Source organism: Clytia hemisphaerica, unplaced genomic scaffold, assembly GCF_902728285.1.
Source record: "Clytia hemisphaerica strain Z4C2 unplaced genomic scaffold, Clytia hemisphaerica genome assembly, whole genome shotgun sequence".
NCBI classification, from domain to species: Eukaryota; Metazoa; Cnidaria; class Hydrozoa; order Leptothecata; family Clytiidae; genus Clytia; species Clytia hemisphaerica.
Genome location: NW_027103927.1, coordinates 169,350 through 233,724, shown reverse-complemented (window position 1 = coordinate 233,724; position 64,375 = coordinate 169,350). Strand labels below are relative to the sequence as shown.

General features: G+C 34.8%; 4 protein-coding genes across 5 annotated transcripts; all 4 read left to right on the top strand.

Annotated features, from left to right (window-relative positions):
* The first annotated feature begins 3,648 nt into the window (after nt 1-3,648).
* LOC136809730 (filamin-A-like) lies at nt 3,649-12,021 on the top strand. Of its 2 annotated transcripts, XM_067066278.1 has the most exons (5): nt 3,649-3,731; nt 5,855-5,973; nt 8,307-8,363; nt 8,849-9,061; nt 9,715-12,021. In XM_067066278.1, the coding sequence occupies exons 2-5, from the start codon at nt 5,934-5,936 to the stop codon at nt 11,262-11,264; spliced, it is 1,860 nt and encodes a 619-aa protein (XP_066922379.1). In that variant the 5' UTR covers nt 3,649-3,731; nt 5,855-5,933; the 3' UTR covers nt 11,265-12,021. The 2 variants fall into 2 exon arrangements, with proteins under 2 accessions (XP_066922379.1, XP_066922378.1); XM_067066277.1 differs by lacking the exons at nt 3,649-3,731; nt 5,855-5,973 and adding an exon at nt 7,749-7,902.
* A 2,424-nt stretch (nt 12,022-14,445) lies between these two features.
* Nucleotides 14,446-17,505, top strand: LOC136809727 (uncharacterized). Its single transcript, XM_067066274.1, has 4 exons — nt 14,446-14,580; nt 15,003-15,463; nt 16,043-16,156; nt 16,920-17,505. The coding sequence occupies exons 1-4, from the start codon at nt 14,510-14,512 to the stop codon at nt 17,288-17,290; spliced, it is 1,017 nt and encodes a 338-aa protein (XP_066922375.1). The 5' UTR covers nt 14,446-14,509; the 3' UTR covers nt 17,291-17,505.
* Nucleotides 17,506-21,054: 3,549 nt separating this feature from the next.
* Nucleotides 21,055-36,217, top strand: LOC136809729 (ADP-ribosylation factor-like protein 8B-A). Its single transcript, XM_067066276.1, has 7 exons — nt 21,055-21,261; nt 32,509-32,589; nt 33,098-33,171; nt 33,389-33,482; nt 34,212-34,279; nt 34,751-34,821; nt 35,232-36,217. The coding sequence occupies exons 1-7, from the start codon at nt 21,142-21,144 to the stop codon at nt 35,276-35,278; spliced, it is 555 nt and encodes a 184-aa protein (XP_066922377.1). The 5' UTR covers nt 21,055-21,141; the 3' UTR covers nt 35,279-36,217.
* A 3,477-nt stretch (nt 36,218-39,694) lies between these two features.
* Nucleotides 39,695-45,089, top strand: LOC136809726 (uncharacterized). Its single transcript, XM_067066273.1, has 6 exons — nt 39,695-39,817; nt 42,582-42,783; nt 43,168-43,416; nt 43,651-43,857; nt 44,061-44,213; nt 44,778-45,089. Exons 2-6 carry the CDS (start codon nt 42,582-42,584, stop codon nt 44,876-44,878), a joined length of 912 nt encoding a protein of 303 aa, XP_066922374.1. The 5' UTR covers nt 39,695-39,817; the 3' UTR covers nt 44,879-45,089.
* The last annotated feature ends 19,286 nt before the right edge of the window (nt 45,090-64,375 follow it).

Genomic DNA, 64,375 nt, shown 5'->3' with positions numbered 1-64,375 from the left:
GTACAGACCGAGCTTGCGAGGTCTGTGCGCAGGATAAGGTCAATATTTTACGTATTGACCGAGAAAACAGTTATATTATTGTGTTTATTAACTGGTGAACCATTCTTTGTGTGCTTCTGGCCAAAAAAATGCATTTTCCACTCATTTTCCATGATTTTTTCGTTTCTTATTACCCAATATCTTCTTTGACTTATTCTGACGTCACTTTCTTATGAGAAGTCATTGTAACGTCAGTTTTTTAAATCATGTTCAAACGGACGAAACTTTTCTATAAAACAAATTTCCCTTTTCAAAATCATCGTCAGTTTGACCAAAGCACTGAAGTTGTCTTTATCGTATTATATTGACCGTTAGAGAACCAATCAAAATAGCGCATTTTCTTGTATTGACTGGCTTTTACTTCAACCAGTTAATTAATATCTGAAAAGGACGTAGATTGTACTTATTTTATGGGTTGATGTATCCCTTTTTCAGCACTGAAAACAGATACTCCCAAGTGGATTAAATTCTCCTGGTGGTGATACAACAAAGATAACTCATCTTAGTATCACGGAGTAGCTGCATCGACCTATCCTAATCATGTACCATTTTCAGAGCAGGAATTTTTCAGCCTGAATACGTAGAGATATCGTACTCAAACTCAATGGGGATATGAATTCCATTGTTTTCAATTTCGTGGAGATTGAAACTGAGTTTAATATTCAGCAGCGAGGATTTATTTCTTTGATCAGTGGGGATAACGAAAGCATCCACGGAAGGGGGACTTCAAAATATCTGTTGAAGGCGTTCCAGCTGGATATGGCGGTCTGTTCTTAGCGAACTAAAGTGATAAAGAAAAAGTCTGCTGGAAAAAGGTGCATGGTCTGTTCTACTGAAGATTGGGACCAGCTGGAAAAATATGATCTGTTCTTACGAAGAAATAGTTTGATATCTAAAAAATAAGGTGTCTAACTGTTCTGAGGGAATTTCAAAAAAGTCAAAAAGTCTTTGAGATCTGTTCTTTTCCTTCTGAATGTGGTTGCCTGGAGTGACAGCTGAAAATTCTCTGAATTCTCCATCTGTGTAGAGCATCTGGAAATTGTCGTTCTGTTTGCACAGATATTTAAACTGTTAGCTGGAAATTAAGATTTCAATGTCAAGCTAGAATTTAGCAATCTGTTCTTATAAGATTTTGTCAGCCCTGGTAGATAAGAACAGCTAACTCGCATAAAATCAATCGCCTGGTAATTTCGTACCTGTCCTGTTTTCTCCTAGGTGGAAAAATATATCTGTTCTAAAGTAAAAATTTATCCCCTGGAAAACGAAGAACTGTTCTTAAATCCTTCCAGCTGGCAAATAAGAACAGATATTTGCAAATCTTGAGGTCGGTGGCTTCTTCTGGGATAAAGCGTAGAGCATAATTTTCCACACTTAGGACGATATATTGGCCAATTTTTCCAATCAGAGAGCCATCATCCACCGGGTCTGTAAGAAAGGTGTGTAATGAACTACACTGGTAGCTTTCGGTGAAAATCTGGAGTTTACATTATAGGTGCTGATTCTGTTACTCCAAACCTTTTAAAAAGTTATTTTTAAGACGTGACAAAAGAAAAGCGAATGAAAATTCAAAGCTTTGTTACATTTATAATGATTTGACAATCAGTCATAAATTTGTCAGGTACCTGATCAACGTTATGTTGTCAATGGCAGGAAATTTCAACGTGATAGATACACATCATTGATATCCTGTAGTTTGCATAATGTATTTCAATAAAATTGAAATGCTGCTGTATGTTCAGAATGAGTTGAAAAACTATAGAGTGGGAATACCGCTAGTTCGACTTCTATTGTTCGATTATTTCTAATTAACTCGAACTAATTCGCAGTTCCTAAGAAACCTTCGTGTCTATGATTTTTTAGTCTTTCTGTAATTCGAACAAGCAAACAGTCGTAAATGGATATACTATTTCAGTAATCTTCTAATATGGGGGGAGATAAATATATTATGTATTTTTTGCAAAAAAGGAAGTGTACTTTTATAGTTAAGTTAAGGGTAAGTATCAATGCAGCGTATGAGCGCTTTACCACTCCCAATCAACACCCAATATAATACGGTGAAACCGGTTAAACCGCACATGTTTCTTATAAAGAGCTCTGACTAACAAGTTCCCGAACTGGCATCATACAAACCACCTTAAACCTCACACAATATAAAACATGCTGTTATTGTCTCCTGTGTTATAAGCAGAGAGGTAGATTATTTTTCACAAACAAATATGCATCAGATGGTATTTAATCACTCTTTTATTTTAAGGTATTTAGCAAGGTATTCATTAACTAAACCATCTTTTAATTACACCCCTTGTTTTTTAATCACCATATTTTGTTGAAACTCTCCATTGCATAGTGTTTTGCGAACACATTTATCATCGACTAGATTATTGTTAAAAGCCTTTACATGTTTTTATAAGAACAAACCATATAAGAACATAAAGCTTCGAACATAAAGCTTTACCAAAATTTTAAGAAAAAGTTGCGAACATTTTAAGGCTTTGAAGACTCTAAAACACCTAATTGCTCAAAAAGTGGTGAAATTAAAGAACATGTTAAGAATATTTTCAAGCTTAAAATTCAAAAAGTTAGGAACATCCGAATGCTTCAAAAATTTTGGATGCTCTTATAAAAAAACGTGCAAAAAGAATCTTCGTACTCTATCATTTATCTACTTTCAGCCTTCCATATAAATCCTGGATAACCAAGCAATAGTCTGTATACAAGCTCCAATCTGAAAGCGTTTACACGTTTTTTTTTATAAAAACAAACTATATAAGAACATAAGGCTTCAGTGACCAAAATATTAAGAACAAATTTTAAGAACACTTTAAGGCTTTGGGGACTCTAAAATGCCCAATTTCTTAGGAAAATAGACAAAATGCTCAAAAAATGTTGAAAATAAGAACATGTTGAGAACACTTTTAGGCTTAAAACTAAAAAAGTTAAAAACAGCCGAAGGCTTCAAAAGTTTTAGAACATGTATCAGCCTTTCATTTAAAGCCGGGATAACCAAGCAATAGTCCGTATAAAAACTCCAATCTGAAAGCCTTTAGTCCGTCTTTGCGCCAAAAAGATCAATCACGCCATCACGCAAGTCGCAAGGCCCCTTTTTTTCCATCGCTGATTATCTAGAAAGATATAAGTTTCAGTTTTTTTACGATCTTTCTATTGTAGGATTATTTTTCATCCAAACAAAAAATTCAACAAATGCTTAATTTGTCAAATCAATGATTGCATACAACCAAAGAAGTACAGTTACCTTTAGTTTATAGATGTTAAAATTCCTCAGGATCCTGGCATTCATTACACTTTAGGGTTTTTGAGATTGAACATATCCAGACAAAATGAATTTTGCTGCCTGTGTTTAGATTTTAAGCATCGAATTACAAGAAATTCCCTTTACTTTTACATCTATATTCTTATGATAAAAGAAATTTGAGCAAAACAATCATGCTGTAATTTTCTATTTGTACACTCAGTTGGAGGGTGCTTTGAGTTTTTCTCCATTCGTAGTTTGCTCTAATAGAAGAAGTATGACAACATAATCCATTCTAAATAGCATTCATAATACAAAAAGAATCTTGGTTATGTTATTTTACAGTCTTTTTTTTATATACAGAACTAGATACACCTCTGTCATAAGTTTCAGAGCTATTGAAATGCAGAGCTATGCTCGATTGAACCGGATTTAATTTGAGGTGAGTTTCTTGTTTTGCCATTTGTCTATCGAAGAGTGGAGTTTGTTGATCTAGGATCAGTTAATAGTGAGGTTAAGTAAATCGGTAAAATCACAACGACGAACGAAAATTTAACAGGCTAGCGAGTTTCAACCAATCAAATTTCGTATTTTCACTAGCCTTATACATTTTTCGTCCGTCGTCGCAATTATCCTGATATGCTTAACCTCACTAATAGACAACCTAATTACCTTAAAGTTGGTCGTTTTCCCCTATACCATAGTCTAGCAAGCTAGACGACTAATTAAGACATATTAGAAATAAAGCAAAAAAAGTAAATTTTAGTCGTCTAGAAACCTTTGTGCACTATTTCCAAACAAAAAAAAAGTGTCAATATCGCAATTAAAATTTTTTCTCGCTCAAAAAAATTTCTTTAAAATGAAATGTGTGTGGATTTGTGTGTTAAAAATGTTTCATTTGAGTTGATTTTATTTTGAGAGTTTGTTGTTGCTTAATAAATTGTTTTCTCGCTACGCAAGTTTCTGCGTAGCTAGGCCCGGTATCTATAAGGCTGGAAAACCGGATTCTTCCAGTCGTTTATACAAACTAAATCCCGTATCATTATTTGTGTTTATTATTAGTATTACATGCATTATAAACGACTCCAGTCTACCTATACCATGGAAAAGATACAATGTGTTGTTTCAACGTTCATCTAACGTTATATGGACGTTATGAACATTAGATAAACGTTGAAACAATGTTGTGTGCCAGCTGGGTTTTTTTGAAATAGGCAATAGACTCCTTGGGTAGATGAAAAAACTTAACTTCAATCATATTCGATTCATTATCTGAAGTATGTTAAAACAACGAGAAGATTGCCTGAAAAAGTGACTGAGAAATTCACGGGAATGAGAAAAAGTATTTCTATTCTACGGTATCGAGGAGCTTGTTTAGAGCTGATGTGATATTCATTCCATCATCAAGTTTAAGTCTTGGTAAATCATTCCAATATATCATGATAAAGATTTCCCATTATCCAAAAGGAAACCACTGTCACTGTGACTCGATGGAAAAAGAAAGTGATGCCTTGAAACTTTCGCCGTTATATTGAAGAGGGCCGGTGTACAAGAGTTGTGGGCTGACCGGTATCTACCGCTTAGACTTTCGGACCTTAGCGGTACTAAAAATGAGGGAAAATGGGAAATTTTTGTGAACTTAACGACCCCTATTAACACTAATTTGACCAAATATCGATCTTCAAGGAGCAAAAAGCTGAAATTTTCTTTTTTCACCGACACTTAGTTGGACTCACATTTAATTTTCTGATTTTTCTAACCCGTACAAGCACTGCAAGGTTTCTAAAGGGGAACCTTAAGGGTGGCACATATAGGGGGTACCCGATTGCGGATGTCATTTTGAATCATATAACTCTTCTTGTTTTCGAATGGCAGATTTTTCGAAAACTACCGGAAAAGAGGTAACTTTTCAATGAAACGACATCTGAAACCACATTAGCGACACAACTTGTGCAAAAATAAGTGGCTTCAATTCATAAGAAGGAGACTCGCCTCGAGCCATCAACTATTATCTCATCAGGAATAGCCTCAGCCTCAGTTTTATTGGGTAATCGACGGTTATAGAAAAAAATTAATGAGTAAAAATGTTGATCAGATTAAGTGCTAATCCTTTATGATCAGTTTCCTAATGAACTTATTAATTAATTGCGATTCATTAAAAACAGAGCTTTAAAAGTCTTAAATCTAACTTCAATTTTTTTCATATTAATGTATGATTTACGATTTTGAAAGCAATTTCGTACCCAGAGCCATACACACTACTTTCTAATAACAAAATCATAGAATCAAATTAAAGGCCTTGAAATTTGTATTTTGAAGGTACTTGATAGGCCCAGATTCATTGCGTCATTGATAATATTTTTGGGTATCACATGATAAGAGTGAAGAGAACTCCTTGATGTGACCAAGGGTTCCATTGATTTTACTCTACCTGGTATATTCCAGTCTGTATGTTTGTAAAAGAGAAGGCGTGTGTCCAATATAAACTACGTAAGTCTCTTGTCTTGTCTCGCAATTTGTTATATCTCAAGCAAAAACTAAAATAATCCTACTTTTATTTTCCAGATAAACAAGATTCGTTTTTGGCAAAAATTTGAAAGTGAAAGTGAAAAAGATTTTGTGAAGTGACGTCATCATCAGCACCATGGTAACCATGCAAGAAATTATCAACGAAGAAATGGAAGGTATGAATTTGATGATTTTGATTTTTCTGAACGTCCGGGACATCCATAAGACGTTTGATGAATGTTCAAATAATGTAGTGTCTCGGTTGACGAAATTTCGCAAAATTCACCAAAACCAGTTCCCTTTAGGTAGTCGTTATGTTATAACTTATCAGGGAAAACTTCGTCAGGGAAATTTTTCGTTGGGGAAAAATATTCATCACTTAGCCAAAATGACGTCACTTTTTCCAGACGAAGATTTTCCCGATTGGGTATTCGCTTTAAAGTAAGGATTCCCAAATTAAAAGGATTCATTCAGTTAGCACCATCATGGTGTTATAAAAAGTGATTAAGAACATCATACGTTTGACTTTATGGTTTGGCTTCTTCTTTTTTGAATCTTCTGAATTGATAGATTGGAAAAGTTTGAACGTGTTAGCGGGAAAGTGTTCGTCTTCATGTCCAAGGCTACTCGTAAATTTTTCTCTTTGCTTTTGTCAAAACATATCATTAAACGTTTGAGATTAATTCCATTAATATTTGTAATTGGCTTGTAATATATGTACGCTGGAAAATAGATTTTTATATGGAGTATAATACGCTTCAACAGCTTATCAACGATTTAGAGTATGTAACAGAATTTAACAAGCGCTTTTATGCCTGGCGAGAGACGAGATTTATCTATTTGCACATATATCAAGATTTTGCTGGCAATTTCCATCTCATTAAATTAGTAACTCAAAAACATATCAAGATTTCCGGATACAATGTGATGTTTTTACGGTACGATTGAGATCAAGGATGTAGATTATTAAGAACTACAGCAGTCTTGACTCAACATGGAAATTGAAAATTATGTAAAATTTAATCACCGCCTGCAAAAGCAAAAATAGTAGAATTTTTCATTATGAAAATGTCACATATAAAGTTTGTTAGGGAGCTATGGTACATACTGATATAGACTGCTGTTCTAGTGGAAAGGTTATAAACTAAAATTTGAACCTAAAATATTTGATTGATGTTTAAATTTTTCACATCTGATATACAGTACTTCTATCGGAGGTGACAGAAAGCTAGTAAAGACAAACTTTTACTGGTTTTTAGACTAGATCAGGTCAAAGTTATTATTTCGGCCACGATAAATTGTGTAAAAAGAGTGGTCAACTGATTGGCATTCTCCAATAACATCTGCTGGAAACAATTTTTTAGTTTCTTTTCAACTTTAGAGAATTCCAAGATGGGATGGGACACACATTTTGATGGTGTCATCTTACTGTCAAAAGGAGTTTTACTATTTGTGTGAGAAGTATGTCGAAAAAATGACAAATCTCTGTTTCTCTTTTCTTTGGGAACACTTTGAAATTATTTTGTCCCATTTTTTAGTACTTTGTATTGAAGCTGACTCTGATTTTACCACAGTCCGGTTTTGATTTCCCTCAAATTAAAGATTTGATCTTGTAGAAATTTGCCATCTGCCTTAATTGCTTTAAGCTTTTCTAATGACTCCTTCAATGTTTTTAAAGCATGTTCTTATAAAAGATTATATACGTTCTAGTCTTTTCAGTGATATGTAGTGTCAGTTTAACATCTAGGTTATAACTTTCTTTTGATGGGTTTTAAAACCCTCAAAGAAAAAGATAGTATAGATTTTTAACGGTGATTAAAGTCTACATGCGACATAATGAAATGAACTCATAAATCCTTAAAGTTTATAATTTGGGACAATTTTCACGAGTCTTAAAAGATTAAAAAACAAATTCTAAAGAAGGGGTCCTTTTAGTACACTTTTGCGTGTTGGTAGAGTAAGATCATAACATTAAACTTGATTGAAATTTGGATAGTGTCGATGGTGCCATACATGAAAACTTATACATAGGGAGACAATGCCTTTCTTTGGAGAACGCCCTGAAAGTGCTATAACTATCTCATCCACCGTATCGAACATCCAAGGTACAATTGACTGAACGGTTGAATTAATGATAAGCGTCTCCAGGACATTACATTGTTTTAACGATATATTAGGATTATATTTTTAATTTGTGCATGATTTACGGTTGTATTTCAATAGATCTTTTATTAGAGTTTTAGAGTCTTTGATTTTTCTAAAACACCTATGCGTTGTGGGATTGTTTCGGGGGTATTACAAAAGAAATCTCTTAGGAATTCCTCGAGAGAATTCTTCCCACAATGCATCGCTGTTCTAGAAAAATCAAAAACTCTGATAAGGTCTATTGAAGCTATGACTTGGGAAATTTAACTATTTCTTTAATTGACTCGGTTAACAGTGAACTTCTCCATAGTTTATAACCTCTTAATCCCCATTTATTTCCTTAGAAATTCTTTCTTCTCTTTAGAAATTGCCAATGCAGATGTGGAGAGCAATCCTGAACGTGTCGTTGCTAAGGGTTACGGTAAGAAAGTAAACATTCTCGATGACAAGGACAATTTATGAATACCATTGAATTTGATTTGATGCTCAATGCTCTTTTCTTATTGTTCTGTCATATCCTTTTTCAAAATATTCTCTCAAAATGTTGACTTTACCTATAGGTTTTAAGAGGCTTAAAGTTGAGTCATTTTATAAGCAATTTGGGAGGCTTAGATTGTTCTTAATTTGTTCTCAAATTTAGAACAGAAATGCGAATTGTGAATTTTGAATTTACTAGTGGATTTGGAAACTTCTTTTTTTCATTAAACTGTTTACATTCTCTATACAGAATTTTTGCTTTTCAATTATTCTTTCTTCAGTTTGGTGAAGGTCTGCTATTCAGACTAGGTTTTATCGTTTGGTATATCTTACTAAGTACATACAAAGTTTATTGGTATTCTTCCTTGTAATAAAATTCCAATGGTTTGCATGCAGTGCTCGCAATAACTTTAACTTGATTCCCCACAGGCCTTGTTACGGGGATTGCAAGTCAACCAAACAGTTTCAAATTAGATGCACGTGAAGCTGGCTATGGTGATTTCGACGTCGTCATTAAAGGAGCCTCACGCGCGTCCATTGAGTACATCGAAGAAGAAGAAGCTCTATACAAAATTAAATATTTTGTCGAGCTTCCTGGTCTTTACCAGATTGAAATCAAATATGATTTGAAACATATCCCAGGTAAGTGGAGTGGAAACCAGTTGGTACACAACGTTGTTTCAACGTTAATAAAACGTTATACGGGCGTTGTGAACGTTAGATAAACGTTGAAACAACTTTGACTTGTGCCTGCTGGGGATACCATCAATTATCATAACTTGCAAAAACAACTTATTAATAGCAAGGTTAAGCAAATGTTTATTTAGACCGTTCAATGCGATACTGTAGGCCTGTACATAAGATTTCACTTGCATGGTTTGCTTTTATGTAATGGCCTACGGTATCGCACTTTACGGTCAAAATAAACCCGTGATTAACCTTGCTAATGCACCTTTAGTGGGGAGATTTTACAAGCTCTTATTTGATTTGGTTGGTCGTTAACCAGTAATAAAACAATTTTGTTAATTTTTTAAAAAGAACGCGTCATTTTTATTATTTCGAATGACCAATTATTAAAGTATCTTATAAAAACTCCATCTAATCTCGTATAGTGCCCTTGGAAGGAACACATCACTTTTACCACCAGCATCTGCAAACCTCAAAAGATATGCGTAACAAATTAGGATCAGCCTCAATTGACTTTAAAAAATGTAGTGCTTTTGCTTATCTTGGAAAGTGCTTGAATCCTTAACAGCACTATTTGGTACCCCTATCATCTTAACTTTAATTTTTAGGGAGTCCTTTTACAGCCAAAGTGATTGATGGAAGTACCATGGAAAACCAGAGTATTTGCAAGACAGAGGGGACCAACAGTACAGAATCATTCTCAACCATCAATGAGACAGCTCCAAGCGATGAAGAACCACCCACAGCTAACAACAATGGAAAATCTTTACCAATATTTGCGGATATCAAGCTCCCGAGCGGTAAAACAATCATTGGAACCTGCGTTCAAAACGCGGCTGGAAAGGTCACTGTTAATTTCCCGCGGGAAGAGACTGGAACTTACACAGTGACTCTCAAACATAAAAAGAGCGGGAAAATACTACCCGGTTCTCCTTATGAAGTAAGCGTCCAGGCTAAACCACAAAAAACAACCATGACAGCTTACGGAACGGGGCTAAAGGAAGCTTCTATTGATAAAACAAATTGCTTCACTGTTTTCGGATCAAAAGGGGTCGAGATAACCGATGTTTGTATCTTAGTATTCGGGCCTTATTCGTGCAAACTCAAAGTAGTACAAAATGACTGGGATTCGTTTGATATTCTATACGAAGTCAAACGAAGTGGTTCTTATCAATTCTACATCCATGAAAATGGTCGTGATATCCCTGGTAGCCCTTTTATCGTTATTGCTAAGGGAACTTCGCAGAATTCAACACAAATCTTATCCTCGTACGTGGCTACAGTTTGGCACGGACAACCTTCAACTAACTTGAAAACAATCACTGATATGACGTCACCGAGTGGACAAAAAGTATCCCATTCGCTCGCGCGGAAAGGTAAACATGTAATGGAGATACGCTTTCTGCCCTCGCAGAACGGTATCTTTATATTGGATTTGTTTAAAGGACAACGTGACATGGAACAAGTTTTCAACATTCGTGTTGAAGCTCTACCCTCTTCCAACGAAAGTGTTTTTCAAATATCGGGAGATGGCCTTCACACGGCTACGGTTAATAAACCATCAAGTGTTAAAATCCATTCCGTTCTACCATCTTTGAAATCGTTTTCCATAGAATTTGACGGTCCTGGTGCCGTAGATATTGTCCAACAGAAATCGGATAAATCATCTTCAGGATGCGCTATTGAATATGTTGGGCGTGTGCCTGGATCTTATGCTATGTCTATCAAATATGACGGATTCCATGTCGAGGGAAGCCCTTTTGATGTGACTATTTTGCCGGCACACGGAATGATCAGTGACGTTCCATTTAATATGAACTCCGTGAAGCAACAAAAATCTTCGAAACCAAATGCTAAAGCTTGTATCGTTCAAGGTGATCAGCTCCATAGAGCCTATTTAGATAAAGCAAAGACTTTCACTATCGATACTTCGAAGGCGGGAGAAGGTGTTTTGATGGCGGGGTTTCACACCTCACTTTCCGCCACTGAAGTCAAATGTAAACACTTGGGTAATTCTGTTTATGAGGTACAATACATGATCGGGGAAATCGGATTACATAAGTTATCCGTATTTTGGAGCGGGGAAAATATCGTTGGTAGCCCGTTTGAGATAATTGTGATTGATGAGAACAATAACGCAGAAAGTTCGTCGTGTTAAGATGTTGATGTCAGAAGTAAAAAATATTTAGCATCACACAAGTGAAATCAAGAGTAAGGAATATCCTTACATCTAAATTTTTGTATACTCTGGATCAATTTGTGCCCTCTCTCCACCTTTCTTTGGTTCACGTTTTTATTCTTCTATCGTGAGCATGTCAAAACCTGGACCTTCGTGAGTCTGTAGTCTGCTTAGTGGGTGTATTAAACTAAACTCATTAAAGTCAATTTTACCGTTCGTTTTTATAGACTTAAAAAACAACACTTTCTTCCATATGTGCAAGAACGAAAGTCATTTCGAAAAATGATGAATTGAATAATTCAATTGTACATATGTTTAAATTCTTAAATATTTCTTTAAATAGGTATTTTTCTTAGGAACTTTGAAATATTATAAGGAAATCGCGCTGGCCAACAGAGTTCTTCATTGATTAGAAGGGGGTTAAAAATAAGTTTCTAAGATAACTCTTTCATCTCCAATGAATAGGAAATTTTACAAGTCCCACCCATTTGGGAAAATACACTAAGTTTTAGGAATCTGTTCCGGGTCCAATACAGCAACTGCAATTTCTTTGCGGATCACTGAGACAGGGGTGTCTTCAATTATTTTTGGGCGGGGAGGTCCTATCTAAATCAACTTATTTAATTTGTACATAGAGAATATTACTCCATTACTTTACGGTTCTGTTAGCGGAAAGAATATTGTATAATACATTAAATGCCTATATTATAATAAAATTGATCTCCAAAATCTTAAAGTACCACTGAACCTATCCTTAGCAAACAGATTATTTCTGGGATAAATACTTGTGGAAGCTGCATTATATAATCACGTTTTGACGTTTTTATTCTTTTGTCCACGTTTTACTTTTTAGTCATCTTCACTGGTCTTTCGAATTGCGAGCAATCATTTTTGAGATCCTCACCAGTACTAACGAGTAAAAGCAAAAAATACTAAATTCGCAGAAAAACACCGACATATAACACTTACGACATTTTTAATTTGCCACCTAACATAACTTGTTATCGATAAAAATATTCGTCAGCAAAAATTTCTGTCACTTACCAAAGAAACTTCATTTTCACCGACGAATTTCTTTACGTATGTAACGCCAGGCTTTTAGATGAATTAAGACTTCTATTAGACTGAGTAGTCATTGTATGTCTCTTAGTATTTTCAGTTGGAATCCTTTGTTGTCTTTACGGAAAATAAATTTGATTTGAGCTAACAGTTGCTAATTTTCTCTCTGGTTTAGGAAAAAACATTTAAGTTTTTCCATTGATACAAGGTAGGTTATACTACAAGTCTACCACAATCTAACGTTGATCAAAGTTTCCGTATTTTTCTGCTCTATTTAGATAAGTTTGCGAACACAGCTGAGGGTGACTAGAAGGCTCCCTTTTCTATAGCTGTCCATCCGCGAAGGTAGGGGAAGTCACCACTCATTTCCCTGGATTTCTCCACTTACCCTTGATCATTCCCTCAATTGCTGAGCATCAAGAAGAAAAGCATTTGGAGGTTTGCCCGGGGGGGGGGGAGGGTAATATGGTTGCGAGCTGACGGGTATGTCCCGCCCGACTCTTGACCCTCGGACCCTTTAGCGGGACTAAAAAGGAGAAAAATAGAAAAATTTTGCGATTTTTACGACCCTTATTTGGGACTAGTGGTATAGTGGTTATCATCCTTGACTCCCGCCTGGGAGGCCCGAGATCGATACCCACCGTGTCTCTACGATTCACTTGGCAAGTGAATATACCTTCGCCCGGGTCAACCCATGCCATGTGAGGGGAACTGGGTACCATTACTCTGATACAAGAGTGTGGGTAGATTAGACAGACGTTGTGACTTGCCATGGCACTCATAAAGGTTCGGCTTCGCGTGAGCATCGCTCTCCCAGTGTCATTCGAGTCTCATGGTATACGCCATGGCTTGGCAGCTCGCGTCTGTCAAGTCACAGTGTCTGTCAGCGACGTGATTTCTACTCCTTTGGTAGGACCCATCCCGAATGCATTCGGAGGGCTCATATCTATCTATCTATCTATCTATCTATCTATTGGGACTAATTTGACCAAATTTTGATACTTCAAGGAGCAAAAAGTTGAAACTCTCTGACCCTTACTGGACGTTCTGCTCTATTTTAAATATGCTAAATATAATAAAAATTGATGAATTTGCAAAATAAAAACTTAAGTATCTCTATCTCAAAAATGATGATAACACTTGCATTAAGTTACAATTGGATGACGTATATTTAAGTTGTCACCCTATCTTCATGCCTTTTAACGGACAATAGAAAGCGTTACCTGATACGAATTACGTGTCCAGAAGCGTGAACCCGAAGTTAAAGTAAGATTTGCGCTTTGTAATTTCTCAAAAAGATACATACGAAATGTCAACACAGGCCTTTTTATATAAGAAATATAGTGTTTGTATAGGACGCTGCACTATAACCTGGTTTCCGTCCAAGAGCCATTTTAACCACTCTTTTGATTTTACAAAATTAAACGCCCGATAAGAGTGGTAATCATCTCGCTGATTCACTTTGTACCACACATCGATTAGTAAATAAGAAAATGGTTAAAGTAGCCTGTGCGTACGAAAATGGTCATTCACAGAGATACAAGATGACACGCTCATTGTTCTTACCATCTAAAGAATCTGGTAAATTTATACCTTGAAAACGGCCCTGGCCGAAATATGTTGGAAATCTTGTCTCGATCCTCCGTCCAATATATTAAGAATCCATGATATGTAGAGAACCGAAGAGAATAGAATATTTACGATACGAAAGTCGGGTTCCCCCGAATTCTCACTTGGTTTATCCCTTTGCAGTGCGTTCCTTTGTATCAAACCAATCGAAATTTTTTATTTAAAAACATGCAGCGAACCACATTCTACAAAAATTAAAAATCTGTCAACTTCACTCTGCTCGAATTTTCACCATAACATTCTTATCAAAAAATATTCTTATAAAAAAGTGTTTATAACACTAAAGCGGCATGTAACTCAATCATTGAAGGGGTTAACTCTAGTTTAAACTATAAGGTATTCAAAAACCACCAATGAAATTCAAGAACTTTGCTTAGTTTATATTTCAACTTTTTCTGACCACGTAGTCAGTATCGAATGACACCTATGATCACTATAAAAGAGGTTTAAAATAAGATGGCAAACCATTCAACATATTCGAAGCATCAAAGTCGTTTTGGAGCAACAAACTAGTAGCGAAGAACAAAGAAGCCAACATGAAGGGAACTTTCATAGCACTTGTGGTCATACTGAGCGTGGCAACATTCTGCAGTTGTGTTAAACTCAGGTGAGTTTAGGCTGTTTCTACCGTCTTTTCACATAATACTATCCTTGGTATATAGATATACTATATATACAATATACTATATCCTTGGTTTGAAAATATTTTAAATTTCGTCTCCATTGGAGCCCAAAGTCCTAACAAAGGTAAACTGTTTTTATCCTCTAATATTTTCTCAAAAACTACCACGGTTTTTGATTTGTTTCATTAGGTTCTATACCCCTTTCCGCTGAGCTGTAGTAGGTGTCTAAAGCCTACTTGGGTTTTCAATTATCAAATTTGTCAAGATTTAAGCAAAATGGACACTTTTGACGATTCCATGCATTTGGAAAGTAGAAAGTTTTGAAATGTTCTAAAGGAAAATGAGATAAGATGTAAGACTTCTCCCACCGTGCTCTTGCTAAGAATTCTATTTTCATTATTCTCAGAAATCGGAAAACCTCCATCAGAAATATTAGAAGAATTGCAGCTGCTCCACAGAAAAAACAAGATCTAGAAGAATTGGTTTTAATAGGTGTCAAAAATTACAATGATCTGATCGTCAACTTGCACAATGGGGCTAAAAAGCTGGAGATCATCGAAAAGCTCACAAACGTAGCAAAATCCTTGAATAAATTGAACATCGGACTCGACAAGGAACAACAGCATGCAGTACAGGTTATTCTACGAGTCCATAGAGAATCGGAGTTCGCTTTAGATCGTGCCAGAGTTGTTATTTCTAAACTGAAGAGTCTCTGTGGCGGTTTGATCTTGATTCTTGGTGAGGGTCGATCAGATGATGATATCAAGTTCGCTATTGAAGTGTTTATGGAAGAAGCAAAGGAAATGGAGAAACCTATCCAAGAAGCAATGGATTATATGACGGCAGCTATCACTGGTGCTGCTACAGGTTTGCGAGATTACTATATAGTTGACTCTCTCTAATTCGATTTTCAAGGGGAATAGAATTTTCGTCGAATACGGGAGCGCATCAAATAGTACAATGTCGTTTATGAGACTTTCTTGTTGACCTTGACTTTTAATATTATCGAATAATGGAGCGTATCGAATAGTAGAACGTCGGAATAAAAGAGCGTCAATTGTATCTCGAAGCTCTCCTTAAGTCGAGCAAATTTTCTAATCTTTTCAGTTAAACAAACCCTTATAAATGTTCTATGATTTGAACAAATTTCAATGCTCCTTGTTTATCCGAGTTACCTCTAGTAGTATAGTTATACCTTTTTTAGTTCAATCCATCACCGATCTAGCGAATGAGGTATAAGTGGTCTAAGTATATTGGAGATGAGAGTAGTAGGACTAGCAAACCCCATCTCTTTCACGCTCAGTTTTTGAGATAGCTTCCAACTAAACGTTTTGGTTCCTTAGTGATCTTCAACAAGGGTTATGACTAAACAAAGTGTAATCTTTCTCAAATAATTTTAAACAGCTTGTAAAATTTCTTACTAAAATTTGTTATCTTATTTTTCAGTCGAAGGTGAAATGCTCAAACTGAAATCGTGGGTTAGTAAGAAGAAATCTATAGCCGTATCAAATGAAAAGGAGATCATCAAAGCGGTACGCGGTGGAGCTTATGGTGGTGCTGGTAAGTTGATGGCTATCATTCATCAGATATCGATCTTGCATTTTTCATAAGTCCGAGAACTTTGAAATACGCCAGTTCAATAAAGTGTTTTCCACCATTCCATGATACCCTCAATCGTTTCTTGACACTCTGAAGCTTTACTACAATCAGTGCCAAAATACTTGGCACAAAAGAGAAATTCCCCACGAAATTTTATAACCACAAACAACTTGGAACTTACAACGTAGGTAGAGTTTCTAACTCTGAGTTTTAACGCTAAACTCAAGACTTAGGACCTTAGGATCTGAGGATCCGAAAGTTCAAAAATAGTCCGGTAGGACTTGAAATATAGCCTAGAAATCAATAAATCCCTCCCAGATCGAAATATTCGATGAAACCAGGTTGAAGGCCCGAAATTGACATTCTCGCTCGAACTTCAATTTTCGAAAAATGGTAAAATAGCCAAAATTGCCAATATGTTCTGGCACACTGATTGTAGCGACGTTATGCAAAATTTTACAATCATAGGTCAGAGGTCTTATACTATAATTAGGTTTTATGTTTTTTTAAGGCATGTCTTACTGTCCAACCCTGTAGAGTCTCAAAATCTTATAATTAGCATAACTTTTCGGTACAGTCATCCAATTGAGCTATCAAATTAAAAAAAAATACAACCTCGCTCCCAAGGCTACTTGTGGACTCGTTTGTGGGCACCATCAGAATCATCAATAGTAAACTAAGGGACTGGGTTCGACTTCATTAACCTCCTTCTTGTTCTGTTTAGCGGTATGTTTATTAACATTGGTTAAACCGATCCTGGCTGTCATTGTTTGTCCTATAACGTATGGGGTTGTATCAGGCGTCATTGAAGGTCACACTATCAAACAAATCGAAAAAGGATTCGATAAAACAATCGAGGAAATCGAAAAGATGAGTAAAGATATCAAAGCTATTGGGACCAGTACAAACGCCTTGGTGCAGAAAGTGAAAGTCCACAAAGACAAAGTCAGCGATATCCGAATGACTTTACATGACACTCTCAACCGTGGAAAAATCGTCGGCTACAGATTTAAAGTACGCTTTTACAACGAGTTCAAAAAGTTTTTGAATTTGTTGTATAAGAAATGTGAAAGTTATCTCCAAAGCAAAAAGTAATTTTCTCATTATGTAAAATTTCAACAATAAAACTATTGCGTATTCATAATTTTTGACAATATATTAGACTTTTTATAATATACTATATATATCATTCATATCTATCTTATATGTAATCATTGTCATACTTCACTGTCTCCAAGTCTGAATGATCTCAAGAACGGCTTATCTCAAATATACATAAACTCAGTAACTAATGTTGCTGGTGAAAAAGATTCTAAAGCTATTCAATTAATTTCAAAATTTCCTGATTTTGATTTTGATATGAGCTATATATATATATACATTGAAAATAAAAAAGCTATCAGAGGCCGCAGTTTTCAAAGAAAATATCAACCTCTGACGACCAAGTGTAGAAATTTTATCGCTCATGTCTAAATCTAATCACCCACTATATGATTTTGGCATTTGATTTTCATGGTATGAAAAAACATCGAATAGCCACAATATGGTAGGTCACTTACTTTATGAGTGCCTCCTCCCCCGGGTGTCTAGAATTCTTCTGCCTAAATATCATCGGCATACTCATAATTCATAAAGGAAAAATAAGAACACGCTCAGAATCTCAACCTTTAGGCAAGTTCTCTAGGAACTTATGAAAAAGTGTTTGTATTCAATACACAATAATCACAATATCATTCCCTTGAGAACGGACCGAGTCCGAACATAGTCCGTATAAAAAACCCCGGTCTGGAAGTGGAAGCCTTTTGTTTCTTTCCACTGTTTCTATTGAACTTGCGTTGAGAAATTAGTTTGTTTTGCTCACTTTTTGATCATGTGATTAAATCTGAAACCAATCCCAATAGGAATATTTGGTAACGTGATCAAAAACTGAGCAAATCGATTTTTATCTTTTGATATTACCAAAAGAAAAAGCTAACAAAAAGTTAAAACAATAAGCTTCCAGACCAGGATTTTTTATACAGACTATTGTCCGAAACATGTCGTGAAAAGTCAAAATATAAATAATAGCTGCATTATTTTTCACTGTTCAACATATTCAATACACAATATATGTACGAGTCTAGGTAATGTTCTAGTTGGTGAGTTGGGGAGTTGGGGAGTTGCTAGTTTCGAGTTGGGGAGTTCGTAAAACCTTACGGCGACCGAAAATTTTCTAATTTAGATTAATGTAGCCCAAAAGTACAAATTTCAAATTAGCCAGTACCAAACATATTATTGACTTTAAGATCATGAAATGGTAAGTTGCTGGCTAGCAAAGCCAAAATACTTAGTACTGTTATGTCATTGTCATAATGCTGACAACATGACACGTCCTTGTAAAAATATTGACACAATCTTTAAATACAATGCTTGTCAAACTAATTTCCCAAAAAATATTGATCATACTGCAAGTGATGCTTATTGTATAAAAGGATATAAGTTGACAGTCATCTTAGCCTCAAAAGATTCGTAGAGATAGCTTATAGAGCTAGAAAAAATAATGACACTTTCTTTTGTCATTTTATCATTGGAATTCACACTTTTTAATAAAAAATTTGATCACATTATAAAATACAATGGTTCTAAAGTCACTTTAATCAAGAATTATATTTATACTCAATGTGATGCAGGAAATATAAATGGATATGAATTGACAGTAGAAAATAGCTTTCCATGCTCTCAGCGCACGTGTTTAAGGCAAATAAGCATATTACAGGTGGTATATGTATTATACACGTATTATATGTGTTATATATTACTCTCATATTACATTTACTTTCAAAATTGTACTTTTGATGTATGTTATTCTTTTTCGGTAGCCGGTAATTTTTTAACTCCCCAACTCGAAACTAGCAACTCCCCAACTCGAAACTAGCAACTCCCTAACTCGCGACTAGAATAGTTTCCAAACTCTATATGTACCGATGAGTGCTGTCCAAAAAGTTTGTATTACTTAGCTTGGATTACACTATGATCATAGTATAAGAAAGCCGCGGCTGGAATGATAACATCTGAATTTCTACTGTTCTATCTCTGTCGTATTTGATGACTATTTGTTGATCAAGAAATAAGTAGTGTAGCATCTTTAATGGTAAACTTTATTAGTTTGTCGTTAATACTTACTTCGCAGTGCGTTTTAGACTTTAATGATATGCCCTTGATAATACACTTGCATTATAATATCATTGTGCAGGAAAGATCAACAATAAGAAATTTAAACAAGCACAAAATGGCTGGGCTGAAAGAACTCAAAGATTAATAAGGTGCCTCGAAATGCCTTCACAATATTTCAGTGAAATCTTTCTAGAAATCAATGAAATAGTACATCAAGATAATTCTGTGAAAATTTCAAGCCAGCACCTTCAAAATTTATCACTCAAACTGACAGGAAAGTTTTTATCTTAAATATAGTTCTTATAATTTTAATTTTGGCGAAAAACTATCTATGATCATAGTATAAGAAAGCCGCGGCTGGAATGATAACATCTGAATTTCTACTGTTCTATCTCTGTCGTATTTGATGACTATTTGTTGATCAAGAAATAAGTAGTGTAGCATCTTTAATGGTAAACTTTATTAGTTTGTCGTTAATACTTACTTCGCAGTGCGTTTTAGACTTTAATGATATGCCCTTGATAATACACTTGCATTATAATATCATTGTGCAGGAAAGATCAACAATAAGAAATTTAAACAAGCACAAAATGGCTGGGCTGAAAGAACTCAAAGATTAATAAGGTGCCTCGAAATGCCTTCACAATATTTCAGTGAAATCTTTCTAGAAATCAATGAAATAGTACATCAAGATAATTCTGTGAAAATTTCAAGCCAGCACCTTCAAAATTTATCACTCAAACTGACAGGAAAGTTTTTATCTTAAATATAGTTCTTATAATTTTAATTTTGGCGAAAAACTATCGTTTCCACGAAATACCCCTAAAATATGTCCAAAATCAGCTAAAGTGTTTCATTGGGTACAGATTCAAAGATATCTAGAAATAAAAAATCTTCTTGTGAAGGAAAATAAGAGAACAATTTCAAAAACTATCTACCAATAATAAACTGACAATCTTGATGTTCTTATAAAGCTCGGAGACAGAGATGGAACAGCAATTAACTGAAAAAACAATGCGGTACATATTCCAGCCGCGGCTTTCTTATACTATGCTATGATTGAGCTTCCATAACTCGAACCTGCTCTACTGTATCAAACTCGAACATCTCCTCCTCCCACAATCAAGGTCATAATATTTTGATAATTTTGGTTATTTTAACGTTTTTCAAGATTTAAAGTTCCGGCGAGAAAGTCGATTTTGGGCTATCTCAATTCGGGAGGGGTTGGCAGACTTACAGGCTATATTCTGAGCCTTATTGGACTATTTTTAAACTTTTGAATGCTAAGATCCTAAGGTCCTCCTAAGTCTTAAGTCTCATGTTAAAACTCAGAGTTAAAACTCTACCCTTCCAACCTACTTTAGAGCACTTACAAATCGCTTGTGGTTCGAAAACTTCCCGGTGTATTTCCCTTTTTTCTCAAATATTATGACCTTGATTGCACCATAACACTTACTTGAGCAAGTTTGTGTTCCTCACGTGTCTTTATCTTATGGAGATTCTTATGAATTGATACTTTTGCATTGGGTCATTGAAATTAATTTTTAATTGTCAAATTTTTCTGATTGTGGGGCGGGAGAGGGTCACGAGGGCGCGGAACGTATTTACCCGCAACCTGTATATTCTTTACCGGGTAGTCTAGGAAGCGGAACACCAGGCGACGATGATCTCACAAATTACCGTGACCGAGTCGATAAAAAGTCACAAGAATTTTTGCTACAAGAACAGAAAGGGTAAATTCAGCAAAAACTACACCAGAAATATTGAATACATACCTACAAAACTTTACCACTATGGCCTTCGTTCAAAGGTTTATCGACTGGATCAAAAGTCTTTTTTGGAAGGAAGAGATGGAGCTTACTCTTGTTGGTCTCCAGTTTTCCGGAAAAACTACATTTGTCAATGTTATTGCGGTAAGAAAATTTGTCAAATTTTGTTTTTCACTCGATTGTTGTACCCTTGTTAATGTTATTGTTTGAGTGGTCAAAATTCTCACTGGTGCAGCAGTTCAGGATACAACTAAATTTTTAAAACCCTGGAGCTGGACACAGGCTAGACAGCAGATTCGTAAATTGCTGAACGTTTTTGCAACATTATTTTAAAATTTGTATTCCATTGTCTGCGGCGAGACAGAAAAAAGTTGCAACTATTGATGAACAAATGTTTCTGGAAATAAAGGAAAACATAGTTGAAGACTGAAACTTTTTATCTTTGCTATGCTTGCTATTATTCTAGTTCTTTCAATTTCATGTAGTTTTTTTACACTTTTTTTAGGACGATCTCAATCAAACGGACTCGACAATCGAACCACCAAATCGAACGCAATCGACCAATTGAAATTCGATTGTCGAACGTAATCGAATCTCAATCGAACGTCAAACTTCTGGGTAATATTCGATTGGTTCGATTGTTGTTCGACTGGTTCAATTGAGATCGTCTGGCTTTATTCTTGCAGCTTCCCAACATCCAAGGCTTTCAAACACCACAAGCAGAATGAAATTACTTTCGATTTCCCGTAAAAATTATGCGATGAACAATCCGGGGGTCAATGAATCGACGATCGAACGCAATCGAACATCAATCGAACGCAATCGAATATCAACCGAATCTGAAAATTGCAGTAATATTCGATTGAGATTCGATTGCGTTCGACAATCGAATTTCAATTGGTCGATTGCGTTCGATTTGGTTCGACTGGTTCGATCGTCGATTCCATTCGATTGAGATCGTCTGGTTTTTTGCTTCTCTAGCATCCGGGATGGGAATGTCCCTAAAACAAAAGTTTTTATTTCTGCCGATGTGGATTTTCTTTTGATTTGCAGTTTCTCCTTTCAGAAAAACTTATTCTTTATCGTAAGTTTGTCTAATGTCAACACCCCTCTTCTTATTTCGACACCCTTCTTTTGAACATAGTCATAGTGTCCTCCAGTCAGTCTGGGAAATCCTTTCAATTGCACGCTTATGTTCCGAGGCCGTAAGCGCGCAATTGCACAGTTATGAAAATGGCAGAATTTTTATCGAAATTGTTCTGAAATGGGCGGTAAGCGTTAAGCAAGATTGACGGGTGACGGCTTTTGCGGTAAGCGTGCAATTGCACGCTTTAAAATTTCCTATATTTTTGACACGCAATTCCTTCCGAAAGCTCTGTTGAATTTCAAAAGCCTAGGGCAGTTTTTCTCAAAATTTATCGTAGAAGAAGATTCCGTAAAAATGGATTGCCTGTTAAACCATGCCTTCGCCCGAATTAGAGAATTCTGAACCCCTTGAAATCCCTAAGCAATTTCAACTGGGGCGGGAGCGGGCGTAAATTATAACCATGCAATTGCGCGCTTACGCCCTTGGAACATAAGCGTGCAATTGAGAGGATTTCCCAGACTGCCAGTGTTTGTTCCCCCCACCAAATTCTTGATTTTTTTAAATCTCCCCCTACTTTTTTTCCCCCTATGACTTCTCAGTTTTTTACCGTCAACTGCTTTAACTTGGGTCGATTGGTCAAAACATGGGACTGGTTGATATCTGGTCTGTATTTTCACTTGCTGTTAAAGAGCATGAATCTGGTAATGTCACCCAAATAGGTGACAAAATTTGGAAAAAATAAAGTTTTGAATTTCATTTTTATTCCTGGATAATCTTTTTATTAATGACTTCAATTTTCAGAAAACATAAATATCAGGGCTTAATCAAACTGGCTTGGTCCAGAAATTTGACCTAGAGTCGTTATAATCAGACAAATTTGACAAAAAACTCTTTGTAGTTTACACTTCATTTGAGATAAAATATGCATAATCTAATACTTGTCGTAGATTTCAGTCCATGGCTAATATATTAATCTGTATTGAAAAGCAATTTTTACCGCCCAGTATGACATATTTTTCAAATTCTGACACTTTTTCCAGAAGAAAATCTAAAATACTAAAAAATATTCCCATAAAGTTTGACTTCATGAAAAGAAAACTGCCTATGATCAGGTAACTTCATTCCAGATTTGAAGGACTCATTATAAGCTTTCAAAAAAAACAAAAGTTTGCTATATTTCAGTTGATCAAAAAGAATTAGAAAATGAAACCTTGTTGGTTGCGGACATCACTTTTTGTCAAATTTACTTTAAAATCAGTTATTAAACATTAAACTGAGTAATTATTTGTACGATGGCTCTGAGGGAGAATTTCCTCTCCATTTCAAATTCTCTTTTCCTTTTAAAACAAACAATAGGTTCTATTGTTTAACAAAAGGAGAAGTGAATTTCAAAAGGAGAATTGTTTTCACCTTTTGTCAAAAGGAGAATTATTTTCACCTTTTGTCAAAAGGAGAATTTTTTTCACCTTTTGTCAAAAGGAGATTTTTTTTCACCTTTTGTCAAAAGGAGAATTTTTTTCACCTTTTGTCAAAAGGAGTATTATTTTCACCTTTTGTCAAAAGGAGAATTTTTTTCACCCTTTGTCAAAAGGAAAATTTTTTTCACACTTTGTCAAAAGGAAAATTTTTTTATCGCCTGGATTTTGGATTTTTAGATTTTTAGTCATGCATTTTAACCTTGAATTTTAACCTTAACCTTAATCATGAGTTGATGAGGAAAAGTTTAGTATTTCCCGTTGTCTTCGGACAAACTTTAATCTGGCATACACTAAAAGAATTATCGACGGATCGACGGATCGACGGATTACTAAAACACGGATCGTCGTATTTCGGATTACTAAAAGACAATCGCTGTATTTTAAATTACTAAAACACGGATCTGAAGGTGGGGGGCGTACATTCTGGCGGCATTCGGGAAACGGTATTTTGCAAGAGCCACGGTGACGGTAAACACCTGATTTTTCATCCGGGATGAGGTAATTCTCATAAAAAACAACGGTATTTCGGTAAAAGCCATGTAGACGGTGTACATAAAATTCTCGGACTATAAAAAAGCTTGTCACAGGAGTAAGCAAAGGTGAAAAAACGCGAAAAACATCCAAAAAATAAGGATCTTACATTTCATAAAAAACCTTATTTGAAACGTTAATGCAGATTTGCACGGGGCTTTTTAAAGCCCGGTTCCTATGAAAATGTTTTGTTCGCGGAGAAACTAGGCTACGTCATATCTCCTTTGTTCCACCTGATTTTCTCTTCGAACAGAAGAAGTTTTACGTACGCAGCGCAGGAATCGGGTAAATTAATGCGTGTCCAAATTTTCGTTAATTCTTCGGACCCATCATCACCCCTCCTAGCATAATAAATTATACCTTTAAAGAAGCGTATTACGATGTAGAACATGAAAATCGGTGTTACTTAAATTTAGGTTTTGCCAATTTTGCGAAAAACCGCAAAAACCAAAAAATACTGACGTCAGCAAAACTTGATTTTTAAATAACTCCAGCTTGGCTAATTGTATGAACATGAAATTTGCACCAAAGTTGCACATCATTAAAAGGATCATTTTGAAGAAAATTTTTTTTGAAACTTTGCTGATGTCTGCACTTTATTGCAAATTTTCGTATTTTGCTGATTTCTGCTGACGTCAGCAAAATTTGAAAAAAAAGATTATGCAAAAATGTTTTTATTAATGATATGCAACTTTGATCCAAATTTCATGTTTATACCATTAGCCAAACTGAAGTTATTTAAACTAGTCATAGCTTTCACTAAATGCCCCCACTGAAAGGTCATGTTATGCACTTTATAAAGCTTTTAATGCTTTAAAGATTTATAAAGCTTTTAATGCTAAAGATTGAAACATAAAAAATAATCAGGAATAATTAATTAATTTGATTATATTATTGATTGATTTAATTATTGATTGATTGATTGATTCTCTATTGCTACTTTGCCTAATAAACAATAGTCAAGAGGATACTGCGGATAAAATTTATCAAAAAGTTCTGCGCCATCTTAAATAGGGCGAAATAGAAACCAATCCTAGCTAAGGCCCGGACTCCACTCGCCTACGCTGTGATTGCACTTCTCAAGCAAAATCTTTTATGTTGTTGGTCAAAAGAAAAATAAAGGAATGTCATTGTACTCTACCGCCACTTTTTTCCCGTAAACCGCCCTGACGCCCTAACTCTTTCTCGCATTTACTTTAAACGGACAAAAGCATCGTCTACATCGTAATGCGCTTCTTTAAAGGTATAATTTATTATGCCTGGAGGGGTCATGATGGGTCCGAAGAATTAACGAAAATTTGAACACGCATTAATTTACCCGAGGAGATATGACCGTAGCCTAGGATAAACCAGACAAAGATCAGCTTGTCCTATCTGTCACCTCGAAACTTTGGGTTAGGCTGGAGTCTACAAAAATGGTCTAATTGTCAGCTGAAATTTTGCTCGCTTGTTCTTGTTCCTTGGGTGAATCCCTGGGGTGTTTCTTTTATTCAATGATTTATCATAGCTTAGATTTGCAGCTTTAACCTTTATCCAGCAAAAAAATGAAGCACAATTTTGTGACTTGATTGAATTTCGAGGTGATGGATAGGATCTAGCATTTTCATTGTTCTCGGAGTGCGAGATCAAGAAAAGTAGGCGATTTTTCGTCTGGGATGAGGTAATTCTTATAAAAAACAACGGTATTTCGGTAAAAGCCAGGTGACTTTGGTAGGAAATCCTACCAAAGCCCAAACAAGGATGAGACAAACAAGAATGAGCTTCACTTTTTGATCCAGGCCGCAGATCTAGCCCTTCCGGCTTTACAGATATCTCTGGTTTTTTTCATTTTTTCAAAGTTTTGATTTCTTTGGGCGTGGTCACAAGTTTTAGCCTCAAAACGAGGCTAAACTTTGGGGCAGACTAGAAACTTCTAAAATTGTCTGATTAGGCTGAAATTTTGCAATCGAAACAAAATACAAAAATAGTGATCGACCTCATATACATTCTATTCCATTTTGCCGAATTTTTGACTTCTAGTCCTTAGAATTTTATGGGAAAAACAGCAGGACCGGTATTTTCGAAAAATTTGGACGGGATAACGATGATTTTCAAAAAAATGGCCGGGATTGCGGTAATTCAAAACCTCGTACGCCCCCACCTTAAGGCGTTTGTATGAAAACCATGCGGGCCGCGCAACTTATGTAGAAAACAATTTGCTTCAAATTATATATAGGAGGTTCACTTCTATCATTCGGCTTTACTTCATTTTTCCCTCCTCACTCTAAATGCGGTCCGTTTTGTTTCTGGGAAATCTAATAAAGGTTATCATGTCATGGCCTGGCTATTAGCTAGTACTGTTCATATTCAAAACGAATGATTGTCCACACACGTGTGCATTCCCTTAGAATTCCCATTTCCATTTTGTCAAAAGGTGAAGTGAAAAAAATTCACCTTGTGTGTTAAAAGGAGAAAAAAATTCACCTTTTGTGTTAAAAGGAGAAAATAGTTTACCTTTTATATTTCACTTCTCCTTTTCATTAAAAGGAACGGAGAAATTTTGAAAAAGAGAATAAAACCGCTTTCAGAGCCATCGTATATTTGGCTTTTAATACTTTGCTGTACTTGAACCCAAAACTTAATCATTGAAATTTGTTGTCTTGAAAGGTCTTTGTAACTATGATTTCCTGAAAATTGAAGATTTATCTGTAAAAGAGAATCCAATCATATATCATTTTTTGTCGTAATCTAATTTTAAAAGTTAAATTTTGAGCTTGACATTAACTGTTGTACATCTTCATAATCAGTAAATATGATTTTTCCTTGAAAAGCCACTCAACCTTTTTCAATAGAAAGGGTTAAATGGGTATAATGCTATGTTGCGGACATAACTTTTTTTCTTCCAGGGTAGAACCATAGAACATTTCACATCATTTATTTAAAATTTTGGAGTGTCTTTTTCTGTTGCCAAAATTTAAGGAATATTTGAGACTAAATCAATATAAAACCCAAAAGATTTGGTTTGGTTTGATTTCAGTTATTACATGTTTTTCTTTGAAAAGAACAAAAGAAGACTCAACAATGATATTAAAACTTTCTAATATTTCTAATAGAAGAACGACCCTGGAGGACACAAAAAATTGAAAAAAGCAAGAAAATGCATGGTACTTACAAATGTAACTCTTTAGTATTGTCAAGGTGTTAGCATAACTGCTTAAGAGGGTTAAAAATCTGATAAATACTATAAATAGTTATGTCCGCAACATTCAATTTGCTACAGAATTTGACTCTGTTTTGAACTATTGGAGCAATTCTAACTAGTCTGTAAGTGAATGTGTAGTAGATTATGTTGTGTGAACTCTACACAATGAATTTCATATGCAAATTAATGCATGATTTATCCTTTATTCAAGCTCACAGGTTCAGAACCATCATTTTCAAAGAAACAAAAAGTTTATTTTTCTGTTAAAATTTTCATTTTGGACCTTAACTTGGCATCAGAGTATTTGTTTTCTATTTCTAATAGCCTAAGCATTACTTCCATATAATAAAACATCATGCCAGCTTGCAAATACACTTTATCAGCAACATTTTAGACGAAATAGTTATGTCCGCTACATGAAATACATTTGAAAGAGGTGAATAAACTGGAAATCTTGTCAATGGAAAATTATGAAACTTTTTTCTGGTTGTAACCAACTTAAAATTACCTTAAGATGCAATAATTTGTCAAAGAAACCTAAATTTGGTGATTGGAGGTTGAGAAAACTTCATGATTTGCTGCGGACATAACTTTTTGTTGCGGACATAATTGATTTTTGGAGAAACTGTTTTGTTTCACCGTCTCCCAACAAATAGCCTTTGAGACTTCAAATTTGTATAAAATGACCCCAAATGTAACCCTTGACTGCCCTTGACATAGAAAAATGATTCAGCTGAGTAAGGATAACTCCTTGAAAAATTTAAAGAATTAAATAGTGTGCGGACATAACTCAAAAATGTGAACGGAAACAAGACACTGTTCACTTCAAAATAATTTTTCGCGTTGACCAAGATAACTGCCGTTTTTTTGCAACTTGCTCTAGTTTCCCATTATCTGGGAAGGATTTAAAATGTAAAAACCAGTGAGCTAAAGCTTTTCAATTTTTTTCTGTGTCAAATCTTGTGAACGGAAAAAGTTATGTCCGCAACATTTTTGATTTTATATGCCAAAAAGAACTTTTTTTGGCGGTTCTTACTGTGTTTTTCATTTTTCATATCCTCTGGTTGTAAGAACAACAAAAACCAAGCTGGAAAAAGCATGTTGTTGATGAATTATTATACAATGATGTTGATCCTTTTTTTAAAAACCTTATTTTCCGTTCACATTTTGAAAGAAAGCCCCCTTTAAGAAAATTTGAGTACCTGTTATATCAGAAAAAATGACTGTTTAAGCTTGCCCATATCAAGATTGACCAGAAACAATAAGATTTGATATGACTATGTACCTATAGAGACTTAACCAAAGCCTCAAAGTAGGAAAATTAACAAATCGAAAAGTGGGCCACATTACCAGATTCATGCTCTTAAATCTCTTTGACAACAATTTTGTTTGATAACTCCACCAAGTTTATCAATCATACTTCTTTGTTCCTCTTAAAGTGCACAGACACTTGCGTGTGTTCCACTACAGATTTTTTTCATATTTCGATTTAAAAGCCTACTGGGTGCAAAAGACATATCGTGTATTTTTAATACGCCGTTCATTAACTCAAATCAAATGACTTTGGAGGTTCGGTGAAATAGCAATAAGCAAAAAGCTCACGAGTCCCAAAAAGTCTCAAAAATGGCAAAAAATTAAGTTTTCAGAAAGTCAAAAATTTTTATATAGACATAAAGGATATCATTATCATTTCATGAATAAGTTGTGAAAAAATTAGAGCAGGAACATGCTCCATTGAAAAGTTATGACCAAATTTCCGTTTTCTGGGCTAAAATCCCTGGAAAGTTAACAAAAATCAAGATTTTTACAAAATGCAGTGAAGTCAAGTTTGAAGATATTCTTTATTAGAAAAACAGTTAAAAGCAGTCAAAACGCAAATTTACCTTACCTCCTGAGTTTGTCTTTGTTATGCTAAAATATAACAAACCTTTGTCATGCTGTCTAATTACAAAAACCTCCAATCACTACTTCTCCGCCATCTTGTTTCACTTTAAATGCCGTGTTTTAAAATTCCTTAGCTACATTATATGTACAGAAAAGGTTTTCTCCAGGTTTTTTCAATCCCGGGATTAAACTACAAGGGGGGTTCTGCCGGCTTATTTTTCTTTCGGCGTTGAGCGCCCTGGGGATACTTAACAATAAAAGAGATTTTAAGATTAATGTTGAAAAGCATATTTTTTCGATAAATTTAGGCGACACTCAACAAAAAATAAGGTGGTTTTAAACAAATCTTTGACAAATTGGCTTTTCTTTCTGTTCAAATATATGCAAATCACGTTGAAAAAAGAATATATTTCTGCCTTTACTTTCACTTTCGCTTTTGTGTTACGCGATTCCAATTGGATGAATACCGCTCGCTAACAAATTCTGATTGGCTGTAAGTCTTTAGCTTCAGGATTCTGATTGGATCATTTCCCGCGTCACGGTTGAATTTTGATTGGTTGAAAGTTTCTGAGCGTGAATTCTGATTGGATGAATATCTGAAAAGTAAACAATAGTATGTAAGTATTTTGCTTATCAAAACCTAAAGATTTCCAGGGGGTTTAATTTACTTTGCATGACGATAATTAAGCCTACAAAACATCGAGAAAAAAACCCAACATAGAACAGGTGTATTTTGTAATGTAGAATATGATAGCGTGAATCTTTTTGAAATTCTATGTCAGGATTTTTTCTCAATGCCCCGTAACTATGCCCGGGGTACCCGTTGCTAAGACCTTATGTTAAAAACAAAAGCGATGGCAAAAAGTAGCGATTTTCGTAATACCTCAAATATTGATACTTGACTGTACTGAAATGGGCATATAAAGGCTACAAAGTAGTTTACCTTACCAAATGTTTTTAAATATAATTTGGAAGTTACTGAAGAGTTTAAGTCATTTTAGTTGTCCAATGAAGTTTTTTGGGGGTCTAAAATTTCGTTGCGCCATGACGGAAAATCATAATTAAAAAAAAAATTGAACAAAGCAGAATTTTTTCAGTTTTTAAATGTTTAAAATATTAGACCTTTAGGGCTGTTGAGAATCACTAAAAAACACCAAGGTAATCTTTTATAGTGCACTTTTAAGTTTGCGTTGCGCCGTGACGGAAAATCCAGGTCGGTGTTTTAAAATTATCTTTTCTCCAAAACTTGTTCATCAATCAACTTGATATTTATATGACATGTTCAAACAAGTCATCTGATGATATTTAGCTATCAAACTTTAATTTTAGACTTAGTCATACCTTAGAAATAGTCAAGGGAAAAATATTAACAGATTTTTTTTCAAAAATGTTTCATTCCAATTGTTTTCCAAAAATGTCTATTTTTTTAAAAACAGTGCTAATTTTTTAGTATATGATTTTTGATCTTGGAAAGTACATGCCTTAGGAAAGATTTAATAACAATTTTGATGACAACATGTTGAAATAAGATGAGAAAATATATTATTCATTTGTGATTTTCACTGTTTCATCAAATTTTGGGCCAAAATGGGCCATTTATTGACCTTTCAAGAACCAATATCTTTCCAGCACATTCACAAAACCCTGTGATGTTATATATCATTGAAAGCAAAATTTTAAATAGATTCTAAATATCTAACTTTCAAAATTGACAACTTTGTTGGGTGAGAGCTATAGTGCTTTAAGTAGTTTTTTCAACAGCTGGGACGAGCTTTTTGCTTATTGCTAAATGGTGGCCGAATTGCCGTCCCCCATGTTTTCTCACATAGTCCCAAGTTAGACAGCTAATTACACTAGGAAATCTAGCTTTCAGAAAAATTGACATCAGTCATCTACAGGATGTAATTGCAACAACAAAGATGAGAGTTACCTGAATCAAGCTCAAGTTCCCAAGACAATTAATTAAAACTTGAAAACTTAAAATGAGACAAAATGAGACAAAATGACCGATTGCGAACGTGCAGCAGCCAGAATATCAACAAGCCAAATTTTGTCATTCAATTCCTGAGACAGCGCTTCAACTTTTAAGGCCTTGTTTATACGCTAAAGTAAAAATAATTCCGCAAGAAGTTTTGCGGCGCATTTTTTTGCTTGCGAGTCAAGTAAACGATATAGCGCTTTCGCAGCATTAATCTTTGATACGCATTTTGGCGGGAAGCTAGTGTGACTAACTGTTAGAGCAGTTGACTGTAGTTTCCCCCCTCTTTTTTGCTTTTCCCCCAGAAAATTCTGAAAATATCAGTTCCCCCATATACCCATATAAATTTCTCAAATTTCAACCTGACACAAACGTAAAATTTTGCTGCAATTTTTCAATCATGATCTAATCACATGATATCATTTTAGCTTGAGTAAACGGAGACCTGCTGTATATTTTTGGAAAGCTCTCAAAAAATTTTGAAATTAGAGATATATTGCGAGTATAGGTAATTTCAGTACCCAACTCATGATATTGAGCTTCAAAAAGCGTAAAAGCTGAAAAAAAAACAGTTGTTTCTGGCTGAAAACACTATTTTTAATTTGGACTTTAATTTCTTCTTTTAATTTTGACACCCTTCTTTAAAGATAGGAATGATCAGAAGGTCTGGATCACTGATAGACAAAAGACTTTTTTCAATCTGATAGCTAAAAGCAATGGGGAAAGAGTTTCCATCAGCAATTGCAACCTTCCTATTATTTCTTTCTGTAAAGAAGAGTTTCGAAATTAGTAGAGGGATGTCGGCATTAGACCAACTTACAGTATCTGGTCTGCAAAGCTACGAGTAGATTTTTTAAACAGCTTATTTAGAAGCTTTTATTTGTAAACATTTTAAAGACCAGCTATGCCAGAATCAGACAAGGCATGCTGGCATTACATGAAGTTACGATAAAATTTGTGTCCTGTCGTCAAGTCATCGAACCAAAAATTGGAAAAAACTGGTTTTGAACAGTTTCTGATCCTAAAGTAAAGAGCTATTTTTTGTAAAAGCTGTGCAATTCATGTGTGGATTGCATATCCAATCAGTTGCCTAGGTTTTCAGTAATACAAACAGGGACGGTTTCAAGTATTCTTTAAAGCCCTATGACCAATCCACCCCTTAATAATTAATTAAGATTGTAAAAATTAATTGTTACTACTAATCAGATTGGTAAACTATGTCTATGACAGCAAATCTTTTTTTTTACTTCAGAGTGGTCAATATAATGAAGATATGATTCCTACAGTTGGTTTTAACATGCGTAAAGTTACAAAAGGAAATGTTACAATAAAAGTAAGTACGTGTGATGGTGATAAGTTCATTCATGAAAATTGTGTTATTATATTTTGTTCATTTCTCAATCAATGAAAGACTCAGATTTTAAAAGTAAGACTGCGGTAACAAGATAACTTCTAGCACTTTTAAAAAATGAAGTTAAAAGTAAGTAAATCCTGTCAAGATTTTTTCTTATTGCTGTTCCTTGAAAGAACTCTCCAAGGGAATTCAGTTACCTAAAAATGACCTTTTCGCCATCTTAAGACCAGTCTGATTTTCAGGTACTTCTTTTTTAAATTGATTTTCCTAAGGATTGCATACCTTTTGTGTTATATTGTCATGCAATGTATTGGTGAGTGTCGGTAATATATTGTAAAGATCTCATGATATCATTAAAGGTGTCTACAAAATTGCTGGCATAAATTATTTTGGTAATAAATTAGAGTTTAGAGTTTTGTTTGAACCATCTCATTCTCTTGTGAATTTAAAATCCTATCAACTAATTCGTTTTGTTTCATTTTTCCAGCTTTGGGATATTGGAGGTCAACCACGATTCCGAACCATGTGGGAACGATATTGTCGTGGAGTAAATTGCATAGTGTATGTTTTTTTTCTCATAAAAACACAAAGTAATGATCTGATAACTGTTATCCCTTCCTTTTCTTTTGATTTGCATCAAAACAATCGTTAAAAAAAAATAGTGCGTTTTCCACATCCCCTTAACAAAAATCTGACCCGTAAACCCAGTTGAAACCTCTTACTCCTATAAATTACCAAGATGTACACCACCATTAACCATTAATTTTTTTCTCAATAGATATATGGTTGATGCAGCCGATCACGATAAAACAGAATTAGCAAAACAAGAATTACATGGATTATTACAAAAACCACAACTCGCTGGAATCCCTGTAAGTTAATGATTCCTTTGTTAAATGCACTGAGCTTTATATAATATAGACCCTGGACAAAGTGACTCAATCCCGGCCAAGCAACAAAATAGAGTTTTTTAAAGTAGTACCCTAATGGTATCACTACTAATCAATAGCGGTGTAAATGCATTGAGATCGCTAGATCTACTTTTCCTTGGATGCTTTTAATGATTGCAGCACCAATGTAAAATGTTTACCACTGCAATGGCTTCTTTGCGGGTACCACTTAGAAAAAACTCTGATCAAAAATGGCGGATGTAGCTTTGTCCAGGGTTTATAAAGGTCAGTGGTTAAATGTTTAGTGCAACAAGGTCAAAAGATTGAGGACTGAAGTGAGATTTATTACCACTTTTGAGCCGTCAACTTTTGAAAAAATATTTGTTTCTAAATGGGTTTTGGTAGGATTTCATTTGGTTTGTTTCAGATGCTACCAAAAGAGAATTCTGTGTTATCTTATCTCTGCCATTCCCCTCACATAGTTACCGGGAAGTAAAGGGGTTATATGCTTTTCGATGGCCAGCAATCAATTCTGTGATGAGGAAGGGCTTGAGAGATGAGAAATTAAACTCTCCCTCTACGTCGTCAAATACCAGGACTGATAGATTTAGCAATTATGTGCAATTTTCGTATCGTGAATCTTCAAAGAAATTTTCTTGCCTCTATTTAATCAATGAAATATTTATAATTTGTCTTAATACTTTTCTTTAGATGTTGGTATTGGGAAACAAGAGAGATTTACCAAACGCATACACTGAAAAAGAACTCATCGAAAAATTGTAAGTATTTTTCAAGACACGTGTATTCTACTAGCAATGATTGTCCAAAACTTTTGTATGCAGTTAATTTGAACGAGGAATTTAATTTGTTCGAATTACAGAAAGATTCGAATTATAGAAAGCATTTACTCTTTGACAGAGAATTACTTCGAACTATAGAGAGATTCAAATAGTAGAAGTTCGGATTTATTCTTGACTCTGAAAGGTTTAGTGGTGCCTTATTTTAGCTTGGTTATCTTCCTACATAGCTCTACTATATATTTTTTTTTCGTTCGGATAAGCTCCACTGCTGTACATTTTTCTTGTAACTCGATTGTCATATTATTCACTTGCTTCCCCTTCCTATTTTTGGTCAATCGGAAGTTCAAATCTGTTTTATTGATTTAATTATCTTTAAAAAATAACACACATTTCCCTCAATATGTATTTTTTGATCACATTTTCTAAATTGTTTTTTAACGTTTGTTTTAGAAATTTGGGAACTGTGCAAGATCGCGAGATTTGTTGCTACTCAATATCCTGTAAAGAACGAGATAATATCGGTAAAACTTTTTTTTTACATAACAATTTCTAGTGAATTCAATAATAATTCACAAAGAAACTGAACAAAGTTCATTACAAAAAGTTTTTCATGTAGATAAGGCCCTACATACAAAATAGATAGATAATGTTTAGCATGTAAAGTATACTTTAACAAGGGTGGTTGAATAAATTGAATTTTCCACAAATGAAACTAAATTGAAAATTATTATTCGTCTATACGGGTTAACTTTTAAGAAGCTATCTTGATAATGAGACCATGGCTAATTTTATTCTTTGATTATTGAAGCGATTTAGCTCGTACAGTTTGTCCTTTATGACAAGTGAAGAATAGGGGCCTTCGACGATTTAGAATCTCACTCTGCAAATGTAAGTTGGTAATTCTAATGAAATGTTCTTTTTAAATTCTCAGATATCACATTGCAATGGTTAATCCAACACTCCAAATCGAGGACTTAGGACATCAATCAACAATACCTCCAATGTTATTATTGGTTCTGGTGTAATAATCCGATTTCAAATATTTCTTATTTTGTGCATTTTTTGAAAACATAGAATGAATTCAAATTGACAGAAGCCTCCTTTTTATAACGGGCGGCACGCCACTACACTACACTATAAACATCTAAAATGACACCTTTAATGCAAAAAAAATATTCATTTCATTTTACTTTTTATTTCTTTTTGTCAATTTTTTGGCAATAGTTTACTGAAGTCGGGTTGCAGTTTTGTTTGATTTTTACTATCTTTCATTTGAGACTTTCGATGATGAATGAATTATTTAAAATCATCAACAATGCAAGGGGGTTGCGTTTGAATTTAACAGAGTGGAATAACGTCAAATCCCTGTATCTGTGACCACATCAATGAAATAACTTCAGACATTTGAACGTCCCTTCTACTAATGGAGCCTCGAATCTAATCCGTTTCATATACTGTACCTATGTAGTCGATAGGTTTATTTGAAATCAGTGTATTCAGCTCTTGTTAAATCTAGATGTACTTTCAGATACGTTTTATCTTTAAACGTCACCAATACATTTCCCTGTTACAATTGAGAAGCTGATATCGTGAGCGAAAGCTGTTTTTCTAAAAATCAGGAATTAAATAGTGTCTGTTTTAAACATAGCAGAACATCATATTAGAGGATAGCACATACTACTTTAATATTTTCTTTGTTTTTTTATATATTGTTAGCTTTAGAAGTAAGTTATATTTTTTGGCTTTTGTTTTATTACAATGTTATAATTTTTGAGTTAAACTAGAATTTTATTAAATTATGATTTAAAATAATTAACCCCTTGCTTAACCTTTCCAGCGCGCAACTTTTTAAATTTTCACGCTGTCAGCGCGCAACATTTTTTCAGAAAATAGACATGTTCAGTTATTTGATCATAACTCAAGAACTAGGAATCTTTAGAAAAAAAGTAAGGTATCCCTGAAAAGCTACTTAAATTCTACAGCTTTTAGACCAAGTACCAATCCAAATAAAATATTCCAACAAAAATGGTAGCATCACGTAAACCACAGTTTTTTTTCACGTTTTGCGGTAATGTCACTTTTTTTGCATTTTTCACTTCTAGAGCAAAAAAAAGTGGGGGGAAGTTAATTAAAAAACCAGTCTTTGGCTATTTATCAATCTATACATCATTTTGAAGTAATATACCAAAAATCAGCATCCAGAAAAATCTGTATGTGTCACACCCAGCCTCCCAAATATCGGTCACTTTTGCCAAAAATCACGATTTTCGGCTAAAAAAATCCAATATATACAATTTTGAAGTATTTTTATGATAATGTGTTTCCAGAAGCAGCTACAACATCAAAAATGGTGTAAAAGTATTCCCCAACTATCTAAACAACACTTTCAGTCAGTATTCTTAGCTCCTGAAGCTTTTGAAGGGTATCGGCTACCGTGAAACTAGATGGCATAGTCGGCGGCAGTTGCAAAGTTTCCAAAAACCGTAAGCCTTTTGAGGCAAATTCATTGCTATCAAATCTGGTCTCTTTCGCCCATAAGGAATGCTAAATGTCATCATAATAATTCCATGTGGCTGTTATGTGGTTCTTGCCATCATTTTGATCCATATAAGCTGTAATCAGGACATCGTTATGAGCCAAGAATTTCGGGGATCGATCGACCGTGTTGCTGGTGGTGGAGCGGAAGAAGTTGTGCATAAATCCAGGCTTTTCAAATTCTTTGGTACTCCTTTGAAATAAATGAGGTGTAGAAAACACTTTTGCATTGAATTTGTCCACTTTCCATGCTCCAACCTGAATAAAAAGTAAAAAGTACTGTAAGTTTGGGTCGACTCCGATGGTTTGTCGAGAAAAGTGGTCAAAATGACAAATAAATGGAATTTTTATGCTAAAAACAAAACACAAAATATAAGATATACTTACTGGATTTTTTGCCATTATAAAAACAATGTTTCCATGAAGAAAAGTGGCCTAAACCAGTCAAAAAATCCAAGAACTTTAGCAGTAAGTTTGAAAAACCCATTTCTTGGTCGCCATCTTGATTCAGTGTTTTTCTCTATCTTTTCTCCGAAATCTGCTGCCTCACCACGTGATCAAAACATTACATCACCATATATCAAAAGAAAGCTTAGAATCTCTACTTTCCGTTTCTCTTTACTTTTACGGCTAGCAAAGAAGCCAATGGGAGAAATATAGCTTAGAAGATCACTATGTCAAAAAGACGTGTATACACGTCTGCCGGAACGTATGCTCGACGTGTATACACGTCCGCCGGGCTGAAAAGGTTAATGGACCAAAATTTTCTAGACGTTTCGATCCTTAAAAGTATGCCTGGGGTCTATTAAGTTCTTCTGTATTTCGTTCAATTTTTGGTACAGACACCTTGTTAAATAAGATATGATGAAATATGTTTTCTTGTAATTTTAGAAAATAAATTTTGAAAAATAACTTTGAAAAATAATACTATTGAACATGACTTTTTTAAATAACCTCTAACTTGTCTCCTTATTTTTGTTTTATCTTCACAGACTTATCAGTCGTGATAAGAATCACGACGTTTTCAGTTAGTGCACTCCATTTTGACACGAGATTTTTGTCCTAACTTTTAACTTTTAAGCTATGATTTTATTAGAGAGCATTTTCATTCTGACTACAATATCGGTCAAAATATATTGAGACTTTTGATCAGTTCCTCGTTTTTAGCAATTTAAAGTTCGGGCGAGAAAGAAGTGGTTTTTGGGCTATTTGTTAGATTTAATCGAATATTTCAACTTAGGTAGGGTTTATAGACTTCCAGGCCATATTCTGAGCCCTATTGGACCATTCTTACTTGAACTTACGGATCCTAAGGTCCTAAGTCTCATGTTAAAACTCTACCCTTCCGACCTAAGTTAGAGCGCTTTAAAATCGATTGTGTCTATAAGATTTCGTGGGAATTTCCCTTTTTTTCTCAAATATTGTGGCCAGTATTGTACGTGGTCTGACATGATCGGAAAACTCGTAGAATAAAGAGGTCGTGGCTGGTGGAGTAGTTAGCATCGTCAGACGGTTAGCTCACCTTAGCTAGTTCTCGATCTTTTTTTTCACCTTCATCTCGTTTTCTATCCTGTCATAGAAAAGAAAAAAAGATGTGGAAAAGTTAGTTTTTCTTAAAGTAAGTAGGCTTTCGGAATCGGAAAGTGTTGTGTGTTGATTGCAGTTGTTGTATTCCAACCTGTCTGTGAATCTCACTAAAAAAATTCTCAAAAGCAAAGTTTAATCAGAATGACCAACCTAATGTTCACCACCTCTTTGCACGACGGTTCGACCACTTGAGGATTTTAAATCCAAGATGTTCTTAACTACTTGAGTTGTAAACCTGCAAATGTTCTTAACATGTCGACATGTTTTCTTTATTTTCACCGTTTTGTGAGTAATTTTTGTCCATTTTCTTTAAGAAATCAGGTATGTTTTAGAATCTTTGAAGCCTCATGATGCTATGATGCTTTACCTCTGGCGATATAACTTAAGTTTCTAGCGGAGGGAGGGACTATATTAATGTTTAGTAGTATTTTGTAGATATGTTCGTAGTGTACCCCATGAAGTGTTTATGTTTCAATAATAAAAAAAAGAAGATGAAGATGCTATGATGCTCTCATTTTTTTCTTATCAAAGCCTTGTGTTCTTATTATATAGTTTGTTCTTATAACACGACCACAGATTTCTGTGATTCTTGCAATGTCACATGACCTAGGTAGGTTTTCCTAAAGAACCGCACAGCACACTTTTCTTTAGCCAAAAAGCTCGTCATCAGCCCGATGACGACGGATTGTATCTAGTAGTAGCGGTTCCTTTGTTTTGGAGGGCTACATTTTTTAGAATCTAGCGATAGATTTTAGTTTCAATCCAGCGTTTGTGTAAAAACTACTAGTACGCGTGGGCGTTCTGGATGGGAGATAAGTGGTTTCATTTCCCATCCAGGAGCCTCGCCTCTAGCCCTTCGGGCTTGAAACTCAATGACACATACACCCAAGAATTTACTCCTAAAGAGCGCGCCCTTCAATTCATTTCAACCGCCGCCCCACCACCTGCCTTGTTAAAGTATACTCTACATGCTAAACCTTATCCATTTATTTCGCAAAATTTATGTATGGCCCTATCTACACGAAAAACTTTTTGGAATTAACTTTGTTCAGTTTCAGTGGTAAATTACCTACCACAGTTTTTAGATAATAAAATCCTTTTAATGCAAAATTATTTCAAATTTTTGATATCAAATATTTAAAACATTTTTAAAATTTGGTATCTATTTAAAATAATGAATTTTATAACTGTTAAAACAATAAAATTTTAAAAAATTTTGAGTCTGTACTTTGTATGTTTTCGAATTAAGGGCACAAAATTATTCGTACGGTCACGTGACATCTGTATAGATTTTGTGTAAAGCAAAAGCTTTCTTTCCACATCGAGCATTGGACAGTGTGTCACACTACACTCCTCGAAGTCTAACCCACATAATCTCAAGCTTAAAACTACAAAGTAAGTGCGTTCGTTAGATAGATTTTTGCCACTGATATCTTGTGTCTTTCTCTGTACGTTTTATACCCAATTTACCTATCACTCTTAATTCAGGGTTTGGTTGCAAAAAAGAGCCTACTTTTAAAGTAAGATGGTTTAAGCATGAAATATCAAACAGGTCTTATGCATTTGCGTTTCTTCAGTTTATATTCATTATGTTATTCCAGTCTCTGGCTAGATTAGTGCTGTGTAGCTACAAAGATATGATATATTATAGGCGAAGGGAAGTTAGGTATTAGTTTACCGTTACAATGAATTCATAATTCGATGCGGCAAAATTTCATTTTTCATTATTCATTATTTTACCATAAACTCTCCCACGCGAATAATCAAATGTAAACAGCAGTAGAACGTCTTCATTTTTTACTGGCGCACACTTGTATTCTTTGTTTCACATTGCATTGGGCATGCATTGCATAATTGAAAGGGTGGGTATATATTAGTTTAGTCACAGAATGTTTCAGAATCCATGCTGCAAAATTTCAATTATTTTCATTTATTTTTAACTTTGACACTCCTGTCCAATCCAGTTTGCCCAGATGGTACCGTGAATGGTCCTAAATCCGACAGCCCTGCCTAATTCCGACCCCCCAAATAAAGGTTATGAAAAAAAATTCTATGTTTATACAAACACTCCTTCTCCAAGTTGAACGAAAAACTATTGCAAGAATTCTCAAAACAAATTCAAAACATCTAACAAGATGGCTATAATGTCAAAATGTCAATAATGTAAGTTAAAAAGTGCGAGTTGTAAAAGTCTGAATGTAATTACCTTTTATTATCATTTATGATGTTTGACATATTGCAAAAAGAATTATGTTTCGTATAAGAATTATTGTTAATTATTTGGTTCAACTGGTTTACTGTATCAAATTTCTCAGTTTAGTTGACACTTTGGTATTTTCGTTGCGTCATAGCAAAAGGTTTTTTTATTTTAGTTTGTATCTTTGAAATACCACGTCGGATTTAGGCAGGGCTGTCGGATTTAGGACCACTCACGGTATTAGTCAAATAACTTTGAACAACAATTACAATTGAACCGATGGAACATGGAACAAATGCGATCCAATGATTGCTTTTCGATTGTCATAATAGTTGTTGCAAACGATATCATCCTTCAGTGATTGGGAATCTATTATTGTCCGTTACAGAGTTGGAGGCCTTCTTGGGGACACTTGTTTCCTGTGTATAGGGTTGAGAGCTAAACAATACGAGAGCGACTGTATTCACCTCATTGTAATACATAAGGGCAATATTCATGATTAATATCTGTGGTCGCATGCCCAAACCTTCCGTTAGTGTAGTAGTTGGTGGATTCCAACACACTAGCAATGTGGAGATGGATTTCTCCCAATTCATCGTCTCTGACCAGTCAGTAGACAAGAATTCACTTCCAGCTCTACCGAGTGGCAATTGAGTCATTGGGTTCCACATGGACCCGTAGCTCAATGGTAGAGCAAATGCCCGCGAATGGCATGGTTGTGAGTTCGAGTCTCGCCGGATCCGTTGGTTTTCCAACGGTTCTGGTGGATGGTCAGTAAACAATACGAGAGCGACTGTATTCACCTCATTGTAATACATAAGGGCAATATTCATGATTATCTGTAATTGGCTTCAAAAAACAACACAAAGAGTCCTTTTTTAAGTCAACCAGGGCAAAGTTTTAAGCTGTATTTTTTGACTGAATAAATATTTTTTGAATTTTTTTTCGCATTTATGACGTTCTAAGATTGAAAAATCTCTATAAAAATTAAGGTCAAGTATTATTTTATAAGAAGTTGATTTTCTTCTTCATTTTTCATCTTTACTTTTCAATTTTTTAAATCTTTACTTTTTTAATGATATTCCACTCTGGATTATCTTTTAAACGAGCACAAAACCGTTTTCTAATTAGAATTCTATCAAAAGTTACAGCCTTTTTTTGTCTCCGCTGCAAATTATATTGTGACAGACTTAAGTTGATCTGCAAGAAAACATCAAAAATTATTTTGAACTGCTTATCAACTGCTTTCTCCTTGCCATGTGAGTTTTGCCTAATCTTAAAGAACTTAAAGTTTCTTGTAAATGCCACCTCAACCTACCTCTTTGTGGCTTCTGCTTTTACAGCCCTTGAGTCTGATGCCTTAACATTTCCTTGAGGGACAAAATTAAAAACTAATTTCAATATTGAAATTAATAGGCTAAAATTTGGCAACACAGTAAAGCCATTACTCCTGAAGGCAGGAAATTATGTTGATTGTTAAGGTCAATGTTGTTAAGGTTTACTAAATATGGGGAACATCTGTATACAAATTCTATGAACGTAATCGCAAATAGCTTCTCTATTGGCAATAGAGTGTAAACAAGAACTTAAAAAGTCTGTTCTATGTTTTTAAGATTTTCAGAAAGCATAAGATAAAGATTAACCAACCTGGAAAGTTTTTTAGTTATCAATTTCTGTATTTTTGTTCTAACATACGGTAGTACTTTGTGATTCCAGTGCCGTAGCAACACATTCTTAACATCAAAGAAAGTATATATTCTTAGCTTGAATTCATTGGTTTTTGGTGTATTTTCCCAGTGATGAAGATGGTCTTAGTCATCAGTATAGGGTGTTAAATACAACGAATGATGGTTTTTATTGATTGCCACTGTTACTTACCACTGTTAGGTAAAAATCTACAAATCATTGTTTGTCTAAAATGCTTGACCACTGGATTCAATTAAAGCAATATTCCTTTTTCAGATGGCTGGACAAAGAAAACTTGGATTTGCCGAAAACTTTGCCCTCAGTGGTGCTGCCGCTGTTATCTCGAAGACTGCTGCTGCCCCTATCGAACGAATCAAGTTGTTGGTTCAAAATCAAGATGAGATGTTGAAACAAGGAAAAATCTCGGAACCATACAAAGGTGTTATCGATTGCACAGTCAAAACTTTCAGATCAGAAGGTAAAAAGTACTCTTTGTTTTTTTTTATTTCTTTTTGTGAGTGGTGGTCATTCAGGTTAAATTTTAAGGCAGAGCAGTGTTTCGAAATAACGGTCAGACATTGTCCGACCCAAAAATCATAATTTTCAAGCTAAAGCAGCCCTGATCAGACATTTTGTCCGTGTCCGACCCACTTGAAATCGTTATTTCGAGCCTTTAGGGGTCAAAAAGGGCACTTTTTGCTCCTATTTTTTTTCTCATAAAAAGTCCTTTTTCACTATTACTTTTCACAATTTCCTAAATTCAACTTGTTATTGAATTTTTTACCAACACTTTTGGTTTCTACCCATACAGCAATTTAGCAGACTCGAATCTGAGCTGTAAGTAAAACTTTTTGAATTTCAGGTATAATTCCATTCTGGAGAGGTAACTTGGCCAACTGTATCAGATACTTCCCTACACAAGCCTTGAACTTTGCCTTCAAAGACAAAATCAAAATCATGTTCAAACAAAGCAAGAATGACCCATATACAGTCAACTTTGCAAAAAATATCGCATCTGGTGGTTGTGCTGGTGCTCTTTCACTCTGCTTTGTCTACTCTTTGGATTTCGCCCGTACCAAGCTTGCTAACGATACTAAATCTGCTGGTAAAGGTAAAGAAGCATCTTTTTGTATGGGCTATTTTTGAATGTCTTTAATAAATTTTCTGAACATTTTGGTTTTCTTGTAGCTACTTCAAATTGAATTGTCCCTCCAGTACAATCAATATATTATGTATGTGCTGCTTATTTAAAGCTTATACTTATTTAAAGCTTCAACATTTTACGTTTTCTATTATGTATGTGTAAATTACAATTACTAATTATTTCGATACCTTTCTTAAATAGGTGGATCACGTGAATACAATGGTTTAGTTGATGTTTACCGAAAGACCTTGAAATCTGATGGTATTCAAGGTTTATACAGAGGTTTCGTCATTTCATGTGTTGGTATCATCGTCTACCGTGGTTGCTACTTCGGATTCTACGACAGTTTGAAACCAATGCTTCTCGGTGATGATGCATCACTCTTCCTCTCTTTCTGTTTGGGTTATGGTAAGGCTATTTTACGTTATTTTTTGTTTTGGATGAATAGAAATATCATGGTTCTTGTTTCAAACTCTGAAACTTATACATCGAATAATAAAGCCTGAAATTTTTACAGCTAGCTCAGCAGCTATTCATTGATTTTCAGATTTCATGCACGTCCACTAAAAAGTTAAATATGAACTTAAACAATTAATATTTTTTTAATGTAGGTGTTACCGTCACCTCCGGTTTGATCTCCTACCCAATTGATACCATCCGAAGACGTATGATGATGACCTCAGGACAAGCTGTCAAATACGACGGTGCCATTGACTGCACAAGACAAATCTTAGCCAATGAAGGATTCATGTCCATGATGAAAGGTATGTTGTATACTTTGTCCTACTTGCTGCCTTGCTCTCTTTCGAACCATTAATCAGCATACGAAGTTATGTTCAGTCCGTCTGTCTACTTTCGTCTAAATTATCGTCAACAACTTTAAAATACTTTGAAATAAAACTTTTTTCCCATTATCGGAAACGATAGAAAAAATTATCGCCCAGGTAATTAATTGTGGATGGACCACAAAGACCAGTAAATGACACATATTTAGACTTTAGACTCCGTCCAAACTAGAGACAAGAGCGAGGTTATGTATTCGAGATAAATCGAGGGGGACGGTATAAAGCAAAGTTGACATGGGGCCGAAATCACCGTCCACTTTGCTCGACGACGGTAAAAACACCAAGATACCGTCGTCTGTTTAGGTGAGCAAAGGCGATATAGAACCTTAGAACAACTATCGACTTTATTTTGTATCGATTTCACTTACCGCCGCCTTCGATATCCTCTGATACATAAACTCAGTAAGATTGAGGTAGAGTCGGTCATTTAAGTCAAGAAACTTTTGTTCCTAATCTCTAAATTGTTTCATTGTTAACTTTCAGGTGCTGGTGCTAACATTCTCCGTGGTGTTGCCGGAGCTGGTGTCTTGGCTGGATTCGATAAATTCAAGGAAGTTTACATGAACTACCGATTCAAAGAATAAATTATTTATTAAGCATGAAGAGATTATGCATATAGGAACTTTTTAAATTTTTAGTTTTTTAAAAAGCTTCGAGAGTGAGTGGTGTAAGAATTATTTTGTAACAAATTTTGATCATCGTCCATCAACACATCGATACACTGTCCCTACCAAAATGTAGACAACAATTTTTTAATTGTAAACGAAAAAGAGTCGTAGAAAAATTACCATGAAACTGTTTTTTAGTTTTGATATTAATTGTTTTTGTCCTTTTTGTTTCCACCTTTTTGTAAATTATGGCTTACTAGAAGAATTTAGTAGCAAAATGAAATAGTCAACAACATAACAAATTATTGTTACACAAATATAACTCGTTTTTATATTTCTTGGTCGTTTTTACCATCTTCCAAACCTTGATAAGATCTGGATTGGATGCATGCAGGTTAGGGGTTGTGACGTCTTCCAAGACGAATAAAATATGATTTAATGGTTATTTCGTCTAAATGTAGTGGGCCTCTAAGAGCATCAGCTTGGCTTGTGCAACATGAAGTCTCTAGTCGGGGAGCAGAATCCAAAAATGGCATTTTTGCTTAACCCTAAAAAAGAATGGGGTTGTTATATACCGTTGGAACGGAAATTTTATGCTGATTATGGAAACCCAGGTCTTAAAAAGTCTATCCTGGACGGTTTTGAAAACGAGGCTGGAGTTTGCACTCCTCCGTGGTGTTTTTTCGATTTTACCTGTTTTAGAAAAATGCTGACTGTCAGCAAAGTAAAGGTTTTTAGAATTTCATTTTTTTTGAAAATTGCTGCCAATAGAATTGCCTTTTAGCAAAAAATTCAAAATTTTTGAAAAAAAAATTTTTTGCACTCCTTCTTGGAGGTTTTTTTGCAAAAATCAGCGTTTTTACAAAAATATACTGCTAAAACAAGTCTGCTGGCAACTGAAATCCGGTTCAAATGTCCCCTTTTAATAATGGTTTTTGACGGAAGAACTATATCTTACCACGACAAAAAAAACCGAAAACTGCTGTCAAAAACACATTATTTTGGCTTTTTGCTCTCCTTCTTTGGTGTTTTTTTGACAAAAATCGATTTTAGCCGTTTTTAACCAAAAATTCGACTTTTACAAACTATTCCCTTAATTTTGGAAACTGAATGCCTTCGTATCTCTAAAGTTATTCTCCATTATTATGTAAATGATGAAAAAAATCAAAAGTTGATCTCCTCCGTGGATGCTTTTTGACCAAAAAGTTATGTTTTTGAACGAATTTCTGCCTAATGGTCCAGGGGAATTTCAGGCTTAATTTAGGGAACCCAAAATTTGCGTACACATGAAATTTTTTTTATTGAAATGTGTTCATTAGGTCCTTAGGAGTGAAAAACCATCGAGTGACACTTTTCACACCTTGGGCATTTTCTATAATGGTGGAAATTTCAAAATGGCGGATTTTTTTTGAAATTTTGATGTCTCTGAACATGGACATATTATATACCGTTGTAAAGAGTTTTTCATGCTGAACAACTTTTTTGCTTACAAAAAAGTCAAAAAATGTACTCAATGTGAGTAAAAGGGGACAGAAGGTGTTAAAATAATATCATCATCACCACCAAAAATTTGACATTTGCTTCAAATTATTGAAAAGAGAGTGACTACAGGACCTTGAAAACCTTGAAAAGCTTATGAAGAAACTTTAAAATAGACCAAACAACCTTGAAAAGTGTACATGATCTAAAGGAATTCCTTGAAAACCTTGAAAAAGAGCATTTTGTCTTGTGGTTCGATTTGGGTTTTCCCGAAGTCTCTTTCTATACAAGCAATATTTCCAAAGAAATTGCGTGCTTGCTTCTCTCGTTTCTCTCGTAATCTCGAGAATACTACGAAATAATCTTTTATACACACCTCGTTCAAGAGTATTGTACTACCAGTCAAAATCAAATGGGGCCCCGAGAAACCTTAAAGATACTCAATAAATGAACCGAAAACCGTGAAAAATGCCTAAAATTTGACCCTACAAAACTTAAAACCTTGCAACTAATGAGAACAATTCTGTAGACACCCCGGAAAAGGATTTTTCGAGCTGAACATTCTTTTCGCTTAATACTAAAAAGTCTGAAATTTTACTGAGTAATGTGTTATGTAGGATGTAGTGTAGAGTATAAAGTCATGCTCTGAAATACTGATTGAAAGTGGAAGAGATTCCAATGGTTTTAACTCTCTAGACCACCTTTTCTTTGTTCGCTTGACCCACAAGGGTAATCTAGTTCATTACAGATTCGCTTCATCTAGTTGGCTTACGTAGCAGGCAGCTACAAAGAAACCATCGGTGTCATCAAGCAAAACTAAATAATCGTCATTTTTATTTTTACACCCCTGTAGCATCAATAAACCGTTGAGAATTTCTTAGCAGGTGGGGAGCTTGAAGGGGCTAAGTGCTAACGGGAATGGCAAATCTCTTTTTTTATCATCGAGATGGTTTTTTAGTCCACTTTTTTCAATTGATATGAGTTCTTGGGTTATACGTTTGTGTGTTTTTACAATACCTTACATCTGTGGTACATCACATCACATCCTGTCTGTAGAACTGGCGCTTAAACCCTTTAGGTAGATCTCCTATTTGACGATGGATTAGGTTAAAAGTTAGGTTTAAAAAGGTTTGATTACCAGGTCAAACTAAGATAGGCCCCCAGCGGACCAAAAATACACGCATTCACGCAAGTTTCTCTCAAATTCATGCAAACCCGATTTTTTGGGAAATCGGGGAAATTTCCGGAAAAAATCAGGGAAATTGTCAAAGATAGGGGAAATTTGCACAAATTTGGGTGAGAAGGAAAAATTCACGCGTTCACGCAAAAAACAGGGCAGATTCACGCATTCACGGAATAAAAAATGGATTTTCACGCATTAACACAAACCGCTGGGGGCCCAACTAAGTAATCGTAAAGCTTTACAGATTTCGAAGCAAGCACATGGGCATCTATAAATCACTCGCACATTGGTTTGTTTTATTACAAGATACAGATATTACAGATATGCAACAATAGTGACATTTTCAATCATACCCAAACATTTCCTCTTTCCAAGATCTTCTTTAAACTCTTATATCTTGGATGATTGATGATTTAACTAATTTTTCAGACAGACTATTCCACTGTTTGATGCCTCGATAGTAAAGAGAGTTGCTATAGGGTCCACGATCATCATAACTTTCGAAAACTTTTACCAGTTCAGAGCTGTTTTCTCAGGTCTTATGTATTTGTTGGTTAAATTTTTTAGAAACACATGTTTTGTTGTCATAGTGATTCAAAAGTTTGAAGATCTCAACTATATCATAACGCAAGCCTATATTTCAGACTTAGGATTCCGATTCTTTGTAATCCAATCATCAATTCAATTACAGAACAAATACCATCGTTAAATCGCCTTTAAATGATACAGATGCCTTCGATAAAAGTGCGCTGGCACCTTTTCTATTAAACTGTCGCTAGACTATGTATTGAAGACTTAACTCAACCGCCACAAACATACGGTGTAATAGAGGCGTAGCCACGAGTTTTCGTTTCGGGGGGGGGCGAGATTGGAAAAATGTTCACCTTTTTTAGAGGAAATTTATGCGCCGCAGGCGTAAATTTTTGCTGTAAGCAAGTTCAAATAGCTTAACAAATGGCTTCGGAAATCTCAAAGTTAGTGAGAATAAGGTCATAAAAAGTGTAAAAAACGTAAAAAAAATTTCTAAGAAATGTCAAGCAGCTTAAAGGATGCCTTAAAAAGGTCAGATGTAGCCAGAAAAAGGTTACAAAAACTACAGACCCCTTCACATTCTATTGGGAAAACTTTGACCTTTTTGGTCAATTTTTATTTTTTTTTGGGAGAACCGCCCATCCCCCGTGGATATGCCACTGTGTTATTCCCCAAAGATCAAGAAGCAGGTACTACTTTACAGATACGATCTGGGCAATTCCGAAGATGCAGAAAAACTCTTCCACACTATCAAAGTTTCTCCTGTCATAGTTCTACATGTTAGCTCAAAAAAGATCGAATACATGGATATACTCTTGTAATGTAAAATGTAGAAGAATTCAACTGCCTTGGCAGTCACAAAGCCTCCACTGGCATGTTAATGTGAGAATCTCAAAATGATTAAGTAATTGCTACTGAATCAAACCTTCATGGCAAGATTAAATACAACCTTTTTCGTGCTACAGTCGAATCAGTGCTTTTTATGGTGCACCAACATCAGCATGAAAATACTTTTCAATGGTATATAGACATTCATCAATATAATGGAGCAAATGTCAATGCTTTGGACAGTGGTGACGTTATTTTGATACCTTCTATCACTTTTTACTCGTACATTGCACATTACTTATTAGATTTTCAAACTTTTTCGTGAGTAATGAAAAATCCTTTTCAATAATTTGAAGCAAATGTCAAATTTTTGGTGGTGATGATGACATCATGTTAACACCTTCTGTCCCCTTTTACTCACATTGAGTACATTTTTTGACTTTTTTGTAAGCAAAAAAGTTGTTCAGCATGAAAAACTCTTTACAACGGTATATAATATGTCCATGTTCAGAGACATCAAAATTTCAAAAAAAATCCGCCATTTTGAAATTTCCACCATTATGGAAAATGCCCAAGGTGTGAAAAGTGTCACTCGATGGTTTTTCACTCCTAAGGACCTAATGAACACATTTCAATAAAAAAATTTCATGTGTACGCAAATTTTGGGTTCCCTAAATTAAGCCTGAAATTCCCCTGGACCATTAGGCAGAAATTCGTTCAAAAACATAACTTTTTGGTCAAAAAGCATCCACGGAGGAGATCAACTTTTGATTTTTTTCATCATTTTACATAATGGAGAATAACTTTTAGAGATACGAAGGCATTCAGTTTCCAAAATTAAGGGAATAGTTTGTAAAAGTCGAACTTTTGGTTAAAACGGCTTAAAATCGATTTTTGTCAAAAAACACCAAACGAAGGAGAGCAAAAAGCCAAATAATTGTTTTTTGACAGCAGTTTTTCGGTTTTTTTTGTCGTGGTAAGATATAGTTCTTCCGTCAAAACCATTAAAGGGGACATTTGAACCGGATTTCAGTTGCCAGCAGACTTGTTTTAGCAGTATATTTTTGTAAAAACGCTGATTTTTGCAAAACCTCCAAGAAGGAGTGCAAAAAATGTTTTTTTCAAAAATTTTGAATTTTTTGCTAAAAGGCAATTCTATTGGTAGCAATTTTCAAAAAAAATGAAATTCTAAAAACCTTTACTTTGCTGACAGTCAGCATTTTTCTAAAACAGGTAAAATCGAAAAAACACCACGGAGGAGTGCAAACTCCAGCCTCGTTTTCAAAACCGTCCAGGATAGACTTTTTAAGACCTGGGTTTCCATAATCAGCATAAAATTTCCGTTCCAACGGTATATAACAACCCCATTCTTTTTTAGGGTTAAGCAAAAACGCTTCTAACTCGAGATATTGAATTCTGCTCCCCGACTACTCAGATTTTCTTGAAATTTTGACCAGACCTATCTGAGACACTTTTTCAACAGCATATCATACAACCCATAGTTTCAGATCAAACTAAAAGAATCAGTTATGGAGAGGGGACCCTCACTGCATGGCCATCCCAAAATCAAGGAAAACACCAAATTGGGCAATTTAAATTCAAGGTTGTATAAGGTCTTTGACAAGAAAATGCCCTCATTTCTTAAACACACAATCACTTTCGACTGTCCCGCATCGCACCCCAAACGACAATTTTTGACTGTCCCGCTTAGTATCCATATTGGAATTATGCCACACCCATCGACTGTTCCGCTTTGTACCCAGACTTTAATTAATTTAGGCGTACAAACTTTCGCGAGGACGAAAAGTTTCGAAATTTACGACATTTACTTTCGCGAATTTAACGGAAATTTTTTTTTCGCGAATCAAGACTAAAATGTCTCACTTAGTACCCAAACTACAATAAACCAGCCGAGGCTGGAAGGTCAGCCAATAGAGCTTAGCTAGATAGCTTTAATAAGTGGGTTAACAGATGTAAGAGATGTACTGAAACAGAGTAGACTAAAATGTTGAATAATGTACAAAATGTGAAACATTTGATAACTTGATTTAAAATTATTTAAAACAAGCCTGAGAGCTCCTCCAGCCCCCCCCCACAAGAAGCTCAAAGTATACTTCTCTTTAGCATTGTAGCACTGTTTCTATGACATCAAACAATTAAGCTATAGTTCATTACTACAAAATAAAAGAGAAACATAGTGTAATTAAACTTTTTGTTAATTTCATTCCAGTCAGTTATGATACATTTTTTCTGTTGGATGTAGACAATATCCATATCTGACCAAAGTGTTATACTAGAAAAAATAGAGAAAATTGCCAAAACGGAACCAAAATAAAGATATCCATCAAATAAACATAGAAACTGTACTTTTTGTTTTACTTGATAAAACTCCAATAACACTTTAAACTAACAAGCTACAAAACTTTAAGTCACAAAGCGCAAACTTCAGAAAAACACAATTTGCATCAAAAACGTAGTTCATATTTATAACATTTCAACAGGAACTGTATTTTGGTAGACTTGGCCAAATTAAAGAAACCATTTGTCAGTTGTCTGCAAGGCCAATGAGGTACGTAAAAACTGACTGCTATTCAGTCAAAGCAAAAATTTGGCAAGGTCAGAAAAACATAATTTGCGTCCAGAACTGTTGAATAAATTGTTTAGTTTTTTAATTATTGAAAGTCAGGCAGGTCCAAAAATGTGACTGATCATTGTCCTACTTTGCACTTGAAGCAAAATCACAAAATCTTGAAAAACACAATTTGCATCCAGTCTGAGTAAATAGATTTTGTAGTTTAGTACCGTCAAGTTACACAACATGCACACAACCATCTTGAAGACTTTGCTGGTCGCAAATGATAATTGAAAGCAAAACTTAAAATTCATAACTACGCGGGGAAGCTCATTTTTCCCCTGTTTTGCTTTAAACTCGCTTTTGATTGGTCTATGAATTTGGGCGATCGATTTACCGCCTTGATGGAATAAACACACAACCATAATAAATAAATTCAACAGGGCAGCGGTGTAGCAATTAATTTCAACTGGGAGTCCTCTCTTATGTGCCAAGCACTGGCAGTGTTTTTTAAACTTTAAAACAATGTTAAATGAAGACCAGATTGATCTGTTTGTTATGGCTGTGCAAGTTGTGACAAGAGTGTAACTTGACGGTATAATTCATTAAATTCTAGAAACCATTTGTCATAACTTTCTGCAGCCCGCTTTCTGCAAGTCTGACAAGAGATATGTATAAACTGTTATCGCCATTCATTCCATTCCATCGTTCAGTCAAAACGTACGCCAAGGTTAGAAAAGGTTAGAAAAACATAATCTGCGTCCGGAACTGCGTGAAAAATAGTTTGATCAATTTAAACAAGAACTGTATATATTAATATTAATATAAATGATCATATTCCAAAGACCATTTGTCATAATTTTGCAAGTCCAATAATAGGAGATGTGACGTCATCATTTGGTTCCCGTAATCTGGCCGACCCTGATTACGGTCAACAAGTAGAGTTGGAGAGTCGGAAAGCTTTTCCGCTGGTTTGCTGGATTTCCACTGTCGACCTCTGCACGTTCTGTGTTTAAAAGTTTTCAAATCGAAGTAGAGAGCCGCATGCTAATACACCCCTGTCTCAGTGCCCCGGTGGCCTGATTTCAGTACATGATTTTTTTCAGTACATGGTTTCAGTACATGATTTTTTCCTACGTCACTGCAGCAATCAAATTTTTATTGCACTCATTTGTGAATTGAGATATAAATTGAATAAAGACAGCGACAATAAAAAACAGTTATTGAATTCCCAAGCCATTTAGGATGATTACAAATGAGTGCAATAAAAATTTGATTACTGCAGTGACGTAGGAAAAAATCATGTACTGAAACCATGTACTGAAAAAAATCATGTACTGAAATCAGGCCACCGGGGCACTGAGACAGGGGTGTGCTAATGGAGAGTAAACCAAAAACCATTATCCACGGTTTCTCAATTTTAAAATTCGGATCAGTCCACACGGATTCCCTTTCAACAAGATGTAGCTGCTTTTTAACAGAAAAATAATTTCGAATGACCGAACGACTCCCACTTTTTAAAGTAGAAATGACGGGAACCAAACAATTTTTTGCGATTCGCCTTATCAAACAACAAATCAAACACGTCCAAGTCCAAAAAAGCACGATTGCATCCAGTCTTTATCAAATTTATACAGTAGCTGTACTTTTGTAAACTTTATCAAATTCCAATAACATTATAACACCATCAATCCGCCTAGAGGCAAACAAGAAAAATATGTTTTTATTGCAAAAACTATTAAAAAGCAGCAATAAAAAGTATCAGAAAATTCAACACGAACGGCTATAAACCTTCAAAAGATGTAGAAAAAGAATCCCCTTGATGAAAATCATGTGTTTGATTTGCCGAGTTAAAAAAATAAATGACAGAAGTTGAAGCTTGCAACAGATTTACACTGGAAATACTTTGGTACAACACTGACTTATCACATCTGACTTATCGCTTGAGCCGCCATCTTGAAAAACCATGATCTGTAAAAACAACGCACGCTAAAAGTACCCAAAAACTTAACCCGATCGGAAGAAAGTTTAGAAATCAAAGTGAGATCGGAAAATCGGATTTTTTTTTTGCCGTCTTATGGAACTGGAAGTGGAAGAAAATTTTACCTATTTGAATGCTCAGCTTAGGCTGACCAATTACACCATACCCTTTCACTGTCCCGATTCACACCCAAACTAGAATTACACCAAAACCCATCTACTGTCCGACTTCGCACCCAAAGTGTTTGTAAAATGAATATAGAAATATAAAGAAGAAAATGCAAAATCATGCGAATAACTTTGGGTAAAATAAACTTTGTTTCAATCTTTATTCTGATAAAAAGAACTTCAAGTCAAACCACAATTGTGTGCCATTTCAACAATAGGACAAACAAAAACAAATTTGTGAGACCAAATTCTTTCAATAAATCTGAAACTAAATCTTCAATCGAGAGAGGTAGTAGGGGGGAATTTGTAAAATCATTCGACTTTTTTAGTCAATGCACTTGTTATACATTTTTGGAAAGCTAATAAATAGGGGAATCATTTTTCGGACATTTTGGTGTGTTTTTCGGACAAATATGATAGTCTCAGGCAAAAATCATAGGGTCAAAATTTAATGAGAATTTTATCTTGAGAAAAGGAAAATTTCTTGTATATTTTTGGAAAGCTCTCAAAAAAATTAAGATTAGAGATATATTGCAAGTATAGGTGATTTCTGTACCTAACTCTAAAGATATTGAGCTTTAAAAAGTGCAAAAAATGGACAAAAATAGCTGTTTCTGGCTGAAAAACACTATTTTTAAGGGTCAATATCTTGAGAGACCTATACTTGAAACTGTCGCAATATATCTCTAATCTTAACTTTTTGAGAGCTTTCCAAAAATATACAACAAGTTTCTCTTTTCTCAAGATAAAATTTCATTAAATTTTGAGCCCATGATTTTTGCCTGAGACCGTCATATTTGTCCAAAAAACACACCAAAGTGTCTGAAAAAAAAATGGCACCCATATTATTTTGATTCCCCTATCCCTTAGCTGTCCAAAAATGTATAAACAAGTGCTTTAACTAGAAAGTTGAACGACCTAAAAAACCGAACAAATTTACCCCTACTAAGGCTCGAAATAATCACCCGAAATATCACTATAATTAACACCCTTTTGAACGTGTTGGAATTGACTTTCGTCAGTTTGACAAGCCATCGCCCATAGTGTTATCGTTATCGGGCCACAGATATCTGTAAAGCCCGAAGGGCTAAATAGGCAACTTTAAGCTTTCTCCAGCAAAAAAAAGTGAAGCAAAAATTTGACTTTTTAAATTTCCTGCCGATGGATAGGATCTAGCATTTTAATTTTTTTCGGAGCGCGAGATCAAAAAAAGTAGGCGGCAAACGCTATTTCACATCTCTCAAACCGGTGAAATTGCATATTTTAGTCACGTGACTTTGGTAGGAAATCCTTCCAAACCTAAGCTTCACTTTTCGATAAAAGCCGCAAATCTAGCCCTCCGGGCTTTACAGATCTGTGTATCGGGCTAGCTTGAGTTGAAGATGGTTTTTGCAGACCTATCGTCACAACTGAATAATTTTGATCGTATGTTCTTTTGAGATGCTAGTTGGTTGTTATGGTTACCAAATTTGTTGCCACAAATGAATGTAAAAACGTCTGGATGAGATATTCTTTGCCGACTCTTAAATAATATCCCTTGCATTAACCTTCTTCGAACTTCTTCATGGGTGGATACGAGGGTGGATATTGCAACTCCTGCATAAGCATGTAACCAACCATGTATTTTCGTAGAAGACCAGATGTTCGAGGTTTCTTTTTGCAGAGAATATTCTTAAATATTCTTAAATCGGAATTTTTCTATAATTTTTATATTTTTGATTTCTTTACCCAATGGAACTATTTAGCGGGGGCGCCAAAAAGGAAATATAACAATTTTGTTAACCCAGGTTATGCAGTGCACATTGAAACGTGAAAAGGCAATTGTTTATTACGAAAATGGCGTCCTTCCACTAGAATTCTTAAATATTGATTTTTCTTATCACATCTAACTTTCGAAACTTAAAATATTTCCAATGAACAGTCGATGCTTAGACCGATTGACTAAGAAAAAGAGTAAACTTTTTTAGCGTAATTTTGACCACGTGATGTAAATCGATAACAAAATTACCGTTTAAGGGGGGGGTTCAAGGTTTACGGTGACACGGTGTCGGCCTTTTTTCTGTCCGGTATTTCGGTATTTCAAGAAAAAAAGTACGGTATTCCGGTATTTGAAATGCTGCCGGTGACGGTAAACTGCCTAAAAATGCTTTCGTATTTCGGTATTTACTCGTAAAGCTTTGGTATTTCGGTAACTTTAAAATCTCTCCAAACTATTTTCTTCATAAAGATACTTCCAAAAATCGCCTGCGGCACCAAACTTTCTTAAAGTTTAGAAAACTACACCCATGTTTTCTAAAACGATCAGTTTTGACACAGTATGTATATACCACTTTAGCTCCCAAACAGTAGCAAAACAGTAGTCAGTCTAGTGGCAACTTTTTTGTGGTTATAGTCCATGCACTATCCTTTAAATAATGACTTTTTACAAAAAAGTGCTACCGATAAGGTAGCACTTACAAATGTCTTTTTTCTTTATTAGGGTAGAATTTGATCTGGCTTCACTCGCTTTATTTTATTAAAAAGTTTCCCAATCTTGGTCAAGCACCATGCTATTGCCCTTTTCTCAAAGGAAAGTGATGGGATAGGTACTGCCTAATTCTGAAATTAGAACTAAAGAAGTACTTAGTTACAATAGTAAAACCATTCTAAAACATAGTGCTTTTAGCCAAATAAGAAAGGGTTAAAATTGAAATTTTCTTCGGTCGGCACAAACCAAGGTTGCACTTTGTCAGTAATTAAACGTCACTTCTTCTATGCTATTTGCACTTGAAAATTAGATCGCTCGTCTGATATACTGAGCTAATGACAGTGGAAAATTAAGTTTTCAACAGGGTATCCCTTAAATTTTTGGTGACGGTATTTGGAGTTAATTGTGTCCAGTATTCCGATATTTCGGGAAAAAATTACCGATATTTCGGTATTCAGTACCTCTTGAAACCGTTAAAGCCAATAGCGAAATTATGTCACTTCGATTCCTGGCGCTACGGCGAGTGACGACGTCACGAAAGCACGATCTAAAGGTGACATTGAGCTTTCGAGCAAGTGCGATGTTGTTTTTGCCGTCTGTGTTTTTTTAGTTTCTAGTGTTAGTGCTAGGGTTTGTTCTTTCTGCATGGTACCTTAAAAATCCTAGACATTTCCCTGTTTCTTGTTATTTGTTTTATTCTACTTTGACCGCGGTCGAGACATGGATTGTACCCTCTAACACAATTTGTCATACGGTCATTGCAATTACGATTCCCTTCGACCACAATCAAGGCATGGATTGTACCTTCTGACGCTATTTGTCATACGGTTAGTGCGATTCCGATTCCCAGATCATTCATTTTGCATGAAAGGAAGTTCTTTATTTTCACTAAAAGTGGTATTATATTTGCCAGACTTAATTTTTCTTTACTGTTTCCCTTCCCTTTTTACCATAAAAAAAATTAGCCTGAAAGCCTTGGGGGATAGGCATATAAACATGCAACCGAGGAACAAATTGAAGAAGTGCATAGAAAGATTAAAAGTCCTCGTTCGTAAGTTAAAATTAATGATCAAAACGAAATCCCGATTCTCCAAAGCAAAAACAAAATTCTTCAAAATAATGAAATGATATCAACCAATGAACCCCTATGTCAGTAGGCTGCTGGCATCCACTAACGGATTCGTGCTACTTATAGATACCACCTGGGGTTTTGTAGAGGTTTGCGATTCCGACTACCATGTCATAGGAAGTGAATTTATTTACGGTTCCGAAAGACATGTCAAGAGAAAGTCGTTCTGTAAATTACTAATTTGAAAGATTTTGCGTGCTAATAAAAATGGTAGCTATTTCCGAACTCATCACACGTCTTTCAAGCTCTCTAGTATACGTGGGAGAAATAAGATCAAATATTAAGTTATTTTTGGAGTAATAACACAGAAGCGGTCAAGTTATTCTGTATCACAATGCACAGACTGACAGATGGGTGCCGTAAAACATTGGTTGTAGACAAAATCGATGGAAGTAAATCAAGTTTTGCCCACAATTTTTATCAACAAAGATTAAAGGTTCGCTCTCGACATCTTAAAGAGAAACCAGCAAGTTATCCAAACCCTGGCAAATCCGATCGATCAGCATGATCAAGATCCTACATATCAATTACTGCTACCAATGGACCAAAAATGGATTCCCTCGATCAAAAGAGAAAACAAGAGACAAACAAGGAATTGCAAGCTAAGTATTTCTGATTCTTCTTATTTTCGTTATATAACTGAGCGTTCTCTTGCATAGACAATATCAACAAAGTTTGTGTTAGGAGATATAGCTCTCTTGGAAAAACTCATAATAACAAAAACTCTACAGGGAAGATTTTTTTTGTCATCTAAATCAATCTCAAATGCCTTGGAGGAACTTATGTTCTTGCAGGAAATCAGTCATCAGTGTTAAACTTAATGGGGATTTCTCTTATCAAAGTTGTTTTGCATTGTGACTAGGAAATATAATAGTGACATTTTAAATAATGATGTCAGAAATTTATGGCCTCGTTAATAAGGAGATACAATTATTAGCAAACTGCTTTTACACTTCGAGCTTTTGAATTCAAATTAACAAAGGAACAGTGCTCTCTCGTACATAGATAATATGGTATCACCAAGAATTGGTAAGGTAGAAGCAATAAGAAAAATTACGATATCTGGCAAACCTCGTTTACAAGAAATATAATTTTTGAGAATAACATGGATTGCTAGAAAGCTTATAAGGAATTTAATTTTATTTTTTTCTTCATAATTTTGGAAATACCTAAATCACGTCATTTGTTTACAGAAAATCAAATTTAATTTAATGCAATGCGTACGTTGTTAGGGGAATAAGTCGAGCCGTCTGTTTGACGTTAAAGTGTTCAGAAAGAAATTGGAAAAGTTCTTGCTTTCGTTGATAGGGAGTGTAGCCATAAGTTTCTATCCATAAATGGTTTAACCAAGAGACAGATATCATTAAAAAGCTATTTTTGAGGGAGCAAAACTATGTTTGAACTTTCCCAAAGAAGTGAGTGAAAATGAGTTTAGAGTCGATTTAAAAAAGAGAAATTTTTTAATGGAATAGGCTGAAAACCTCAAATTTAGTCCACGAAAAATTGAATCCTTCCTGAAATCAAAAATGATTTTACGATCTTCAAAATTTTTTCTCGTTTGCGAAATATCAAGCTTTAAAGTCTATGTTTTAAGGTTTATCACCGTTTATCAAGAGTTATTGATTTGATTCTTATAAAGTAGGTGCTTATAATAAATCAGATATGCTGACATTGTGCACAATTATTTATTAATTTGATGTTCGATCACATTAGTTTTTAGTGATATTCTTTACAATATTAGAGAATGATTAAATGTTTATTACACCGTGTCAACCACTTTCGGTTTCTAAATTTTATTCCGTACCGCCAAAGCCAGTATCGTAATACTTTTGCTAGGTGGCGAAATTAAAAATGGACAGATTGGACAAAAGTATATACCGAAGTAAACTCGTTGCCTTCTCAAGAAAAGCACGTAACTTTCATTCTAATGTTTCAATTTGAATCTGGGAAGTCCTTTCCGGTGTATGAAGCTTTACGAACTATTTATCATCCTATTTCGGGTTACGCGATCGGGTCATTTTCAACTGTAAGGCGCTATTCGAGGGTTTTAAATGCTCCCCGTCTTCTACCCCCAAAAGAAATAAGGGTTTAGAGGTGAAGATTTGAAGAAAAATTTTTTGAAAAATTATCAGTGTATCTTCTCTAATAACCTAAATGCCAAAAGTTTCAAAGATTTTGCGTAAAATACTTTTTTTTCTTTTTTTTTTCTTGATTATTTCCAATTTTAATCTAAAGTGGTAGACGGATGTCTGACAGGGAAGGCCATTAGGTAAATGTTGTAAGGATGTATTCTGATATCTGCCTGGTTAAGGGGCTAGAAAGGAATCTCCAAATGGCAAAGATGGAAATTATTTTTTTTCAATATTAATTTTTAGATGGGCTACAAAATCAAAGCGTAATCAGATGTTAAGACGTTGAAAAATCGAAATCATACAGCTCCGTTAGAGACGACACAAAGAAAGTGTTTGATAAAACGAGAAAAGGATGTGTTATTCACAATTTGAGGTCAGGTGGTGCTTCAGCTGCGGGTAATCCTGGAGTGTCGTAGAGGCTCATTAAAGTCACAGTCGCTGGATATTGGCGAAAATTTAAAAAATTTACTATTTATCTCAAGGTCTAATTTGTAGTAAGCTTCCAGCCTTATCACTGTCTCATGCTTTTAGTCGACAGCCTTGAAACGCCTAACTACTAAACTAAATAAAAGGGTACAAGCATAGAGGTATAAAGAAAGACAGGAGATGAATTTTTCGGTAATTGGTCGTTAAAGTCTTTTGATTTCTTTTATGTAATAAATCAAAAGAAATTCTAGGCTCGCCCGATGAAATACGACTTTTTAGTAGAACTCAAGTTTGCTCTGAACATTCTTAGTATCAGCATCTAAGATTTCTAGCCTTCTAATATACGAGAATAAAATAAAATTTAGCTTCACGAAATAAGTTTGCGTTCAATTTCGTCATCCATTAAATTTTGTTTTGAAAAGATATTTTCTCCAGCCAGAAAATAAAAAGTTCTGTATTAGCACACACAATTTCAGACCCAATTTGTAGACAAAAAGTCGCTGGAGAATTTTGGAGGAAAGTATTAAGCAATAGAGTTCACCTCGAAGAAAATGTTGATCGAAAAATCTTGTCATTTGATGAAGGATTGCAAAGTTTACAGGCCTTTTTTAATCCAAATATTTTCTTACACCAATGTCAGAAACAATGAATCTCGTCTCATCTTATTTCCAACACTTAAGTTAGCCAATAAGATTTCACCTATCAACAAAAGAGCTCATTAAAAATGCACGATATATGAGATTATGAGCATGCATACCTCGTAATTTTTTTAATCGTAGGGCGAGCATGGTTACAATAGCATACTTCTCCTGTTTCTTTATACCTCCATGGTACAAGCCTGTCTCAACAAATTATCTCGTTTTCACTTTCTTCATTTTCTTAGATTTTGCTTTTAAGGCCTTTAACAGTACTTGCGTTTTTTCTAAAGGATTAGTAAATAAATAAGGTTATTTTCGGTTCAACGATTAGAAAATAAGTGAATTTATTTACGGTTCCGAAAGACATGTCAAGAGAAAGTCGTTCTGTAAATTACTAATTTGAAAGATTTTTGCGTGCTAATAAAAATGGTAGCTATTTCCGAACTCATCACACGTCTTTCAAGCTCTCTAGTATATTCTCTAGTAGAGTAATATATTTCATGCCGTGAGGGTGCGGCAAGAGTAATATATTTTATGCTGTGAGGGTGCAGCAAGAGTAATATAATTTATGCCGTGAGGGTGCGGCAAGAGTAATATATTTTATGCCGTGAGGGTGCGGCAAGAGTAATATATTTTATGCCGTGAGGGTGCGGCAAGAGTAATATATTTTATGCCGTGAGGGTGCGGCAAGAGTAATATATTTTATGCTGTGAGGGTGCAGCAAGAGTAATTTATTTTATGCCGTGAGGGTACGGCAAGAGTAATATATTTTACGCCGCGAGGGTGCGGCAAGAGTAATACATTTTATGCTGTGAGGGTGCAGTAAGAGATGACAATGCGAGGGTGCATTGATGAGTATTTCAGTAGAAAGCTTCTATGTAAATAAAGACTCCTTTCGGGCACTTACAAAACGAAAACCTTTATCGAGTATACCGAACGGATTTTTCGAGGCCCTTACGGTTTCCTCTACGACAGCCCAGCTAAAATTTGAGACAGCCTGGGCACCCAATTTTGACCACCGGGGTCTGGAGGTTTTTGTCCGGGGGGACTTGATCAATCCGTTGTCTACGTCAACAAGATAGCATGAAGATAACGGCTTCTATAAAAAAGCTCAAATTAAGTGAATTTGATATAAAAATTTTAAAAGAAGTGCCTAGGAGGACCTCAATTTTTTAATATCGGTTATTGCTGTAAAGTAGGTGGTATTTATTCCATTTTGAAAGCAATATTTTAATTGGATTGATCCCACAGGGATTGGTAAAAGGAAAGTAGTTTTTTTTTTATCAAAAGGAAAGTAGGGTATTTTTTCGAAAGGAAAGTAGCGTTTTATATCAAAGGGAAAGTAGTGTACTTTATCAAAATTAGGTTTATTTAGGACCTCAAGTATATTGACATTGATAACTGCTGTCTAGCTTTTATCGATAACTTCAATTTTGACGGTAGGCAAGTACCATTTTATTTCTCTATATCCCAGAGGAATTGGTGTATGAAAAAGATGTATAATTTCGTAGAATTAGGTCGTTTTAGGACCTCGAGTATCGGTAATTATTGTAAAGAATATGGTGTTTATTTAATTTTGACAGTAGGAAAAGTAACATTTTATTTCAAAGGAAAGTAGTGTTTTTTATCAAGGTGTATAATTTCGTACAGTATGTGGCCCCCAAAACGGCGATCAAATTTGAAATTTCTCTCAAATCTAGAGGAAAAGAGATTTTACAAAAATTTTTGCTGCATGAAAACCTTTAACATCTCTACTTTATTTCCTGGAAGTTCTTTTTCAAAATTTTCAATTTCAACAATATTTTTCAATCGCTTAAAGATAGGTAGCTTTTTTCTAATGGCCCCCAAAACGGAGGTTTGAAATTTAAGCGATTTCTCGAGATATCTTTAAGATATGAATACAAAGTTTTGACCATAGTTTTGAAATATGATTTAGAGGGTTTTGAGCATAAATTTATTTGATAAAATTTTTACAGTATACCCCTGGTTGTCAAAATGCAGGTTTGGGGCCCCCAAAACGGAGGTGTAGTTAAAATCAAATTATTAAGCCCAGTGGTAATAGGGGGAAAAACTATGAACATATTTGTGTTTTGCCTTAAATTTACGACCCGATGGATGTAAAATTTATGATTTTTATGAAATATTTCAAGATTTTCGATATTGCAAAGTCCAAACTGAAAAATTAGAAATTTTCAAAATGACAATTTTGATTTAACAACGTCTTAATTAAGTTTTTGAAAACAAATCTCTTTTGAAAATAGTTCCATTCATGTATGGAATAAGCTGTGAAAATTTTAGAAAAAGAGCTTAATAACTGAAACTGAAAATATTAAGCTTTAAAGATATTTTTCTCCTATATTTTGCAAAAAAATGACAGAATTTGCCGTTTTTGCTGATTCAGCGAAAAATTTTATATATAATGTTAATTTTTTGTTATAAACTATTAACTCAAGGTGATAGGAATAGAATTCCAAGATTTTTTGCTTTTTCTCATAATTAGAATTTTCGGTTTTGTCAATGCTGGTTCTAGGGCTCCAAAATTCTGGTTGACCTTCAAGATGCTATATCTTTTACCCAGTCTCTAAAGTCACAGATGTATTTGCATTTTCTGAACGGCATTAGGTGTAGAAAGTTTCCTATACCCCGTTTTCATAACTTATTTTCAATATCCAAGGAGCTAGAGTGAGTTATATGCAATTTTTATCTAATTTTGGTGTTAAAATATTTCCTTTAGACGCAAATATGTTATTTTGAATCTGTCTCAAACCATCAAAAACATGCTCATTTTTTAGTATAACCATCATTCTTTCAAAATAAACAAAAATCGTTTAATTCTGATAAATCTACAAGTCAGAATTTTCATTTTAATGAAAACCTCCGTTTTGGGGGCCGTCTCCGTTTTGGGGGCCATATACTGTAGATTAAGTTTCGTAGAATAATTTTTCGTACAGTATTTATTTTTTTATCGTATTCCAGGTTGCCACGGGCCTTTTTCCCACGAGAGCCTTGAAACGCCTAACTACTAAACTAAATAAAAGGGTACAAGCTGAGACAAACAAATTATCTCGTTTTCACTTTCTTCATTTTCTTAGATTTTGCTTTTAAGGCCTTCAACAGTACTTGCGTTTTTTCTAAAGGATTAGTAAATAAATAAGGTTATTTTCGGTTCAACGATTAGAAAATAAGTGAAGGAATTTCTGAAATCAATGAAAAATGGAAAGACACCAACAGACGCTTCTCTGAATTTCTCAAACACCCTACGTACATCCCTCGTCGAGATTCTAAATGAAATTTATAACCTTTTAAACGATATATGGGATTCACAGGCAATTTAAGATTCTTTGACACATTCTAAACCAGTTCTACTATATAAAGCAGCGTCGAAGGGATAGACCAATGGAGCATTGTAAATAGGCTCAGTGCTATGTAAAGTTCTTGTGATAATACGAGAAAGGTAATATAGTGATGGGGTATTAGGGCTGGCGAATGAGTGGTATATGTGGACGGGAACTCCAAAAACTGACCCTTAGAAATGACCAAATTCTTACCCTTACAGAGACTTTCGTACAATTTCACTCACTGGGCGAAATAAGAGATTTTCAATCCTCAATCCACGCGCGCTTTTTTATCTTTATAAGAATGTGATTGATAAATTGTGCTAAATAGAATATTTCCAAAAATTTTCTTCTTGCTTTCTTCAAGTCCATGTTTTCACCGTTTTATGAAGCATTTTACCACATCGAATTCATTACTTTCGCATTTTTTGAGGTATGGCTATGGATATTACAGGATGGGACAAAATATTTAAAATTGGCATTCTTATAAAAGGCTTTAACAAACCAACGTGACTAAATAAACAATGGTTACTTGAAGCACCTTGGATAAACAATAGTTACTTGAAGCACCTTGGAGATATAAGATTATCTATAAATTTTGGTAA

What these genes read in the sequence shown, in the direction of transcription:
- LOC136809730 (XM_067066277.1), top strand. Translation starts at nt 7,836, where the DNA reads ATGCCTTTCTTTGGAGAACGCCCTGAAAGTGCTATAACTATCTCATCC. An exon ending in CACCGTATCGAACATCCAAG is followed by an intron (nt 7,903 to 8,306) that starts GTACAATTGACT and finishes TCTTCTCTTTAG; the next exon opens with AAATTGCCAATGCAGATGTG. An exon ending in TGTCGTTGCTAAGGGTTACG is followed by an intron (nt 8,364 to 8,848) that starts GTAAGAAAGTAA and finishes GATTCCCCACAG; the next exon opens with GCCTTGTTACGGGGATTGCA.
- LOC136809726 (XM_067066273.1), top strand. Translation starts at nt 42,582, where the DNA reads ATGGCTGGACAAAGAAAACTTGGATTTGCCGAAAACTTTGCCCTCAGT. An exon ending in CAAAACTTTCAGATCAGAAG is followed by an intron (nt 42,784 to 43,167) that starts GTAAAAAGTACT and finishes TTTGAATTTCAG; the next exon opens with GTATAATTCCATTCTGGAGA. An exon ending in ATTCATGTCCATGATGAAAG is followed by an intron (nt 44,214 to 44,777) that starts GTATGTTGTATA and finishes GTTAACTTTCAG; the next exon opens with GTGCTGGTGCTAACATTCTC.
- LOC136809729 (XM_067066276.1), top strand. Translation starts at nt 21,142, where the DNA reads ATGGCCTTCGTTCAAAGGTTTATCGACTGGATCAAAAGTCTTTTTTGG. An exon ending in AAGGAAATGTTACAATAAAA is followed by an intron (nt 32,590 to 33,097) that starts GTAAGTACGTGT and finishes TCATTTTTCCAG; the next exon opens with CTTTGGGATATTGGAGGTCA. An exon ending in TAAAGAACGAGATAATATCG is followed by an intron (nt 34,822 to 35,231) that starts GTAAAACTTTTT and finishes TTAAATTCTCAG; the next exon opens with ATATCACATTGCAATGGTTA.
- LOC136809727 (XM_067066274.1), top strand. Translation starts at nt 14,510, where the DNA reads ATGAAGGGAACTTTCATAGCACTTGTGGTCATACTGAGCGTGGCAACA. An exon ending in TGCAGTTGTGTTAAACTCAG is followed by an intron (nt 14,581 to 15,002) that starts GTGAGTTTAGGC and finishes CATTATTCTCAG; the next exon opens with AAATCGGAAAACCTCCATCA. An exon ending in TGGAGCTTATGGTGGTGCTG is followed by an intron (nt 16,157 to 16,919) that starts GTAAGTTGATGG and finishes TGTTCTGTTTAG; the next exon opens with CGGTATGTTTATTAACATTG.